Raw genomic sequence first — 72,089 nt, forward strand, 5'->3', positions numbered from 1 at the left:
TTTTCCACAATAGAGTACAGGTTGGGGATTGCCTTTTGTGAAAAAAAAAATTGTCCGGGTACCTTCCACTGCAGTGTCCCAATAGCTACAAATTTTATGAAGGCCTCAGACTCCACCAGCTTGTATCGTAAAAGCAGGCGGGCTAAGAGTTCCGACAAGCCAGCTGTCAGACGCCGGGCAAGGGGGTGACTCTGTGACATTGACTTCTTACGCTAAAACATTTCCTTGACAGACACCTGACTGTGGGCAGATGAGCAGGAACTGCTGAAGGTGAGAGGCGGAGTGGCGGGTGGTTGAGAGGGAGCAAGGAGGACAGCAGTGGTTGACGTGGCTGAAGATGCTGGATCAGGAGGAGGATGGCGGCTTTGAGTTTGTGTGCTGCTTGTACTCATCATGTGTTGCTCCCATAGGCGTTTGTGATGTGAGATTATGTGCTTTCACAAAGCAAATGTACCTAGGTGGGTGTTGGACTTCCCACGACTCAGTTTCTTTTGGCACAAGTTGCAAATGGCATCGCTGTTATCAGAGGCAGACACACGAAAAAAATGCCACACTGCTGAGCTTTGCAATGACGGCATTCTGCTGGTGGCAACAGCATGCGTTGATTGGTGTGCTGTCTGGCTGACCCCGGGTGCTGTCTGACTGTGCCACTAGCTCCTTGTGACGACCTTCTCCTGCTTCCAACTCGTCTCCTCCTCCTCTCTGTCTCCCCATCTGAACTTTCCCTCTGTTCTTCTTCTCTTCGAGCGGGCACCCACGTGACATCCACGGACACATCATCATCAACCGCTTCACTTGTATCTGACAACTCAGCAAAGGAAGCAGCAGCGGGTACAACATCATCATCATCAAACCGTACGTCCATGTGTGTAATGCTGCCTGACTGAGACATATCCCTGTTATCTACATCCTCTGGCAATAATGGTTGCGCATCACTCATTTCTTCCAACTGATGTGTAAATAACTCCTCTGACAGATCAAGTGAAGCGGCTGTGGTGCTAGTGTTGGTGGTGGCGGCGGGCGGGCGAGTGGTAACTTGAGAGGTACCCGAAGCTGAGCTGGAGGAGGATGGTGCGTCAAGGTTCCGAGTGGAAGCTGTAATAGATTGGGTGTCCTGTGTAAGCCAGTCAACTATGTCCTCAGAATTTTTCGAGTTCAGGGTTCGTGGCCTCTGAACACTGGGCATTATTCTAGGGCCAAAGGAATTCACAGCACCACGACCATTACGGCCCCTGCAGGGTGGCCTGCCTCTGCCTGTCATTTTTTTTAGATTAGTGGTACTATGCGTGCAAGGTACTGTGCCACCCGATATGAGTGGTGGGCAGTGGGCACAGTACAGCCTGTTGGCCTGACACTCACTGGCAGGCAACTGCAATTACATTACAGAGAAAAAATTAAATGACTTTTTTATCTGCAAGGTACTGTGCCACCCGATATGAGTGGTGGGCAGTGGGCACAGTACAGTCTGTGGGTCTGAGACTCACTGCCAGGCAACTGCAATTATATTACAGAGAAAAAAATGTATGACTTTTTTATCTGCAAGGTACTGTGCCACCCGATATGAGTGGTGGGCTCTGGCAGTGGGCACAGTACAGTCAGTGGGCCTGACACACGCTGGCAGGAAACTGCAATTATATTAAAGGGTAAAAATTAAATGACTTTATCTGCAAGGTACTGTGCCACCCGATATGAGTGGTGGGCACTGGCAGTGGGCACAGTACAGTCTGTGGGCCTGACACACACTGGCAGGCAACTGCAATTATATTAAAGGGTAAAAATTAAATGACTTTTTTATCTGCAAGGTACTGTGCCACCCGATATGAGTGGTGGTCAGTTGGCACAGTATAGTCAGTGGGCCTGACACACACTGGCAGGCAACTGCAATTTTATTACAGAGAAAAAATTAAATGACTTTTTTATCTGCAAGGTACTGTGCCACCCGATATGACTGGTGGGCTCTGGCAGTGGTCACAGTACAGTCAGTGGGCCTGACACACACTGGCAGGCAACTGCAATTATAATAAAGGGTAAAAAATAAATTACTTTTTTATCTGCAAGGTACTGTGCCACCCGATATGAGTGGTGGTCAGTGGGCACAGTACAGTCAGTGGGCCTGACACACACTGGCAGGCAACTACAATTATATTACAGAGAAAAAATTAAATGACTTTTTTATCTGCAAGGTACTGTGCCACCCGATATGAGTGGTGGGCGCTGGCAGTGGGCACAGTACAGTCGGTGGGCTTAACACACACTGGCAGGCAACTGCAATTATATTAAAGCGTAAAAATTAAATGACTTTTTTATCTGCAAGGTACTGTGCCACCCGATATGAGTGGTGGACACTGGCAGTGAGCACAGTACAGTCTGTGGGCCTGACACACACTGGCAGGCAACTGCAATAATATTAAAGGGTAAAAATGTTATGACTTTTTTTATCTGCAAAGTACTGTGCCACCCGATATGAGTGGTGGGCAGTGGGCACAGTACAGTCTGTGGGCCTGACACTCACTGGCAGGCAACTGCTATTATATTACAGAGAAAAAATGAAATGACTTTTTTATCTGCAAGGTACTGTGCCACCCGATATGAGTGGTGGTCACTGGCAGTGGGCACAGTACAGTCAGTGGGCCTGACACACACTGGCAGGCAACTGCAATTATATTACAGAGAAAAAAATGTATGACTTTTTTATCTGCAAGGTACTGTGCCACCCGATATGAGTGGTGTGCACACAGTACAGTCTGTGGGCCTGTGGCCTCTCACACAGGCAACTGCATTATACACTGCTCAAAAAAATAAAGGGAACACTTAAACAACACAATGTAACTCCAAGTCAATCACACTTCTGTGAAATCAAACTGTCCACTTAGGAAGCAACACTGAGTGACAATCAATTTCACATGTTGTTGTGCAAATGGTATAGACAACAGGTGGAAATTATAGGCAATTAGCAAGACACCCCCAATAAAGGAGTGGTTCTGCAGGTGGTGACAACATACCACTTCTCAGTTCCTATGCTTCCTGGCTGATGTTTTGGTCACTTTTGAATGCTGCCGGTGCTTTCACTCTGGTGGTAGCATGAGATGGAGTCTACAACCCACACAAGTGGCTCAGGTAGTGCAGCTTATCCAGGATGGCACATCAATGCGAGCTGTGGCAAGAAGGTTTGCTGTGTCTGTCAGCGTAGTGTCCAGAGCATGGAGGCGCTACCAGGAGACAGGCCAGTACATCAGAAGACGTGGAGGAGGCCGTAGGAGGGCAACAACCCAGCAGCAGGACCGCTACCTCCGCCTTTGTGCAAGGAGGAACAGAAGGAGCACTGCCAGAGCCCTGCAAAATGACCTCCAGCAGGCCACAAATGTGCATGTGTCTGCTCAAACGGTCAGAAACAGACTCCATGAGGGTGATATGAGGGCCCCACGTCCACAGGTGGGGGTTGTGCTTACAGCTCAACACTGTGCAGGACGTTGGGCATTTGCCAGAGAACACCAAGATTGGCAAATTCGCCACTGGCGCCCTGTGCTCTTCACAGATGAAAGCAGGCTCACACTGAGCACATGTGACAGACGTGACAGAGTCTGGAGACGCCGTGGAGAACGTTCTGCTGCCTGCAACATCCTCCAGCATGAACAGTTTGGCAATGGGTTAGTAATGGTGTGGGGTGGCATTTCTTTGGAGGGCTGCACAGCCCTCCATGTGCTCGCCAGAGGTAGCCTGACTGCCATTAGGTACCGAGATGAGATCCTCAGACCCCTTGTGAGACCATATGCTGGTGCGGTTGGCCCTGGGTTCCTCCTAATGCAAGACAATGCTAGACCTCATGTGGCTGGAGTGTGTCAGCAGTTCCTGCAAGACGAAGGCATTGATGCTATGGACTGGCCCGCCCGTTCCCCAGATCTGAATCCAATTGAGCACATCTGGGACATCATGTCTTGCTCTATCCACCAACGCCACGTTGCACCACAGACTGTCCAGGAGTTGGCAGATGCTTTAGTCCAGGTCTGGGAGGAGATCCCTCAGGAGACCGTCCGCCACCTCATCAGGAGCATGCACAGGAGTTGTAGGGAGGTCATACAGGCACGTGGAGGCCACACACACTACTGAGCCTCATTTTGACTTGTTTTAAGGACATTACATCAAAGTTGGATCAGTCTGTGGTGTGTTTTTCCACTTTAATTTTGAGTGTGACTCCAAATCCAGACCTCCATGGGTTGAAAAATTAGATTTCCATATTTTTTTTTTGTGTGATTTTGTTGTCAGCACATTCAACTATGTAAAGAACAAAGTATTTCAGAAAAATATTTAATTAACTCTGATCTAGGATGTGTTATTTTTGTGTTCCCTTTATTTTTTTGAGCAGTGTATATATAGAAAAATAAAATAAAAGCAGACTGATGTACCAGCCCTAAAAAGGGCTTTTTGGGGTGCTGTCAGGACGTTGTCCTTACAGCAGATGAGTCTTTGAGGACTGGAGTGGACACAGAACACTGGCCTAGCTAACGATTTCCCTATTAATTCAGCAGCAGCAGCACTCTCCCTGCTCTAACTAACACTGCAGCTTCAGAATGAATCTAAGATGGATGCTGTCCTTGCTTTTTGATAGGAGGTGGGAGGGTATGCTGATTGGCTGGAATGTGTCTGCTGACTGTGAGATACAGGGTCAAAGTTTGCTCAATGATGACGTATAGGGGACGGACCGAACATCGCATATGTTCGCCCGCCGCGGCGAACGCGAACAAGCTATGTTCGCCGGGAACTGTTCGCGGGCGAATAGTTCGGGACATCTCTACTGGTTAGTTCTTGGCCCCCTCCATTATGTTTTTTATCAGTACACCGGATATTTTTGTGACAAAATTGCTTTTTGATATATTGTTTTAATATTTAAATTTGATGAATTAAGCAGATAATATGATTTCACATACGTTAATGGCAGTTATTAATATCTCCACAGTATGGATACTAGTATATTATTGCATATTTGTTTAACATTATTTTAATTCTACACACAATCGAATCTAAAACATTAAATCAAATTCTATTATTAATAGTTTTCATTAAATAATCACCTGAATTTGTATTTGTACTTGGCACCATTTACTTTTGTCACTGCTCGAGAAAGGTCCCATTCTCTGGTCTGCAAAGTCGCTTTTGGTTGAATAAACGCACATTTTTTTGAGGCTGTGCCATGGCATATATTTATATACAGTTGCAAGAAAAAGTATGTGAACCCTTTGGAATGATATGGATTTCTGCACAAATTGGTGATAAAATGTGATCTGATCTTCATTTAAGGCACAACAATAGACAATCACAGTCTGCTTAAACTAATAACACACAAAGAATTAAATGTTACCATGTTTTTATTGAACACACCACGTAAACATTCACAGTGCAGGTGGAAATAGTATGTGAACCCCTAGACAAATGACATCTCCAAGAGCTAATTGGAGTGAGGCGTCAGCCAACCGGAGTCCAATCAATGAGATGAGATTGGAGGTGTTAGTTACAGCTGCCCTGCCCTATAAAAAACACACACCATTTCTGGGTTTGCTTTTCACAAGAAGCATTGCCTGATGTGAATGATGCCTCACACAAAAGAGCTCTCAGAAGACTTACGATTAAGAATTGTTGACTTGCATAAAGCTGGAAAGGGTTATAAAAGTATCTCCAAAAGCCTTGCTGTTCATCAGTTCACGTTAAGACAAATTGTCTATAAATGGAGAAAGTTCAGCACTGCTGCTACTCTCCCTAGGAGTGGCCGTCCTGTAAAGATGACTGCAAGAGCACAGCGCAGACTGCTCAATGAGGTGAAGAAGAATCATAGAGTTTCAGCTAAAGACTTACAAAAGTCTCTGGCATATGCTAACATCCCTGTTAGCGAATCTACAATATGTAAAACACTAAACAAGAATGGATTTCATGGAATGATACCACAGATGAAGCCACAAAAAAAACATTGCTACACGTTTACAGTTTGCACAAGAGCACCTGGATGTTCCACAGCAGTACTGGCAAAATATTCTGTGGACAGATGAAACTAAAGTTGAGTTGTTTGGACACTCTGTGTGGAGATAAAGAGCACAGCACACCAACATCAAAACCTCATCCCAACTGTGAAGTATGGTGGTGGGGGCATCATGGTTTGGGGCTGCTTTGCTGCGTCAGGGCCTGGACGGATTGCTATCATCAAAGGAAAAATGAATTCCCAAGTTTATCAAGACATTTTGCAAGAGAACTTAAGGTCATCTGTCCACCAGCTGAAGCTCAACAGAAGATGGGTGTTGCAACAGGACAACGACCCAAAGCATAGAAGAAAATCAACAACAAAATAGCCTAAACTGAAGAAAATAAGCCTTCTGGAGTGGCCCAGTCAGAGTCCTGACCTCAACCCGATTGAGATGCTGTGGCATGACCTCAAGAAAGCGATTCATACCAGACATCCCAAGAATATTGCTGAACTGAAACAGTTCTGTAAAGAGGAATGGTCAAGAATTACTCCTGACCGTTGTGCACGTCTGATCTGCAACTACAGGAAACGTTTGGTTGAAGTTATTGCTGCCAAAGGTGTATCGCAGGCCTCAATCAGTATTTTGTGGAAGCAGGCATATCAATCCCTTTAATCAGTATTTTGTGGAAGCAGGTGTATCGCAGGCCTGAATCAATATTTGGTGGAAGCAGATATATATATCCCCTTAATCAGTATTTTGTGGAAGAAGGTGTATTGCAGGCCTCAATCAAAATTTGGTGGAAGCAGGAATATCAATCCCATTAATCAGAATTTTGTGAAAGCAGGTGTATCACAGGCCTCAATCAATATTTGGTGGAAGCAGGTATATTACACCCCTCAATCAGCATTTTGTGGAAGCAGGTGTATCGTAGGCCTCAATCAGAATTTGCTGGAAGCAGGCATATCAAACCCCATAATCAGTATTTTGTGGAAGCATGTTTATAGCAGGCCTCAATCATTATTTGGTGGAAGCAGGTATATCGCACCCTTCAATCAGTATTTTGTGGAAGCAGGTGTATCGTAGGCCTCAATCAGTATTTGCTGGAAGCAGGCATATCAAACCCCGTAATCAGTATTTTGTGGAAGAAGGTATATAGAACCTATTTAGAAGCTCATCAAGAGAATGCCAAGAGTGTGCAAAGCAGTAATCAAAGCAAAAGGTGGCTACTTTGAAGAACCTAGAATATGACATATTTTCAGTTGTTTCACACTTGTTTGTTATGTATATAATTCCACATGTGTTAATTCATAGTTTTGATGCCTTCATAGTCATGAAAATAAAGAAAACTCTTTGAATGAGAAGGAGTGTCCAAACTTTTGGTCTGTACTGTATATCAAACCACTTAATCAGTATTTCGAGGAAGCAGGTGTATCTTAGGCCTCAATCAATATTTAGTGGAAGCATGTATATCACACCCCTCAATCAGCATTTTGTGAAAGCAGGTATATCAAACCCCTTAATCATTATTTTGTGGAAGCAGGTATATCGCACCCCTCAATCAGTATTTTATGGAAGCAGGTTTATAGAACCCCTTAATTAATATTTGGTGGAAGCAGGTATATTGCACCCCTCAATCTGTACTTTGTGTAAGCAGGCGTATCAAACCCCTTAATCAGTATATTGTGTAAGTAGGTGTATCGCAGGCCTCAATCAATATTTGGTGGAAGCAGGTATATCAATCCCCTTAATCAGTATTTTGTGGAAGCAGGTATATTGCATTCCTCAATCAGTTTTTTGGGTGCAATAGGTATATCACACCCATTGCAAATAGTTGTTCCAATAGTGCTTGTCCCTCTATATACCTGCGGTATCGCAGCAGAATTGCACACAACTGCTGCACAAAACAAATGCACTATATACTTTCTATGTTGGAAAATATATTATAGGTATATCACACCCCTCAGTATATCACACCTATCAATAGCACACCTATACCAGTCCTTAAAAGGACTTGTGTGGCAGTATTAGCTAGCGTTTGGTGTCCCTAACAGTCTGTCCCTGCTCCACAAAGCAACCTCTCCTTACACTGGCAAAGCAAGCACACCCATATGTACCACCTAATCAAGGCGCTCTATTGGATAGGAAGGGCAAAAGTGCAGAGGAATGCTACTCCCAAGATAAAATAGGTGCGCATTCACACTTGAAGGTGCCACTCCCTCAAGCAAATACTACATAGACAAAAAAATCACAGAAAAAACTAAGATAAAAACATCCTGCACTGTATGATATACAAATGTGCGGATGTTTCTGGCCATATTATTGAAGAAAATCACAGAAATAATATAATAATGCACATAGTAAAGTAGATGCAAGCATTATATATGGAAAAAATCCTCACTCTGATATGATAATATCTAAGACACTTAGCCAATATATTTTGATCAAAACACATCTGAGCCAGCCTACCAAGCGCCAAGGTGGTCTCAGGTCAGACGGGTCCTACGCTAAACCTACCTAAGCCATTGGGCTTCTATGTTCAGGAGCGCAGACGCCGCACATATGGTGTGCTGCTCCTAGTCACCTCCATGTGCATCAAGCAACCAATGGGAAGAAGAGCAAGCACACCCATATGTACCACCTTATTTTTTTTTCTGTGATTTTTTTGTCTATGTAGTATTTGCTTGAGGGAGTGGCACCTTCAAGTGTGAATGCGCACCTATTTTATCTTGTGAGTAGCATTCCTCTGCACTTTTGCCCTTCCTATCCAATAGAGCGCCTTGATTAGGTGGTACATATGGGTGTGCTTTCTCCTCCTCCCATTGGTTGCTTGATGCACATGGAGGTGACTAGGAGCAGCACACCAAATGTGCGGCGTCTGCGCTCCTGAACATAGAAGCCCAATGGCTTAGGTAGGTTTAGCCTAGGACCCGCCTGACCTGAGACCACCTTGGCGCTTGATAGGCGGGCTCAAATGTATTTTGATCAAAATATATTGGTTAAGTGTCTCAGATATTATCATATCAGAGTGAGGACTTTGTCCATATATAATGCTTGCATCTACTTTACTATGTGCATTATTACCTCATTATCCTTTATAGCAGATCTTGATTAAGAATTTACTTCTTTTTACATGTCTTACTCTACTTAACTTTATTGATTTAGTTTTTTTTCCTGTCTTTTCTTTGCTAATTTATGCATATTTTGAAAAATAAAAATCACCTTTCATTACTAGACTATTATCTGTTTGGGAGTATGAATAAGAACGTGTATGAATTAATAATTACCAGAACTTAATTGGCCTCGTCATGTTAACACTTATGTCTAAATGTTTTCATCATGAATATTTATAGATTGAAAGTCAATTAATTTAACAGGAAAGTCAAATCTAATTTCGCTGTTTGCTACCGTGTCATGTTCTAAGTGTCAGGATGTGAGTATACTATTAACGTAAGGTTTGGTATTATTTGGATTCTTGTAAAACAGGCCTGCTATAGAAGAGAATACCCCTTGCATGATTTTTTATCGTGCTTTGCCTTATAAGATTCTGATTAGCACAAACGTTTTCAGTATTTAAAGGGACATTTACGTCAGACAGGTATATTTTTAAAACAATATTAATATAAATATATATTTTTAAGAATGCTTATTTTTTTTATTTGAACAGTACTATGCCATTGAAAATTAGATACAAAATATTGTTCTTCTATAGCAGTCAGCAGAGAGAGATAAAACTTCTATAGAGATAGGTAATTCATTGTCAATCTAATGCTGCTGTGAGGAGAATATGGTATCTGCTAGTATAATAATAGATTAGTAAAATAGGGATAAAAGTTTGACAGATGCCCACGGAAGAGCATTGCATTGATTACACTAATGGGTGATGTCCTAATTCAGTCACTACAGGGCTCTCTCTGACCACAGAGAATGGTCTCAGTAAAATATCAAGTGACGCTGTTTGCCTTGCTAAAATTCCAAACCAGACGGGGGCGGAGCATGCCAATGGCGCTGTGAGACGTGCTTCCACAGAGCTCCTGAAAGACTCCGGCAGATATCCATCAAATAGGATGCCACCAGACACCCTAAACCCATGAAGGGGCGCAGAAGGAGAACCTCATCAACCCCTGCGCCGGTGAAGCGATCCTCGGGAGCCATCTCCTGATATTTCGGCCACCAGTCATTCTGGTGAGCAGCAAGAGGAAGACGAGTTTCCCAAGTTAGCGACGGCACACAGTGAAGCCGTATCTCCCACACAACGCAGCGCGCCTATCCTTTAGGAATCACTTACACCTCGGCGTGCCATGACTCCAGGTAGTGGTGATTCTCCTTCCTCTTATGCAGGGGCAGTCAGTCCACGCTCGCATGCCTCATCCTCCCCTGCCATGTCTGCTATCACTGCTGCGGCGCAAACCTCCTCTCCCTGTTACAGCAGCCCTGCAGATACAGTCAGGTCCATAAATATTGGGACATGGACACAATTCTAACATTTTTGGCTCTATACACTACCACAATGGATTTGAAATGAAACGAACAAGATGTGCTTTAACTGCAGACTGTCAGCTTTAATTTGAGGGTATTTACATCCAAATCAGGTGAACGGTGTAGGAATTACACCAGTTTGCATATGTGCCTCCCATTTGCTAAGCGACCAAAAGTAATGGGACAATTGGCTTCTCAGCTGTTCCATAACACGGCTTCTCAGCTGTGTTATTCCCTAATTATACCAATTACAATGAGCAGATAAAAGGTCCAGAGTTAATTTCAAGTGTGCTATTTGCATTTGGAATCTGTTGTTGTCAACTCTCAAGATGAGATCCAAAGAGCTGTCATTATCAGTGAAGCAAGCCATCATTAGGCTGAAAAAACTGAACAAACCCATCAGAGAAATAGCAAAAACATTAGGCATAGCCAAAACAACTGTTTTAAACATTCTTAAAAAGAAGAAACGCACCGGTGAGCTCATCAACACCAAAAGACCCGAAAGACCACGGAAAACAACTGTGGTGGATGACCAAAGAATTATTTCCCTGGTGAAGAAAACACCCTTCACAACAGTTGGCCAGATCAAGAACACTCTCCAGGAGGTAGGTGTATGTGTGTCAAAGTCAACAATTAAGAGAAGACTTCACCAGAGTGAATACAGAGGGTTCACCACAAGATGTAAACCATTGGTGAGCCTCAAAAACAGAAAGGTCAGATTTGAGTTTGCCAAACAACATCTAAAAAAGCCTTCACAGTTCTGGAACAACATCCTATGGACAGATGAGACCAAGATCAGCTTGTCCCAGAGTGATAGGAAGAGAAGAGTATGGAGAAGGAAATTAACTGCTCATGATCCTAAGCATACCACCCCATCAGTGAATCATGGTGGTGGTAGTGTCATGGCGTGGGCATGTATGGCTGCCAACGGAACTGGTTCTCTTGTATTTATTGATGATGTGACTGCTGACAAAAGCAGCAGAATGAATTCTGAAGTGTTTTTGGCAATATTATCTGCTCATATTCAGCCAAATGCTTCAGAACTTATTGTATGGCGCTTCACAGTGCAGATGGACTATGACCCAAAGCATACTGCAAAAGCAACATTGGTGTTTGGGTTGTTCCTCAAACGTGATACACCTTCCCACATAATCTGACACTAACTGTTTAATGCCTGTAATATAGAAATTCTGTGCTGTTTGAATGCTGTTGTGTCCTACTCCATGAAAATGTGCAATAAACAGAGGGGAGCTGTGCTGTGGTATGCATGGTTCCCCCTCTTTGCAGATTAATCCTGTCCTAGGATTATTCTGCAAGATTGGATAACACCAATCGGCCATTTCATCGTCAGTAGCTGAGGACTGGAGATCCACAAGCATCTGAGTTAACTCAAGTGAAGGAGGTACTAAATTCACCATTTGTGGCCATCAGTGCAGCCTTCTTGGCCTCCGCGTCTGCCAGGGCATTGCCTTGGGACACATGGTCTTTACCACCAGTATGCACCCTGCAGTGGACAATTGCAATCTGTGAGGGAAATCTTATGGCTTCTAAAAGTTGTATGACAAGTTGTGAATGTGAGATGTGCTTACCATCAGCTGCAATGAATCGTCTCCTTTGCCAAATGACCCCGTGGTCCCAGACCACTTCATGTGCGTACCTGCTGTCAGTGTAAATAGTGACTGGCTTGCCTTCATGCAGTATGCATGCTCTTATGAGTGCAATCAATTCTGCTGCTTGTGCAGATTGGTATGTGATGGGTCTGGCTTCCAGGACAATATGTGTGTCATGTTGTATGGCGTGTATACAATCATGTGCCTCTGTCAAGTGATCCTCAGGTCTTTTAAGTCCTAATAGGGCATTCAAGATAGGTTCTGGACCTGAGGTGTGTGTTGCATATTTGATTTGGAGGGAGGGATTGCTGAGGAGTAGACTCTCATATCCAGATAGTCTTTGTGCGGACATGTGCTGTGTGTGTATGCCTTTGAGAAGGCTTAGTACATCATGTGTGGTGTACAGGATAGTCTCATGTCCCATTGTGAGTGGCGTTGCAAGCTCAACCATCATAGCACAGGCTGCAAGAGATCTCAGACAGGCCGGCATTCCTTGGACGGATGCCAGAACCACCTTTGAGAAAAAGGCACAAGGATGTAACTTGCCTCCGTGATATTGTGTCAGCACACCCGCCATGGTTTTACAATTTTGTCGAGCATATACGTGGAATGTGAGTTTGTAGTCAGGGAGGCTTAAACCTGGAATTGTCATTAAAGAACATTTCAAATAATCAAATGCATTAAACATTTCCTCAGACCACCTGATGAGATCTGGCATGTCTGCCAGAGTGGCTTGTCTCATTACATTGTCATAGTAGGAGCAATCAGGAATCCATTGTCTGCAGTAGTTTATCATACCAAGGAAAGATAACATTTCTTTCTTGGTGTTCGGGGTGACCAGGCCCGCAACAGACTGGACTCTTTCTGTGCTGATTCTCCTTTCTCCCTTTGTGAGAACAAAGCCCAAGTATTCAACTTGCTTTTTACGCCATTGCATTTTCTTGCATGACACCTTGTGTCCACATTCCGACAACCATTTCAACAAAGATAAACCATCTGTTACATTGGCCTCCTCTGACACACTGCACAAATAACAAATAATCCACGTATTTCAAGAGCACAGAACACTGGGGGGGGGGGGTGCCATGGTTTTAAACTGGCTTGGAGGACAATGCTGTACACTACAGGTGAATCAGCATATCCCTCGGGCATCCTGCACCAGGTGAGTTGACGACCCTCAAAGGAAAAAGCAAAAAGAGTCTGGTCTGCTTGTCAACCGGGATAGAGAAGAAAGCATTTTTCAAGTCTATCACGCTGAAACAGACAACTTCTGCAGTAAATGGCTGAGAGCAACTGAGAAATGTCTCGGCTATCTCTGTTTACTCACGGTTTTGGTTCCTGAACTTTTGTAACTATGTGTGGGGGTCTGTATCTTCCTGATCTCAAAGCATCCCGCTGCCTCCTTCTCATATAAATGTTTCTCAAAGTCTTGTATTTTGTCTGAGGTCCATGAGAAAACGCGCTGCTTTACAATCAACATGAGATTGGGAAGGAGAACTAGGCTCACTATTTAGTGGTAGGTTGTGGTGGCTCACTAGCAAGTAGTTAAGGTATGGTGCTGCAAGCTCATATAGAGGGAATCACCCCACCCTCTCTTAAAGGCAAATGTAGTAATAGAGTAATGAGCGAGCACTCATACACTTGGCAACCAAATTGACATGTGCAGAAAATATTTATTATATCCCCATAAAATACAAGTAATAAAATTTATAAGAACAATGTAGCAATAATATACAACATTACAGTCACATATTGTGGTAGATATGATCAACACTATATTCATATGACTCAATAGTGTCGATAAATTCAATAATATATATCACACCAAGAAACTTCAAGTATATGCTGTTATTTGGGAAGAGGGGGTATTATCTTCTAGCGCTCTATCCCAATTTGGGAAACTGAATGTCACTGAAAATGTTGTAGGTGTATTCACTGGGAGCGCAATATGTTCATAAAGTGTCCACAGGAATCCTGATAATGTGAAAAGTCTCTTATAGCTGATCCTTTTAAGCTCGATATGAGCTTTGGATTGGAGAAAACTTTAAATCGATGTTTGGCTTACCGTCTAGCGTCTGCTGTCTCCCTATTGCTTCAATGGAGCTTTAAATATTTGCCGGCTTATTCAGTCGCTCCATACAGCAAGCTGGTTTAAATTTCGCAGGAGTTCCAAAGATCGCAGGAGTTGCCACTCTGTTCCGCAATTTCCTTTGGTGCAGCTTTCGACGATAAGAATAGTTAATCCTTTACTGTAGAGATTTTCTTCTGTATGGCCATACAGTATTATCGGAGGCTTTTCAATGCAGGTACATCACTTGTTTCACCATACGCGTTACGGGTAGATTCACTCTCCCTTCCTCAGTGGTCAACCACTGAGGAAGGGAGAGTGAATCTACCCGTAACGCGTATGGTGAAACAAGTGATGTACCTGCATTGAAAAGCCTCCGATAATACTGTATGGCCATACAGAAGAAAATCTCTACAGTAAAGGATTAACTATTCTTATCGTCGAAAGCTGCACCAAAGGAAATTGCGGAACAGAGTGGCAACTCCTGCGATCTTTGGAACTCCTGCGAAATTTAAACCAGCTTGCTGTATGGAGCGACTGAATAAGCCGGCAAATATTTAAAGCTCCATTGAAGCAATAGGGAGACAGCAGACGCTAGACGGTAAGCCAAACATCGATTTAAAGTTTTCTCCAATCCAAAGCTCATATCGAGCTTAAAAGGATCAGCTATAAGAGACTTTTCACATTATCAGGATTCCTGTGGACACTTTATGAACATATTGCGCTCCCAGTGAATACACCTACAACATTTTCAGTGACATTCAGTTTCCCAAATTGGGATAGAGCGCTAGAAGATAATACCCCCTCTTCCCAAATAACAGCATATACTTGAAGTTTCTTGGTGTGATATATATTATTGAATTTATCGACACTATTGAGTCATATGAATATAGTGTTGATCATATCTACCACAATATGTGACTGTAATGTTGTATATTATTGCTACATTGTTCTTATAAATTTTATTACTTGTATTTTATGGGGATATAATAAATATTTTCTGCACATGTCAATTTGGTTGCCAAGTGTATGAGTGCTCGCTCATTACTCTATTACTACATTAGGCTCACTATTTGCAGCCTGCAGTCCCTGGTTGGGAGGGGAAAACTCACACTTAGATTTTCCTCCACCCACAGTAAGAGAACTCACCAAATGACAGAGTGATAATAGTACAGTGAGATATGTTCTTACATTTACCACCAGAACAATAGCTCTCACACAAACAGATGAATCTTAACACTCTATGTATCTTATACTCTAAATATAGGTATGCGTCAAACCAAGGTAGGTCAGTCTCCCTGAGACTGTTCTCTTACATGTACCCCTGGTACTAAAAAAAATCTCTGTCGACAGTTAGATAAAGTAAATAGATCTCCCGGAGATCCTATGGTGTGTCCCTGACACAAACCAACTTACGGATAGATCTCCTTGAGACTCTATGTCGTGCATGGCACTCCAAGTGCCGGCCTTATTCATGAAAGTACTCCAAGTACTTATTATAAACTCCCGGAGTCTATTTTTAAGGCTTAACAATGTATCCCGGATACATATTAAAAACTCACGGGTAGAGATGTGGCCAGTGCCCTCGGACCCGGCAGTGGACAAAAGGGATGTCTCTCTTACCGGACACAAGGATGGCCTTCTCTATCCAGGACGGAGCCCCCAAACTGAAAGGATTTGGACCTTTCTGGACCTCTACGACAACCTTGGTTTGAGACACTGACGTCAGGAGAGATGTTTCTCAGTTGCTAATAACAGACACACACACAGGCAATCACTGTGAAACACTCTAATTTTATTATGCTATAGCTTGGCCTTATATAGGCAGTAGAAAAGTTTGCATAGCAACAGCGTTAAACCAATCATAAAGAAAAACATTGGTGCTCACACAGATACTACCGGAACATCCTTTTATGGTATGTAATACGTCACATATAAGAATGTACGCAGTTGTGCCGAATGACCCTGAATGAGACAGAACATTTGTTCTAGTTCTGGGAGATTGCCAGAATCTGTCCTGAGACAGATAAGAGAACCTAACTCACAGCAGGGGGGGGGGGGGGGGGGGGGGGAGGGGGGTGTGAAGTGCGTGGGTGAGATATTATAACAATTCTGTACATGTAAGAGAAGACAAGATGGAGTCACATTTCCCTTCAGCAACCAAAGAGTTTTTTAAAGGGAAAGAAGTGGAATGTTATGCAATGACCAAGTCAATCACCTGACCTGAATCCGATTGAGCATGCATTTCACTTGCTGAAGACAAAACTGAAGAGAAAATGCCCCAAGAACAAGCAGGAACTGAAGACAGTTGCAGTAGAGGCCTGGCAGAGCATCACCAGGGATGAAACCCAGCGCCTGGTGATGTCTATGCGTTCCAGACTTCAGGCTGCAGTTGACTGCAAAGGATTTGCAACCAAGTATTAAAAAGTGAAAGTTTGATTTATGATTATTATTCTGTCCCATTACTTTTGGTCGCTTAACAAGTGGGAGGCACATATGCAAACTGTTGTAATTCCTACACCATTCACCTGATTTGGATGTAAATACCCTTGAATTAAAGCTGACAGTCTGCAGTTAAAGCACATCTTGTTCGTTTCATTTCAAATCCATTGTGGTAGTGTATAGAGCCAAAAATCTTAGAATTGTGTCGATGTCCCAATATTTATGGACCTGACTGTAACTATCCCAGGGCAGTGCAACGCTCTGACACACAGGAGAACATGGGGGATTGGGACTGGAAGGCGCATCTTAAGTGTCTCCCTACTAAATTGGAGATAGACTCCTTATTCCTACGCCTTGAGGCGTCCCATAAGCAAGATATGGAGGCCTTACAACATGATATCAAACAAGTGGGCCAGAGGGTTGAGGACATTGAGACCTCTCAAGAGCATGTGTTTGCAGCGCTTGACTCCCATCAGCAAGTGCTTGTGGAACATTCTGATCAAATTCAAGATATTCTCTCTCACTTGGACGATATAGAAAATCGTAATAGGAGAAACAATCTCCGTATACGGAAACTACCGGAATCTGTCCTGCCACAAGATCTAGAGCCATGGGATATCTCCTTTTTTGGTTCTCTAATATCCAGACCAGCTGATCATCCTATAGAAATCGACCGAATACACAGGGCCTTGGGCCCTAAATCCGGGAACCCATCCCGTCGACGAGATGTCATCTGTAGGTGTAACGGTCACATACACACACACAGGGGGGAGGATAGTGACCACTGCGCTCCACCCTCACCCCTGGCCCTGCCTACGTGCCTCACGAGTCCTGATGACAGGGGACAACTGGACGGCAGTCCCTAACTTAGTATACGTGCGGGAAGGACAGACAAGACAAATAACGGATAGTGAACGGACCAGGTCAAAACCAAGAGGACAACACAGTACAGAGGGATAAGCAAAGAAAGGTAAGGGGAAGCCGGGGTCATAAATACCAGGAGAGTCGAGAAGTACCAAAGGAGTCCGCAAAGAATAGTCAGGTGGAAGCCGAGGTCAATATACCAGGAAGGATGCGCAGTACAGGAGGAGCAGGCAAAGGATCGTCAGGGAACAGGATCAGGTAAGTACACAGGTATCCAACAACTGCCAGGAACCTAAATTAACAGGCAACCTGTGGCCAGCAGGCTGCCTGTATTTATAGTGGGGAGTGAGGGTCATGTGACGTGGCCAGCATCACATGACCGACAGACCGACCAGTCGAGCACTGAGTGATCAGCTCGGCGCTCAAGGCAGACCTAGGAGCAGGGAGCCTCCCAGCTAGCAAAGCCGCCCTGGGAACGAGGTCAAACACAGATCCTCGCTCCTGAAGCTAAACAGCAGGTCTGCGGCTGATGGGAGACCGAGTGTGCCTTCGGCACCCCGTTACAGTAGGATACACTTCTACAAAGATAAAGAAGCAATCCTGAAAGCAAGCAGGAATACAGAACCAACTTTATTCGAGAATAATGAGATCCTAATTCTACCGGATTTGGCTAGACGTACTCTGATGTTACGTAAAGCCTTGAAACCATTTCTAGAGGCGCTCAAGACCAATAACATTGTATACAGATGGGCTATCCTTTCCAATTAATAGCTAAAAAAGACGGAAAGTCAGCGGTGTTCAAATCCTTAGTGGACCTGCCCCGTTTTCTGGCGACCTTTGATCTCCCGCGCATTGAATTGCCGGACTGGCCATGTCCAAGAGAGACTTTCTCCATTCCACACAGGGAACAATGGCAGAAGAATCCACATAAGCAGAAGAGACCCTCCAGACGCTCTCAAGGCCCAGACGTCTGAATGTTAATGCCATTTTATATGTGTATTCTCTCTTTTGCAGCAGAGGCCACTGTCCTATTATCTCATTGAGCTTAACCTCTTTTTTAAGTCCTTCTTTTATGGATATCACATGCCGTGATTTCTCTATCACTGCCTGTTAATTCTAATGTTAATTGTTACTTGCCGTTGAGTTTAGTAAGGTGGCTGCTGAGCCTTTGTCCTCTCCTCCTCCACTTAGGGACGGCGACATTAGATGTTGCTAGTGACTGAAGCCACTACTTAGGTTATAATTGAGTTGACTTAGTCGACTCTCCTTTATACCCCTGTATCTTCCTTTTTATTTTTCCCTCCTTACGTTACTGTGTGTTTGTCTTTCACTCCTAGTGTTTCCTACCCCTTGTACGAATTCTCTGTCCTTATAGGTGTGAGCTTCCTTAACAATAGTTGGGTCCTTACACGCATTTCATGATGGCACCCCTATCATTTTGTACCTATAATGTGCGTGGTTTTAACAAACCAGAGAAAAGGAGTCAGGTGCTATATCGCCTACATAAGAAAAGGGTTATGATAGCTATGCTCCAAGAAACCCACTTTAAGGCGGCTTCTATTCCGAAATGTGATAACAGGTATTATCAGTCATCGTTCCATAGTCCCAATCCTACTAGCAAGGCAAGGGGTGTGTCTGTGGTGTTTCACAAGAATTTACGGTACTCTGTTGTATCTTCCGATATTGACCCTAATGGCAGATTCCTCTTTGTGAAACTCTTGGTTGATCAATTGGTTCTTACGATGGCTTAAGTCTATTTTCCCAACCAGGGCCAAACATCATTTGGGTCTAGAATCCTAAGACGACTTTCCAAATTCGCAGAGGGATCCTCAATCATTCTCGGAGGGGACTTCAACATGGTGATGGACCCAGCTGTAGATTCTTCCTCTGGTAAGTCTTCAATCTCCTCTGTGTCTCTTCGCAAATTTAAAGCCGAACTCTCGGCTCTCAGGCTGGTTGACCTCTGGCGTACACTGCATCCGGGTGTCAGGGACTATAGTTTCCACTCTCAAGTTCACAATAGCTACGGGAGATTAGACCTTTTTGTGTCAAAGAAGCTCCTTGACACAGGCCCCAAATGTTCAATAGATACGCGCATTTGGTCTGACCATGCCCCGGTCTTTGGTCTCTTTACTGCACACACTACGCACCCACACTCCTTTTCGTGGCGATTAAATGACAACCTCCTAAATGATATTATTTGTTTAGATTACATCAAAAGGGCAATCAAAGACTTTGGCATACATCACTAAACTAATCCAACCTCCCCGCCGTTGAAATGGGAAGCCCTTAAATGTGTTCTCCGAGGCATTTTTATTTTGCATGGCGCCAGACTGAAAAGAGAGCGAACAAATAAATTGTCGGCCTCATCTCCGATCTTTTTATTTTTTATTTTTATTTTCATTTTCAGCATATAAAAATACAAGAAAACAATGCACAAGCATATGTTACATGATTATCGTTAATAACACCAGAATTCTATCCTTATCTTATTTCATTTCCCACAAGAAAGAGAATAAATATATAAAGAGAAAATATAAATATTCTTTATTCTCAGTTGAATCGAATGCGTGCTTTAATCGGAGGTATCTAAACCGTGTAGGTATCTAAACCGTCTAGGTCTATACTAAGCCCTATTTCCTCTAGTGTCTTAAAGGGAACCTGTCACCGGGATTTTAGGTATAGAGCTGAGGACATGGGTTGCTAGATCGCCGCTAGCACATCTGCAATACCCAGTCCCCATAGCTCTGTGTGCTTTTATTGTGTAAAAAACCGATTTGATACATATGCAAATTAACATAAAAGAGTCATATCTTACTTGTGTGACCAGAGAAGAGTCATATTTTCAAGCTCTGACTCATCTCAGGTTAATTTGCATATGTATTAAATCGTTTTTTTTTACACAATAAAAGCACACAGAGCTATGGGGACTGGGTATTGTGGATGTGCTAGCGGCCATCTAGCAACCCATGTCCTCAGCTCTATACACAAAATCCCAGTGACAGGTTCCCTTTAACCTTTAAGCTTTCCTTTCACCTCAATCTGTGAAATAAACTTAATACCATTTTTTCCCAAAAAACATAATCATCTAACCTCTGAAACTCTCCTAAATTTATATTTCCCCAAATAGGGGTAATCCTTAGTGAATAATTGATGCCCAATAATTTTTTAACATTAACCCATATCAAGTGTATCATATTACTAATTGGGCAATTCCTGCCCTTTATTTTTATTATCCCGGTTTCTAGGACACTAACAATATTATATTGGAAACCTTCGAACTTGCCCACCAGAAAACGACGACCAAAAAATCTGTCGTCTGTCTGTCATTAACCACTGAAGCTGGGATGCATAATAGTAACCTCGAAAGCAGGGGACGGACAACCCACCATCTTCTTCATCTAACCACAAATATTTTTGTTTCAACCTAACCCTTTTTCTCCCCCATATGAGATCATTTATCAATCCTTCCAATACATTAAAAAAATGGTCCCCTATCCACATGGGGCAGGAGGAGATAACATAAAGAATCTGCGGTAACAGGACTATCTTAGTAATGGCAATTCGGTCAGCCTGTCGAATCAGTAATTTTTGCCAGGTGCTTATTGAGCAGAGGGGAAATATTAAGTTCTATATACTCCTGGATCCTCGAGCTAATTTTTATTCCAAGATATTCAAATGATTCTGTGGGTTTAAGTATTTTTACATTTATATCCTTTCGCTTTGTTTCATATCCAACTGGGAGCAGCACCGATTTTGTCCAATTCACCCTGAAACTAGAGATTTGACCGAACTGGTTTACTATCCCCATCAGATAAGGCACCATTGACACCCCCCCTTCTAAAAAGAACAGGATGTCATTCGCGTATAGGTATATTTTATCTGATGCACCCCTTCCCCCAAACCCCCTGATTTTATCATTTGCTCACACATTGCACGCCAGTGGTTCGACAAATATGGCGAACAATAATGGGGAAAGTGGGCACCCCGCCTGGTTCCCCTTTGCAATGTTACCGACTCTCTCCATTGATTTTTATCCTAACTTTCGAGTGACGGTTAAGTAGTTGTACCCATCTGATAAATTTTTCCCCCAAGTTCAATTCATGCATTATTTTCCAGAGGTATGCCCACTTCACCCTGTCAAACGCTTTTTCCGTGTCCAAAGACAGGATGGAGTGGGCACCCTCCCCGCTCATCTGGATATTCAGCAGAGCCCGTCGAATATTTGTTTGAGCCTGACGTTTTGGCACAAACCCTGATTGATCTGGGTGTATTATTTTTTCTATAACTCTTTTTAGATGGTTTGCTAATAGTTTGGCGCATATTTTAAAATCGGTGTTGCGAAGAGAGATGGGTGGGTACGAATCCACCTTACTCTCATCCTTCCCCTTTTTCCCTATCAGAGTTATTACAGCCTCCGACAGAGAGGCAGGGAGTTCACCCCTGTCCATTGATTCGTTGAGGACCTGCAAGAAGGCTGGGAGGATAACCTCTCCATATCTTCTATATATCTCAAAGGGAAGTCCATCCAGCCCGGGACTTGAGTTGCCCTGTATAGATTTCAAAGTATCCCGTAATTCCTCCAGTTTAATAGGACCATTCAGCAATTCCCTATCCTCCTCGGAGAGTCTAGGGAGCGGAACACCCTCCAAAAAGAGTCTCATATCGCCATCCCCCCCCCCCCCCCCCCCCCCCCCCGGAGGTCCTTATAGTATTTAACAAATTCCTGCTCAATTTCTCCCTGGCTGGATGTCATCCCCCCATCTCTCCTCTCAACACACTTGATTCTGCTGCCCCCCTTTTGATTCTGTATAATTGTGGAGAGCAGTCTCCCTGACTTCCCCGATTCCCTGAAATATTGTGCCCCCTCGAAAAACAGTTTTTGTTGTGCCTTATCCACCAGATAATTTTTTAGTAGGGTTTTGGCCTCTTCTAACTGACTTACCGTTTCAGGGGAGTTATTCAACAGGAGATCCTCCTCTATTTTCTTTATTTTATCCCCCAGCCCTCTCTCCTTTTTGGCAAATTCATTTTTTAGGCCTTTGATTCTGCTCACAAGGATACCCCATAAATATGCTTTGAATGCATCCCAATCATACCCTATTTGTGTAGATCCTAAATTGATTTGCCAATACTCCTCTATATCTGCATTAATACCTTCATCCTTGTTTATCAAGTTCAACCAGTGTGGATTTAAACTAAACTCTCGGCTTTTTAACCTAGAGTTTGTTTTAAATGTCAGGCTAATAGGAGAATGGTCTGATATACTATTAGCCTCATACCTCATTCTTAATATCTGATCTATCAATTCCGGGCTAGCTAATGCCATGTCTATTCTTGACATTATTTTACTACCGCGGCTGAAACATGAATATACTCGCTTATCGTCATAAAGATACCTCCACACGTCTATTAATAACAATTCCTGGTATATTCTTTTGAGAAGTGTTAGTTGACTTGTATCATATTTATCATTTGCTATCACTGAGTATCTATCTAGCTTACTGTTCATAACATTGTTGAAATCTCGCATTATTAATATGGGGCATTTACCTCGGGAGTCTATACACATGGCGGGGGTATATACACAAAAGCTAAAATGCAGACTATGCCATTCCACTGACAATGAAGGAATACATATCTGCCCCTATCATCAATCTTCTGATCTAGTGGGAGGTAGTTTACTTTATGGTGTATATATACGCTGACTCCACTTGAGTAGGTAGAAAAATATGAGTGATTCTGGTACTTAGTCCATTTCCGCATAAGTAGGTTTGTCTTATCCTTTGTGTTATGTGTCTCCAATAATCCCACGATGGCCGGGAGATGTCTAGTGACAATATCAAAAACCATAACCCTCTTGACCTTGTCTCCCAGTCCACGTACATTCCATGTCATAATACTACTCATGTGTGCCTCCCACCTGCAATTTCATACTTTTCATCCCTGCTAGACCCCCCAAGACAACCATCCCCACCATTCCCCACCCCCATCCCCCTCCTACATCCCCCAGCTGGTCGGCGAAAGTCAAACATTTCCCCCACCTCTTACACTCCGCCCATTCCCTTCCCCTCACCTCCCCTTATTGTGCATACCAATGTAAATCATGATCCTATTCCCTTGGCATCCAGCCACTCCGCTGTTTCCTCTGGAGAGCCAAAAAAGCTAACTTGGTCGCGGTATATTACACGCAGTTTAGTAGGATATATCAGGGAATATTGTATCTGGGCAGCAGCTAACCTCTTTTTCACTTCTCTAAACTCACGTCTTTTTGCCTGTGTTTCTCTGGAGTAATCTGGATATATCTCTATATTATTTCCATTAAACTCTATTGTCTGCAATTTCCTTTTGCATCTCATTATTGCGTCTCTATCCTTAGAGCTTAGTATTTTAGCTAGGATTGCCCTAGGAGAGGCCCCTTTTGGGGGGGGGGGGGGGGTCTCCCCGGGATCCTATGGGCTCTATCAACTAAGAACCATTGGGATAGTACATCTTTACTAAAACTGTCCTGCAACCACTGCTGAATAAACCCCGTTGTATCCTCTCCTTCCACTCCCTCTGGAAATCCCACTAGTCTAATATTTGATCTGCGAGACCTATCCTCCATTATGGTAATTCTCTCTAAAAGGATTTTTTTCTCCCCATCTATATCTTCTACTCTTTTTTTAATTCCTTCCATATCCCTTTTCATTCCTCCAGAAGATATCTGCAGATCTTTAACCTTTTCCCTGACTTTATTCATCTCCTCCTTAATAAGCGAGAGATCAACCTGTGCAGATACTATCTTCATAGTCAGTTCCTCTAAACTGTGGTTAGACTGTTGTACTGCCCCCAGGATTTCAACCAGTTTCTTATCCACTGAATTTATTCTTTCCTCCATGCCTTCTCCACTACTTATCCGCTTTTCCACCCCACCACTTTCTTCTGAGACGTGCAGTTCTCCACCTTCCCTCTGGGTTTCCTTATTTCCCCGTAGCACACTCTTAATCTTTGGAGGAGATTTAACCTCTTAAGGACATAGGGCGTACAGGTACGCCCTTGTGTCCTAGTACTTAAAGACACAGGGCGTACATGTACGCCCTGTGTAATTTTGATCACCGCCGCGCGGCAGGCGGTGATCGGAACCCCATGCCTGCTCAAATCATTGAGCAGGCACTTGGGGCAAATGCTCCGGGGGGTCCTGTGACCCCCCCCAGGTATGCGATCGCAGAAAACCGCAGGTCAATTCAGACCTGCGGTTTTCTGCGTTTCCGGGTTATTCGGGTCTCTGAAGACCCGATAACCCGGAACAGGATGGTGATGGTGGTGTGATTTCACCCCACCAATCACCATCCAGCGATCCTGAGTGGTGATGGTGACTTCACCTCTCAGGATCGCCTCTGATTGGTCTGTGGGCGGGCCGGCGGCAGATTCAAATGATGCAAGAGCTCCTCTCCTCCTCCTTTTGTGTTTCAGAGCCGGAGGAGAGAGGAGCTGCCTGCACGTCGTCCATCACTGCCAGCATCACCCCATCTGTGCCCCCCAGGACCCGATCTGTGCCCCAGCACCCTCCATCTGAACTTCAGGTACATAGGGAAAGCATAGGGACAGTTTGGGTTAGGCAGGGAAAAAAAAGGGAAAGTTAGTTTGTAAACTTTTATTGCATCACCCTAGTTAGGGTGTCTGGGGTCAGCTGTGTGACCCTAGACCACCCAGGGGTGCTGTCGCTTGCCCCCCCACCACCTTTTTGGGGTGCAGTTTTTTTTTGTGTACGCTGACTGTGGCCGGCACTCTTAGAGTCCGGCCACTGTTAGCGCATCGCACACCCCACCGCTGATCAACTTCGGACGGTTGATCAGCGGTTTAGAATTTTTTTCCACATTTTTTGCCCTTTTTTTAGTTAGTGTATTTCATTTTTTTTCTGTTAGTTTTAGGGTGAGTTCGTGAACACCCGTGCCCCCACACACACGCACACCAAATAAAGTTTTACACACACGCACATACACACGCAGACACACACTCCCCTATGGCCCGCCGGACGTGAACTAGTCTGGTGTAGCCCAGAGCGATACGAGCCCGTGATTCCTGATTTTGTAGGCCAATCAGGAATCCAGATTTCCACAGTGGGCTACACTGAATATGCCTTTTTTTGTAATTTTTTCGGAATAATGCAGACATCCGGAAATGTCAAGGGGAGACTCATTTTCCGCCAGTATGTGCCCTCCAAGCGGATGAGGTATGGCGTGAAGCTATACAAAATTTGTAAGAGTACCTCAGGGTACACTTACAAATTTTGTGTATACGAGGGGCGAGATTCCCGAATTCAACCCCCAGAATGTCCCCCCACTCTGGGTGTTACCGGGAAACTTGTGTGGGACCTTATGTTCCCACTCCTGGATAAGGGTTACCACCTTTACGTGGATAACTTTTATACCAGTATCCCCTTGTTCCAGTCCCTTGCCGCCAGTTCCACGTCCGCTTGTGGGACCGTGCGGAAAAATCAACGCGGCCTCCCTGCCCACCCCCTTCAGGTACCTATCCCCAGGGGTGAGACCCATGCCCTTACCACTGGAAACCTGTTGCTGGTCAGATATAAGGACATAAGGAGGGATGTCCTTATGCTGTCCCCAATTCATGGTAACGGCATCACCCCTGTCCCTGTGCGAGGTACCGCGGCAATGGTCCTCAAGCCCGATTGTATCGTCGACTACAATCGGTATATGGGAGGAGTTGATCTCTCGGATCAAGTCCTCAAGCCATATAACGCTATGCGCAAAACCCGGGCATGGTACAAAAAAGTTGCGGTCTACTTGGTACAGGTTGCCATGTACAACTCTTTTGTACTATCCCCAAGCGCTGGCAGCACAGGGACATTCCTCCAGTTCTATGAGGCAGTCCTCAAGGCCCTGATCTTTTCAGACCGGGAAAGAGCAGGCCGGAGTATCTCGGGAACTGTAGGCGCCCGGATCGTCCATGGCCGACACTTTCCAGGTGTGGTCCCCCATACTGGAAAGAAGGGACGAACCTAAAAAAAAGTGCAGAGTGTGTCGCAGGAGGGGGATACGGAAGGACACGACTACTCAGTGCGACACGTGCCCCGATCATCCGGGCCTCTGCACTGACATCGGATAAAAAAAACTGGTTCTCAGACTTGAGACACCCAAAAAACTAAAATAATTTATTAAAAGTAGACATATTAGGTATCGCCGCGTCGGTAATAATCTCCTCTATAAAAATACCTCATGACTAGGGATGAGCGAACCCGAACTGTATAGTTCGGGTTCGTACAGAATTTTGGGGTGTCCGTGACACGGACCCGAACCCGAACATTTTCGTAAAAGTCTGGGTTCGGGTTCGGTGTTCGGCGCTTTCTTGGCGCTTTTTGAAAGGCTGCAAAGCAGCCAATCAACAAGCGTCATACTACTTGCCCCAAGAGGCCATCACAGCCATGCCTACTATTGGCATGGCTGTGATTGGCCAATGCAGCATGTGACCCAGCCTCTATTTAAGCTGGAGTCACGTAGCGCCGCACGTCACTCTGCTATGATCAGTATAGGGAGAGGTTGCAGCTGCGACGTTAGGGCGAGATTAGGCAGATTAACTCCTCCAAAAGACTTCATTCTGTGATCGATCTGCAGCTGTGGATCATTGAAGTGCTATTATTGACTTGCTCACTTTATTGAGGCTGCCCAGAGCGTTTTTAGATCACTTTTTTTCTGGGGTGATCGGCGGCCATTTTGTGACTTGTGGTGCGCCAGCACAAGCTATCACCAAGTGTATTTAACCATCGATAGTGTGGTTATTTTGTGCTATATCCTACATCAGCTGCAGGCTGAGCCTGTGTCACCGAAGTGCATTTAACCATCAACAGTCTGGTTATTTTTTGGCCATATAATACATCAGCTGCAGGCTGAGCCTGTGTCACCGAAGTGCATTTAACCATCGACAGTCTGATTATTTTTTGGCCATATACTACATCTGGTGCAGGCTGAGCCTGTGTCACCCAAGTGCATTTAACCATCAACAGTGTGGTTATTTTTTGGCCATATATTACATCAGGGGCAAGTTGAGCCTGTCACCCAGCGCCTAAAAAATAGACCTGACATTTCAATTCAACCAAATCTGTATTGTTTTAGCTGGTCAAGTTATTTGTAGTGACCGTAAAAGCCTACTTGAAATCTATCCCAAAAAGAATATCTTACATTGAAGCTAGTGATAGTGTCATTCAGAAAAACCTAAGACACACGCTAGCGTGCTGATAGAATCTGATTCTGTGATTAATCCTATACCTGTCACACAGCGAAAAAAAAAACAGGCCTCACATCTCTATTTAACCAAATCTGTACTGTTTTAGCTGGTCAAGTTATTTGTAGTGACCGTAAAAGCACACTTTTTTTTCTGGGTTGAAAAACCATTCCCAAATTTGCCATTCTCAAAATAACTAGTTTCTGGTATTTGAGGCCTACTTGAAATCTATCCCAAAAAGAATATCTTACATTGAAGCTAGTGATAGTGTCATTCAGAAAAACCTAAGACAAACGCTAGCGTGCTGATAGAAGTCTGATTCTGTGATTAAACCTATACCTGTCACACAGCGCAAAAAAAAAACAGGCCTCACATCTCTATTTAACCAAATCTGTACTGTTTTAGCTGGTCAAGTTATTTGTAGTGACCGTAAAAGCACACTTTATTTTCTGGTTTGAAAAACTATTCCGAAATTTGCCATTCTCAAAATAACTAGTTTCTGGTATTTGAGGCCTACTTGAAATCTATTCCAAAAAGGATATCTTACATTGAAGGTATTGATAGTGTCATTCAGAAAAACCTAAGACACAAGCTACCGTGCAGATAGAAGTCTGATTCTGAGATTAAACCTTAACCTGTCACACAGTGCAAAAAAATACAGGTCTCACATTTCTATTCAAGCAAATCTGTACTGTTTTAGCTGGTCAAGTTATTTGTAGTGACCGTAAAAGCACACTTTTTTTTCTGGGTTGAAAAACTATTCCCAAATTTGCCATTCTCCAAATAACTAGTTTCTGGTATTTGAGGCCTACTTGAAATCTATCCCAAAAAGGATATCTTACATTGAAGGTATTGATAGTGTCATTCAGAAAAACCTAAGACACACGCTACCGTGCAGATAGAAGTCTGATTCTGAGATTAAACCTTAACCTGTCACACAGTGCAAAAAAAAACAGGTCTCACATTTCTATTTAAGCAAATCTGTACTGTTTTAGCTGCTCAAGTTATTTGTAGTGACCGTAAAAGCACACTTTTTTTTCTGGGTTGAAAAACTATTCCCAAATTTGCCATTCTCAAAATTGTGGTGAACGGGAACAATGAGGAAAACATCTAATAAGGGACGCGGACGCGGACGTGGACATGGACATGGTCGTGGTGGTGTTAGTGGACCCTCTGGTGCTGGGAGAGGACGTGGCCATTCTGCCACAGCCACACGTCCTAGTGTACCAACTACCTCAGGTCCCAGTAGCCGCCAGAATTTACAGGGATATTTGGTGGGGCCCAATGCCGTTCTAAGGATGGTAAGGCCTGAGCAGGTACAGGCATTAGTCAATTGGGTGGCCGACAGTGAATCCAGCACGTTCACATTATCTCCCACCCAGTCTTCTGCAGAAAGCGCACAGATGGCGCATGAAAACCAAGCCCATCAGTCTGTCACATCACCCCCATGCATATCAGGGAACTGTCTGAGCCTCAAGTTATGCAGCAGTCTCTTATGCTGTTTGAAGACTCTGCTGCCAGGGTTTCCCAAGGGCATCCACCTAGCTCTTCACTAGGGGTGGAAGAGATAGAATGCACTAACGCACAACCACTTATGTTTCCTGATGATGAGGACATGGGAATACCACCTCAGCACGTCTCTGATGATGACGAAACACAGGTGCCAACTGCTGCGTCTTTCTGCAGTGTGCAGACTGAACAGGAGGTCAGGGGTCAAGACTGGGTGGAAGACGATGCAGGGGACGATGAGGTCCTAGACCCCACATGGAATGAAGGTCGTGCCACTGACTTTCACAGTACGGAGGAAGAGGCAGTGGTGAGACCGAGCCAACAGCGTAGCAAAAGAGGGAGCAGTGGGCAAAATCAGAACACCCGCCGCCAAGAGACTCTGCCTGCTACTGACCGCCGCCATCTGGGACCGAGCACCCCAAGGCAGCTTCAAGGAGTTCCCTGGCATGGCACTTCTTCAAACAATGTGCTGACGACAAGACCCGAGTGGTTTGCACGCTGTGCCATCAGAGCCTGAAGCGAGGCATTAACGTTCTGAACCTTAGCACAACCTGCATGACCAGGCACCTGCATGCAAAGCATGAACTGCAGTGGAGTAAACACCTTAAAAACAAGGAAGTCACTCAGGCTCCCCCTGCTGCCTCTTCTGCTGCTGCTGCCTCGGCCTCTTCTGCTGCTGCCGCCGCCTCGGCCTCTTCTGCTGCTGCTGCCGCCGCCTCGGCCTCTTCCTCCGCCTCTGGAGGAACGTTGGCACCTGCCGCCCAGCAAACATGGGATGTACCACCAACACCACCACCTGCGTCACCAAGCATCTCAACCATGTCACACTGCAGCGTTCAGCTCTCCATCTCACAAACATTTGAGAGAAAGCGTAAATTCCCACCTAGCCACCCTCGATCCCTGGCCCTCAATGCCAGCATTTCTAAACTACTGGCCTATGAAATGCTGTCATTTAGGCTGGTGGACACACACAGCTTCAAACATCTCATGTCACTTGCTGTCCCACAGTATGTTGTTCCCAGCCGCCACTACTTCTCCAAGAGAGCCGTGCCTTCCCTGCACAAACAAGTGTCCGATAAAATCAAGTGTGCACTGCGCAACGCCATCTGTGGCAAGGTCCACCTAACCACAGATACGTGGACCAGTAAGCACGGCCAGGGACGCTATATCTCCCTAACTGCACACTGGGTAAATGTAGTGGCGGCTGGGCCCCAGGCGGAGAGCTGTTTGACGCACGTCCTTCCGCCGCCAAGGATCGCAGGGCAACATTCTTTGCATCCTGTCTCCTCCTCCTGTCTCCTCCTCAGCTTCCTCCTCCTCTTCTTCCACCTGCTCTTCCAGTCAGCCACACACCTTCACCACCAACTTCAGCACAGCACGGGGTAAACGTCAGCAGGCAATTCTGAAACTCATATGTTTGGGGGACAGGCCCCACACCGCACAGGAGTTGTGGCGGGGTATAGAACAACAGACCGACGAGTGGTTGCTGCCGGTGAGCCTCAAGCCCGGCCTGGTGGTGTGCGATAATGGGCGAAATCTCGTTGCAGCTCTGGGACTAGCCGGTATGACGCCACATCCCTTGCCTGGCGCATGTGCTGAATTTGGTGGTGCAGAAGTTCATTCGCAACTACCCCGACATGTCAGAGCTGCTGCATAAAGTGCGGGCCGTCTGTTCGCGCTTCCGGCGTTCACACCCTGCCGCTGCTCGCCTGTCTGCGCTACAGCGTAACTTCGGCCTTCCCGCTCACCGCCTCATATGCGACGTACCCACCAGGTGGAACTCCACCTTGCATATGCTGGACAGACTGTGCGAGCAGCAGCAGGCCATAGTGGAGTTTCAGCTGCAGCACGCACGGGTTAGTCGCACTGCGGATCAGACACACTTCACCACCAATGACTGGGCCTCCATGCGAGACCTGTGTGCCCTGTTGCGCTGTTTCGAGTACTCCACCAACATGGCCAGTGGCGATGACGCCGTTATCAGCATTTTTAGCACTTTCAGGCCAGTCTCTTCAAAGTGACTCAGAGGGAGGTTTTTTGCAACACCAGAGGCCAGGTACAAATGTGGCCAGACAGGGCCCACTACTGGAGGACGAGGAGGACGAGGATGAGGAGGAGGTGGAGGAGGATGAGGATGAAGCATGTTCACAGCGGGGTGGCACCCAAAACAGCTCGGGCCCATCACTGGTGCGTGGCTGGGGGGAAACACAGGACGATGACGATACGCCTCCCACAGAGGACAGCTTGTCCTTACCTCTGGGCAGCCTGGCACACATGAGCGACTACATGCTGCAGTGCCTGCGCAACGACAGCAGAGTTGCCCACATTTTAACGTGTGCGGAATACTGGGTTGCCACCCTGCTGGATCCCCGGTACAAAGACAATGTGCCCACCTTACTTCCTACACTGGAGCGTGATAGGAAGATGCGCGAGTACAAGCGCACGTTGGTAGACGCGCTACTGAGAGCATTCCCAAATGTCACAGGGGAACCAGTGGAAGCCCAAGGCGAAGGCAGAGGAGGAGCAAGAGGTCGCCAACGCAGCTGTGTCACGGCCAGCTCCTCTGAGGGCAGGGTTAGCATGGCAGAGATGTGGAAAAGTTTTGTCACCACGCCACAGCTAACTGCACCACCACCTGATACGGAACGTGTTAGCAGGAGGCAACATTTCACTAACATGGTGGAACAGTACCTGTGCACACCCCTCCACGTACTGACTGATGGTTCGGCCCCATTCAACTTCTGGGTCTCCAAATTGTCCACGTGGCCAGAGCTAGCCTTTTATGCCTTGGAGGTGCTGGCCTGCCCGGCGGCCAGCGTTTTGTCTGAACGTGTATTCAGCACGGCAGGGGGCGTCATTACAGACAAAAGCAGCTGCCTGTCTACAGCCAATGTGGACAAGCTGATGTTCATAAAATGAACAGGCATGGATCCCACAGGACCTGTCCATCCCTTGTGCAGATTAGATATTAACTACCCTCCCCTTAACAATATATTATTCTACTCCAGGGCACTTCCTCATTCAATACTATTTTTAATTTTATTTTACCATTATATTGCGGGGCAACCCAAAGTTGAATGAACCTCTCCTCTGTCTGGGTGCCGGGGCCTAAATGTGTGACAGTGGCCTGTTCCAGTGGTGGGTGACGTGAAGCCTGATTCTCTGCTATGACATGAAGACTTATTCTGTGCTGACATGAAGCCAGATTCTCTGTTACGCGACCTCTCTCCTCTGCCTGGGTGCCTGGGCCTAAATATGTGACAGTGGCCTGTTCCAGTGGTGGGTGACGTGAAGCCTGATTCTCTGCTATGACATGAATACAGATTCTGCGCTGACATAAGGCCAGATTCTCTGTTACGGGACCTCTCTCCTCTGCCTGGGTGCCTCTGCCTAAATGTGTGACAGTGGCCTGTTCCAGTGGTGGGTGACGTGAAGCCTGATTCTCTGCTATGACATGAAGACAGATTCTGCGCTGACATAAGGCCAGATTCTCTGTTACGGGACCTCTCTCCTCTGCCTGGGTGCCTGGGCCTAAATGTGTGACAGTGGCCTGTTCCAGTGGTGGGTGACGTGAAGCCTGATTCTCTGCTATGACATGAAGACAGATTCTGCGCTGACATAAGGCCAGATTCTCTGTTACGGGACCTCTCTCCTGTGCCTGGGTGCCTGGGCCTAAATGTGTGACAGTGGCCTGTTCCAGTGGTGGGTGACGTGAAGCCTGATTCTCTGCTATGACATGAAGACATATTCTGCGCTGACATAAGGCCAGATTCTCTGTTACGGGACCGCTCTCCTCTGTCTGGGTGCCGGGGCCTAAATGTGTGACAGTGGCCTGTTCCAGTGGTGGGTGACGTGAAGCCTGATTCTCTGCTATGACATGAAGACAGATTCTGCGCTGACATAAGGCCAGATTCTCTGTTACGGGACCGCTCTGCTCTGTCTGGGTGCCGGGGCCTAAATGTGTGACAGTGGCCTGTTCTAGTGGTGGGTGACGTGAAGCCTGATTCTCTGCTATGACCATGAAGACAGATTCTGTGCTGACATCAGGCCAGATTCTCTGTTACGGGACCTCTCTCCTCTGCCTGGGTGCCGGGGCCTAAATGTGTGACAGTGGCCTGTTCCAGTGGTGGGTGACGTGAAGCCTGATTCTCTGCTATGACATGAAGACTGATTCTGCGCTGACATGAAGCCAGATTCTCTGCTATGGCATGAAGAGACTGATTCTCTGCTGACATGAAGCCAGATTCTTTGCTATGGCATGAAGAGACTGATTCTCTGCTGACGTGAAGCCAGATTCTCTGCTATGGGACCTCTGTCCAATTGATATTGGTTCATTTTTATTTTTTTAATTTTATTTTAATTCATTTCCCTGTCCACATTTGTTTGCAGGGGATTTACCTACATGTTGCTGCCTTTTGCAGCCCTCTAGCTCTTTCCTGGGCTGTTTTACAGCTTTTTTAGTGCCCAAAAGTTCGGGTCCCCATTGACCTTTAATGGGGTTCGGGTTCGGGACGAAGTTTGGGTCGTGTTCGGATCCCGAACCCGAACATTTCCGGGAAGTTCGGCCGAACTTCTCGAACCCGAACATCCAGGTGTTCGCTCAACTCTACTCATGACCTAACCCGCCAGATTAACACGGTCCAGAAAAAAAAAAAAAAAAGTGCACAAAATGTATTTTTTTGTCACCTTACATAATAAAAAGTTTAATAGCAAGCGATCAAAAAGTCATATAGCCCCCAAAATAGTGCCAATAAAACCGTCGTCACATCCCGCAAAAAATGAGCCCCCACATAAGATAATTGGATAAAATAAAAATAAAAATGACTCAGACTTTAGAGATACAAAAAAAATTTTTTTGTATCAAAAAGGATAATATAGTCTAAAACCTAAATAAATGTAAAAAAAAGTTGACTTATTAGGTATCTCCGCATCCGTAAGAATCTCCTCTATAAAAATACCCCATGACCCAACCCCCCAGATTAACACGGTCAAAAAAAAATAAAAAAATAGGTGCAAAAAAAGAATTTTTTGGTCACCTTACATAACAAAAAGTTTAATAGCAAGCGATAAAAAAGTCATATAGCCCCCAAAACAGTGCCAATAAAACCGTCCGCTTATCCCGCAAAAAATGAGCCCCCACATAAGATAATTGGATTAAAAAAAAATGACACTTAGACTTTAGAGATACCAAAAAAAAACTTTGGTATCAAAAAGGATAATATAGTCAAAAACCTAAATAATTATAAAAAAAAAGTAGACTTATTAGGTATTGCCGCGTCCGTAAAAATCTCCTCTATAAAAATATCCCATGACCTAACCCCCCAGATTAACACATTCAATCCGTTTTTTTCCGTTAACAAAACAAGGGTTAACAACCAAACAAAAGTTAAAATTTATTACCCTGATACTGCAGTTTACAGAAATGCCATACTGCTGTATCAGTAAGGGCTCTTTCACACTTGCGTTCTTGTCTTCCGGCATAGAGTTCCGTCGTCGAGGCTCTATGCCGGAAGAATCCTGATCGGATTATCCTAATGCATTCTGAATGGAGAGAAATCCGTTCAGGATGCATCAGGATGTCTTCAGTTCCGGGAACGGAACGTTTTTTTGGCCGGAGAAAATACCGCAGCCTGATGCGCTTTTTTGCTCCGTCCAAAATCCGGAAACACTTGCCGCAAGGCCGGATCCGGAATAAATGCCCATTGGAATGCATTGATCGGATCCGGCCTTAAGCTAAACGTCGTTTCGGCCGCATGGCCGGAGCCGACCATTTAGCTTTTTCTGAATGGTTACCATGGCTGCCCGGGACGCTAAAGTCCTGTCAGCCATGGTAAAGTGAGTGGGGAGCGGGGGAGCAGTATACTTACCGTCCGTGCGGCTCCCGGGGCGCTCAGCCAGAGTGACGTCAGGCGCCCCAAGCGCATGGATCACGTGATCGCATGGATCACGTGATCGCATGGATCACGTCATCCATGCGCATGGGGCGCTCTGACATCATTCTGGAGCGCCCCTGGAGCCGCACGGACTGTAAGTATACCGCTCCCCCGCTCCCCGCTCCTACTATGGCAACCAGGACTTTAATAGCGTCCTGGGTGCCATAGTAACACTGAAAGCATTTGGAAGACGTTTCCGTCTTCAAATGCTTTCAGTACACTTGCGTTTTTCCGGATCCGGCGGGCACCTCCGGCAACGGAAGTGCACGCCGGATCCCAACAACGCAAGTGTAAAAAGAGCCCTAAAAGGGAGGCCGCAAAAGGAAAGGACCGACATGGTTTCTGGAAGACCGATTTTGATGGCCTTTTTTATTGATACCATGTCCCTTTTGAAGCCCCCCTGATGCCCCCCCTAGAGTAAAAACTCCCTAAAAGTGAGCCCATCTAAGAAACTACACCCCTAAAGGTATTCAAAACTGATTATACAAACTTTATTAACCCTTTAGGTGTTCCTCAACAGTTAATGGCAAATGGAGATGAAATTTCAGAATTTCAATTTTTGGTAACCTTGCCTCAAAAAATGTAATATAGAGCAACCAAAAATCATATTTACCCTAAAAATAGTCCCCAAAAAAATGCCACCTTATCCCGTAGTTTCCAAAATGGTGTCACTTTTAGGGAGTTTCTACTCCAGGGGTGCATCAAGGGGGTTGAAACAGGACACTGTGTAAATAAACAGGTCCATAAAAATCAGCCCTCCAAAAACCAAACTGTGCACCTTTCACTCTACGCCCCGCTGTGTGGCCGTACAGTAGTGTACGACCACATATTGGGTGTTTCTGTAAACGGCAGAGTCAGGGCAATAAAGATACAGTCTTGTTTTGCTGTGAACCCTTGCTTTGTTAGTGGAAAAATTGGGTTAAAATGAAAAATTTGACAAAAAAATTAAATTCTCAAATTTCATCCCCATTTGCCAATAACTCTTGTGCAACACCTAAAGGGTTAACGACGTATGTAAAATCAGTTTTGAATACCTTGAGGGGTGTAGTTTCTTAGATGGGGTAATTTTTGGGTAGTTTCTATTATGTAAGCCTCGCAAAGTGACTTCAGACCTGAACTGGTCTGAGTTTTTGTAAATTTCTGAAAAATTTCAAGATTTGCTTCTAAATTTCTAAGCCTTATAACATCCCCAAAAAATAAAATATCATTCACAAAATAATTCAGACATCCATGGCCTGGATAAGTCAAAGCGTTTTAAAGTTATCAGCACTTAAAGTGACACTGGTCAGATTTGCAAAAAATGGCCTGGTCCTAAGGTGAAATAAGGCTGTGTCCTTAAGGGGTTAAGATATTTCTCTAAACCAGTTGTTGTGCTGTTGCCCTTTCCTCCACCTGGCAAGGAGGTGCCAACAGACTTTCTGTTATATGATATGGGAGGCATATCTAAACCACTTTAAAAAAAAGTTATAACATAGAAAAAATAAGAAAAAGGAAAAAAAAATATTTTTTTCAACCAGAAAAAGAGAAAATGGGGAAAGGGCTCACACCAATAGGGAGCAGCACACTGAGGTGAGAAAGATGGAGATCAGCGGGGGCCACTAAAGTAGGGGCACGGCAGTTCAATGAGTCCTTTGTGCCAATCTAATTCCACCTTCCCTATTTACCAGTCCAGCACAGCCCTTAACACACAGTAAAAATGAAAAGAGGAAATTAAAAAAAGGAAACGTCACGTTCTTTTCACCCCAGATCTTATCAATCAGCCGTTTCTTGCAATTTCCAAAGCTGCTGGGGCAGGTAAATTCTCGCTCCAGTATTCAAAGACTCAGTCCAGATGTACTGATGTAGTCATATAGTCCTCTACTTAGGACCAGAACTATCCTCTGACAAAACCCCAGACTTTCAAACTAGCCATCTATTTCTTCTGGCGAGACAGCTGACCCCTTTATGTATATTCACCTTCTGCTTCCCCTTACTCAATGACCACTTCAGTTTATATAGCGTAATGCAGCACCCCTATATTCATATTGTATCAGGGTGTTCCAGACGATCCAGGTGTTCCAACTGCTGCTTGTTATTTAGTCCCCTTTATTCCTCCCCTAGTCGTAAGCAACTGATTAACTAAACAAAGCTCGCCGCCAGGAATACCACCAGGAAAACCTCCTGGGAGACCCCCCCCCCCTGTTTTCACTGCCGGCTTCAGACCCCCAAATGTACTTTGCAATACTTCATCACTTCATCACTTTTGGGCTTAGTAGCGGTAGTAGTAACCAGTAGTAACCAGTCCACGGTTTCTCCGGTGCGTTCAAGCAGAGATAGCAAAACAAAAAACCAACACTTAGGACGGTACCTGCCGGTCCTCTTGTCCGCCACCTGGTCAGAACCCCGCTCATCCGCTGCTTCGCACTTTCTGGGTCTGCTAGCAGTAGGGGAAGCCGGGCGAAGTGGGGGGGAAGCAGAAAGTTCTCACCGCATCCAGCATCCGGTATGCACCACCACTCTCAGCCACCGCAGATCACTTAGGTTACTCAGGTCAGTCGGTGCCACATTACCGCTCCTTCCCGGGCAGGACCACGATCATCTCCTTCTGGGCAAGACTCCTAGGTGTCCCGGAAAGCCGGAGAGCCATCAGCGGTGATCAGTCTTATTCGGACGCCGCAGCCCATGATGCACGAGGGGAGGGGGTGGGTGGGAGCGCGGCACGTCAACGCCCTCAAGTCATGCCGCTACGCCATATAAAAGAGTCCCAGAATTACATATCCCCTTCAGATATCCTTAAACTGATATTTCCAGGGGCGGAGCTAGCGCCGAAGCAGAGCGGACATGTGAAGCGCTGCTCTCCTGCAGATTTACCCTTAAAGCTTGGATTTTCAGCTCTACTGGCTATCAAAATGGTCAAGATAGGCGGCCAAAAACCTACTGACCAAGCAAGTCAAGCCCGTTCATCTAGTCAGCCTGGCGATATGGATCGTTTCATCAGAAAAGCAGCGGCTGCTGCTGTGAACAGAGATTCTAAGATGGCGCCCGGCACTCCTAGAAGCGGCAGCAGCAGATCAGCTAGAGAGGCGGCCGAATAGGATGGGGTAAAAGATGACTCTCCGGACCCTGACAGCCTCCCCATCTCCCGATCCTACCTTAAAGAGGCTTTATTAGACGCCCTGGGTCCCATCAGCCTGAATCTTGCTTCCATCAAGGAAGATGTCCGTCATATAGGCAGAAGAGTGGAGGGCCTAGAAGAGAATCAGGCGGCCATCATTACACACCAATCAGAGGCAGCTAACAGCCTCATGGCATGTCAGAACGACCTTAACTCCCTGTACTCAGCCATCGAGGAACAGGAGAACAGAGGCAGGAGAAATAATCAGCGTTTCCGGGGGATACCTGAGTCTGTGCCCCCTGTGGATGTTCCGCATACGGTTATTCAAATCTGCCTACAAATCCTGGGCCCTGACTCAGCACATGAGGTGATCATAGAGAGGGCGCACAGAGCCCTTCGTCCCAAGCCACAGGTTTCAGAGCCTCCCCGGGACGTTATCTGCAAATTCCTGCACTTCCCTGTCAAGGAGGCCATATTTTCCGGGGCCAGACAAGCAGAGCCTCTGAGATGGGAGAATAATCCTATCGCTGTCTTCCAAGATTTATCACAGTCCACCTTGAAGAAGCGCCGATCCCTGAAACCACTAACGGAATGGCTCCGTCAGCACAATGTCACCTACAGATGGACCTTCCCGTTTGGCCTGTCGTTTCTCCATGAAGGCCGACGCGTCACCATCTCTTCTTATGGGGACTTAGAAAAAGCTTATGCTCACTTGAAAATTCCCCCTCTGGACATAGAAAACTGGGAGATAGTCCAGAACCTTCCTCCGCTGACACCTCTGCCTGTGATATCCTCCTGGGAGACCCTGCGCACCCCAAGATCACAGAAGACCAAGAAAAGCTACCTTGCTGCTACCCCTAAGAGACTTTCTCTGCCAGATAAATGATTACCTTCTTTACCCCTGGTATCTAGCATTCCAGTAGTAATGGCCCCTGAGGGTAACATCTACTTACTTACATGACGTTTTGTCTGTATCTCCCCCCAATGTTAATGTTACTGTCTTCAACTCTAACATGTTTAAATAGTAATTTCATATTTGAGCTTGATCACAAGTTCTTGTTTTGTTTTTTGTTATCTGTTCTTATTTTTTCTTTTTGTAACAGGTATATCTTATCCAACAGTAAGATGATCCAGCGCTACCTTCTAGACTTAGGTAGTAAGATTTTTACTATACACACTCTGCCTTTTCCCTTTACCAAACAGGTCCTGTTTATTTTACTTCCTTACCCTCTGTCTCTTGCCCTGCCAGGCAGCACCTTCGTTGGCGGAACCGGGTTGGCGTCCTCTAATCTCTTCCCTACCACACTTCACACAAGATGATGGCGGACGTCCACCTGATTTCCTACAATGTTAAGGGACTGAGATCACCCTCCAAGAGGTGTAGAATCTTTTCACTACTGAAAAAAGCGAATGGTTCTGTGATTTTCCTTCAGGAGACCCACTTTAAGCATGGTCATTACCCCAATCTCTCATATGCCAACTTTCCCACATGGTTCCATTGTGGGGCCAGTGGTGCTGCCTCAAGGTGTGTGAGCATAGGATTTCACAAAAGCTTCCCTTTCACCCTTCTTACACAAATCCTAGATCCGGAAGGCAGATATCTTATCCTGAAGGGAACAATTGGCCAACAAACTGTCACCCTGGTGAACGTCTACGCCCCCAATTCAGGTCAGGTAGATTGGCTCCTTTCTCTCCTGAGTCTAGTAGAAGATCATGTAGAAGGCTTCCTAATCCTAGGAGGTAACCTTAATCTAACCCTCAACCCACTACTGGACTCCTCCTCGAAAAAGTCTTCAATCTCTTACAGAGGTCTTAAAGCCCTACAAGTTAAATTATTTAACTTAGGCCTGGTAGACGTCTGAAGGTGTTTGCACCCAGATGAGTTAGATTATTCCTATTACTCAATGGCAAATTACACATACACTAGGATTGATTATATTTTCCTTCCTAAAGAAAAACTACAATTATGCAAACTAGCCAAGATAGGTGACATCACACTATCTGACCATGCCCCTATCTCATGTGAACTGCATCTATCACCGCATCCCCCTAGAGCCCCAAACTGGCGTTTTAATGAATCTCTGCTAAACAACAATACCCACAAAACCCAGATTGCCTCTCACCTTGAGGAATACTTCTCTATTAATGATACCCCAGGAATCTCCCCCCAAACGCTATGGGATGCCCACAAACCCTATATCAGGGGCAAACTCATAAGTCTCTGTTCATTCCTCAAAAAAGAAGCTGAGAAAAAGCTAAACCTCCTCCTGATGCAGATTCATACTATTGAGAAGAAACATAAACAATCACATCTTGCTTTGCACCTTTTGGAACTCCTCTCTCTTAGGTCTGAACTTAAATGGGTATTCCCACTTCATTAAATAGGGTTACATTAAATCATTGCCCCCCACTGAACATTTCTTATCATACATGTAATTAAAAAAAACATACCATTCGGCATAAAAATGCTCCTTTCACTTACCTGTGTTTATGCTGGTATCCCATGGATACGGCCTCATCTCGCCGGCCGCATCCATGTGCCGCGCCTGTGCACCACATCCTAACCTATCCAGCAGCCGGCCTATGCTGTAAAACATGAACGCGCACGTCTTCAGCAGTATCGGGCGCCCGCGCATGCGCAGTATGTTTCACTCGCAGTATCGGGCGGCACTCGCTCAGAGAAACAGATGTAGCAGGGCTCCAGATGGCGACCAAAATGGTCGCCAATGCGACTTAGAATTTACAAATGGCGACAAGACTTTTTAGTCTTGTCGCCATTTGCGACTAGACCCGCCGCCGAAGCTCTGCCGTTGAATACAGCGGCGGGCACAGGAGATGATAGTTCTCTGCCCCGCCGCCGATGTTCTTCTCAGCAGCGCAGTAGAGGAGTCTCTCCCTCCCCCCTGTGCTGCCACCGCCGCCAATAGGAAGAGAGACCAGAGGAGGAGGGGAGGGGCTGTGGCCACTGTGCCACCAATGAAATAACTGACCTGTTAATACAAATACAGGAGGCGGGTGCCGGAATCAAATAGCCGCCACCCGACCTCTATGACAGGGGGCTGCGATCAGCGGCAGTTAACCCCTCCTGTATTTGTATTAACACATCAGTTATCTTCATTGGTGGCGCAGTGCGCCTCCCCAACACCCCTGTATAATAAACATTGAGTGCGGCCCCCCCAGTAGAATAAACATTGAGTGCGGCCCCCCCAGTATAATAAACATTGAGTGTGGCCCCCCCAGTATAATAAACATTGAGTGCGCCCCCCAGTATAATAAACATTGAATGCGCCCCCCCAGTATAATAAACATTGAGTGCGCCCCCCAGTATAATAAACATTGAGTGCGCCCCCCCCCCAGTATAATAAACATTGGTGGCGCAGTGGGAAGTGCCAATGAGGGTTAAAAAATAAATAAATATTAACTCACCTCCTCCAATTGATAGCGTAGCTGCCGGTCTCCTGTTCTTTCTTCAGGACCTGTGGTGACGTCACTGAGCTAATCACATGGTCCATTACCATGGTGATGGTACCATGTGATGAGCACAGTGAGGTCACCACAGGTCCTGAAGAAAGAACAGGAGACCGGCATCTACGCGATCAATTGGAGCAGGTGAGTTAATTTATTATTATTTTGTAACCCTCATTGGCACTGCCCACTGCGCCACCAATGTTAATTATACTGGGGGGGGGGGGGGCGCACTCAATGTTTATTATACTGGGGGGGCCCACTGTGCCACCAAAGTTTATTGTACTGGGGGGGCGCACTCAATGTTTATTATACTGGTGGGGCGCACTGCGCTACCAATGTTTATTATACTGGGGGGGCACACTGCGCTACCAATGGTTATTATACTGGGGGGGCGCACTGCGCCACCAATGTTTATTATACTGGGGTGTTGAAAGGGGGTCACACTGCGCCACCAATGTTTATTATCCTGGGGTGTATATAATGTTTATTATATTGACCTTCTACTAAGCATTCTGTATTAAAGAATGCAATTATTTTCCCTTTGTAACCATGTTATAAGGGAAAATAACAGTGAATAGACTTGCATCTTAGCAAGCATGTGTGAAAATCGCACCGCATCCGCACTTGCTTGCGGATGCTTGTGATTTTCACGCAGCCCCATTAACTTCTATGGGGCCTGCATTGCATGAAAATGCAGAATATAGAGCATGTTGCGATTTTCACGCAACGCACAAGTGATGCGTGAAAATCACCGCTCATGTGCACAGCTCCATAGAAGTGAATGGGTCCGGATTCAGTGCGGGTGCAATGCCTTCACCTCCCACATTGCACCCGCGCAGAAATCTCACCCATGTGAAAGGGGCTAAGGGTGAATAGGACAAGGGTTCCAGCCCCTAAGGGGGCTAATAGTAAGTTAAAAAAAACACAAACACTAAGGCTACTTTCACACTTGCAGCAGTGTGATCCGGCAAGCAGTTCCGTCGTCGGAACTGCCTGCCAGATCCTCTGATCTGGATGTGACTGAAAGCATTTGTGAGACGCATCCGGATACGGATCCATCTCACAAATGCATTGCAAGGACAGACCCGTCTCTCCGCTTGTCATGCGGACAGACGGATCCGTCTTGTATCTTTTTACACATTTTTATCGGTCTGCGCATGGACGGATCCTGCATTCCGGTATTTTGAATGCCGGATCTGCCACTAATACATTCCTATGGGGAAAAATGCCGGATCAGGCATTCAGGCAAGTCTTCAGTTTTTTTCGCGGAGATAAAACCGTAGCACGCCAAAACGACTGAACTGAAGACATCCTGATGCAAACTGAATGTATTAGGCTACTTTCACACTTGCGTTGTTCTTTTCCGGCATAGAGTTCCGTCACAGGGGCTCTATACCGGAAAAGAACTGATCAGGTATGTCCCCATGCATTCTGAATGGAGAGTAAGGGCTCTTTCACACTTGCGTTCTTGTCTTCCGGCATAGAGTTCCGTCGTCGGGGCTCTATGCCGGAAGAATCCTGATCAGGATTATCCTAATGCATTCTGAATGGAGAGAAATCCGTTCAGGATGCATCAGGATGTCTTCAGTTCCGGAACGGAACGTTTTTTGGCCGGAGAAAATACCGCAGCATGCTGCGCTTTTTGCTCCGGCCAAAAATCCGGAACACTTGCCGCAAGGCCGGATCCGGAATTAATGCCCATTGAAAGGCATTGATCCGGATCCGGCCTTAAGCTAAACGTCGTTTCGGCGCATTGCCGGAGCCGACATTTAGCTTTTTCAGAGTGGTTACCATGGCTGCCGGGACGCTAAAGTCCTGGCAGCCATGGTAAAGTGTAGCGGGGAGCGGGGGAGCAGTGTACTTACCGTCCGTGCGGCTCCCCGGGCGCTCCAGAGTGACGTCAGGGCGCCCCAAGCGCATGGATCATGTGATCACATGGATCACGTCATCCATGCGCATGGGGCGCTCTGACGTCATTCTGGAGCGCCCCGGGAGCCGCACGGACGGTAAGTATACCGCTCCCCCGCTCCCCGCTCCTACTATGGCAACCAGGACTTTAATAGCGTCCTGGGTGCCATAGTAACACTGAACGCATTTGGAAGACGGTTCCGTCTTCAAATGCTTTCAGTACACTTGCGTTTTTCCGGATCCGGCGTGTAATTCCGGCAAGTGGAGTACACGCCGGATCCGGACAACGCAAGTGTGAAAGAGGCCTAATCCGTTCAGTTTGCATCAGTATGTCTTCAGTTCAGTCGTTTTGACTGATCAGGCAAAAGAGAAAACCGTAGCATGCTACGGTTTTATCTCCGGCTAAAAAAACTGAAGACTTGCCTGAATGCCGGATCAGGCATTATTTCCCATAGGAATGTATTAGTGCCGGATCCGGCATTCAGAATACCGGAATGCCGGATCCGTCCTTCCGGTATGCGCATGCGCAGACTGAAAAAAAGGTGAAAAAATAAATGCCGGATCCGTTTTTGCCGGATGACACCGGAAAGACGGATCCGGCATTTCAATGGATTTTTTCGACTGATCAGGCATTTTTAAGACTGATCAGGATCCTGATCAGTCTTACTAATGCCATCAGTTAGCATACATTTTGCCTGATCCGGCAGGCAGTTCCGGCGACGGAACTGCTTGCCGGATCTCTCTGCCGCAAGTGTGAAAGTAGCCTTACTCTCAATTCAGAATGCATGGGGATATACCTGATCAGTTCTTTTCCGGTATAGAGCCCCTGTGATGGAACTCTATGCTGAAAAAGAAAAACGCTAGTGTGAAAGTACCCTAAAATATTAAGTTTAAATCCCCTCTTTCCCAATTTTACATATAAAATATATAAACAATAAATAAATAAACATATTACATAGCGCTGCGTCCGAAAAGTCAAAACTATTAAATTATTAAAAAATATCTCCTATGCGGTGAGCATTCGCCATTTTTTTAGTCACCTTGTCACCCCAAAAAATAGGATAGGACTGTTCTATTATGGGCCGAACGTTTCATAAAATGCGAAATGCACGTGGCTTTTTTGGGTGTTTTTTTTTTGCACGGTATTGAGTATCGCAATACTTTTTTATGGTGACGAAAGCGAATCGAAATTTTGGTATCGAAAAAAATCGTTGTCACGATACCAAAATTTTGATTCGCTTTCGATTTGGCGACTAAAAATTTTATTTGGCTCCTACATTTTTCAGTTCAGAAGCCAATGGCTACAAGGTATTTTTTTTAGTCTGGAGCACTGTGTAGCAGTGCTGAATATGCGGGTGTTCTGACACAGTGCTGTTTGAAGATAAAGACAGATGTAGCAGAGCTGTATATGTGGCAGGTCAGCATTAATGCTGGTGAAAGTGAAACTGATGTAGCAGAGCTGAATATGCAGGGTGTTCTGACACAGTGCTGGTTGAAGATACATAGTGTGAGGATTATACACAACTGGAGTACAGCTGTAATGGAAACAAATCTTCATCAGTGCTGGTGGGTGGGGGTTGGTCAAGCTTTTGGGCTAATGTATAATATGGAATTGTATTTTTTGATGCACAGAATTTTTTGATGCACAGGCATGTGTTACTGTACACTGAGCCTACTTCACATGGCTCTCTGAGCGATTCCCCTCACAGACACTGCAGACTGATGAGTCATACTCTTCACATGAACGAGCACGCAGGACTCAGCTCTCAGTGTGATGTCATAAGGAGGTGTGGCCGGCCTTCACTCTAGCTACCTAAGCCCGCCCAGCCTTAGCTGCAGAAAAAACAGGAAGTGAACAGCTAGCTGGCAGCAATTGAGAATGAAGTAGCAAGATGGGAATACCCCTTTAAGACCCTCCTAAATGAACGTTATGCTAAATATTTTCTATCTTCCCAACAAAAGTTTTACGCCCATGGCGACAAAGCTTCTAAATACATGATAAGGATGATTAAACAGAGGAGGGAGTCCCGATTTGTCCAATGCGTTAAAACACCTCAAGGCCGGTCCCTGTTTAAATCGGAGGAAATCGCTGATCAATTTAAACTCTTCTACGAGTCTTTAGACAATCTCCCCCCCCAGGAGCTAAAATATTCCCCTGAGGAGAAAATATCTCGCATTAACCACTTCCTGGACTTCCTCACACTCCCCACACTAACCCCCTCCCAAAAAGAATCTCTTTCTAGGCCCTTTTCGCCACAAGAACTGGAATCAGCCATAAAATCCACCCCCAGAGGGAAATGCCCAGGCCCAGACGGCCTCCCAATTCCCTATTATTCTTCTTTTAAAAACATCCTTATCCCCTATCTTCTCCCAATCTATAACTCCTCTATGGAGGAAAATCCAGTATCTTCTGACATGACTATAGCCACCATCACTATAATACCTAAAGACGGAAAGGATCCCACCTCCTGTTCTAACTATCTCTCTACTCAATGTAGATTTAAAACTTCTAGCTAAAATGCTTGCCCTTCGCCTGAACAACTTCCTCCCTTTACTAATTCATCCGGATCAGGTGGGTTTTGTCAGGGGCCGTGAAGGCAAGGATAATACTGCCAAAGTCCTGAATTCCCTTTTTTATGCCACCCATAAATCCTTACCCCTGATCTTGATTGGCACGGACGCTGAGAAAGCTTTTGATAGGGTTGACTGGTCATACATCCGTCTCACATTACACAAATTCCAAATCCCAGACTCTTTCATTAACTCAGTCTTCTCAATGTATACCCATTCCTCAGCGTCCGTGTCAGTTAATGGAATCCTCTCATCCAACTTCCCAATCAAAAACGGGACCAGACAGGGATGCCCCCTTTCCCCTCTTATTTTTGTCCTTATTATGGAAACACTCCTGCAGGCTTTGAGGCAAGAGAGGGACATCCGAGGCCTTCAAACTGGGGGATTGGAATTTAAATTGGCTGCTTTTGCAGATGATCTTCTAATAATTACGACCAACCCCTCTAAGTCTATGCCCATTATCCTCTCACTATTGAGCCAATTTGGATCCATATCCAATTTTAAAGTTAATCCTACTAAATTCAAGGTTATACACATGGGATTATCTCGCACAACCCTCTCATCCCTCAAAGCTTTCCACCCCCATAACTGGGATACCCAGCAATTAACATATTTAGGCGTGTAAACTTACCCCTTTTTATCCGACCTCTACGCTTTAAACTTTAAACCCTTATTATCGTCCATTATTGCCCAACTAGACTCGCTCAATTTCCCTTTTTATCCTGGTTTGGGAGGAAAAACTACTTATGTCCCTGATAATGCCAAGACTTACATATTTAATGCAGACCCTCCCAATAGAATTGCCCAGTCATTCTTCAAGCTTTTTGAATAAGCACATACGGAAATTTATTTGGCAAGGTAATGCTCCTCGTATCTCCATCTCTACTCTTTCAAACCAAAAAAAAGCTGGAGGGATAGGATTACCGTGATCCTGAAATGTACATGAGATCTAATTCTTTTGTCTAGACTATTGACTGATTAGATTCTCCCCCTCCAAATCATGGATTACGCTAGAAAACTCATTCCTAAGCACTCCCTTAAGGGCCCTTTTACTATCTGTAAAACCTCTCCTAGCCTATGCCTTATCCCTAACTCTAATGATTAGGAATACCTTAAAAACTGGAGGTGGTTTTCAGCTAGAAAGGATCCATGTCCTTCCTTCCCCCTTTACTACATACTAGGGATATAGTCACTCTAGCCCCGAAGGAGCTTAGAGAAAGCTTCTCCCCCTCTCTACATTCATCCGACGCCCCCTTAGAGAAGTTAATAGACTCCGAAGGGACTTTATTACCTGACCAAAAGCTATGTGACCTCCATAAAAACTAAGCTCTGTAACCCCATCCCACTGAGTTTCTGAAAACAGAAATCCTTTCTTCCTCCAAAACACTTCGACCCACGTTGATCTCTCCTGGTTTGAAAAACTATTAAGGACCAAACTTTATCCTTCCAAGCCTATCTCTACAATATATAGGAATTTAAAATCTCCAGTTTCTGATCCCAAACCAGCTATAGTTGGTTTGTGGGAGAGAGACCTACAATGTTCCTTATCTGAAGTGGAAATTTCCTCCATGTTGATTGCTCCACACAGGATCTCTAGATGCACCAGAACACAAGAAAATAGCTAAAAGATCTTGTCTCGCTGTTACAAAACCCCAGACAAAACCTGCCTCTACAGCAGAGACTCTTCTGATCTTTGTTGGAGATGCAAAACAGAAAAAGGCTCCTATTTTCATATTTGGTGGTCCTGTGGGGTGATCACAGCGTGGTGGGAGGCGATAATGAAAACCATTAACAAAATATGCCAAACTAATATTCCTTGTACCCCGGAATTAGCCCTTCTCTCCCTGGGGATCCAGAAGATTCCCAAATATAATGCTTCCCTTTTCTCTCTTATGCTAGGGGCTGCTAGGTTACTCCTTCCGAAACTTTGGCTTACTCCAAATACCCCAGTCTTGAAAGTTGGTACGCTAAGATAGACCAGATTTAAAGAATGGAAGAGATCTCCCATTGGAACTGAGAACAAGATCTGTTTTTCTCAATATTTGGAACCCCTGGAAAGAATTCAGGCATTTCTCATAGTTCTTTCATGCAAGTGGCCTACATGTTGAGACTTTATAGATCCATCCTATGCCTCCTCCCCCTCCCCCCCCTTCTTCCCCCCCCCCTGATTGTTAGGATGCTCAACTTATTTGTCCTGTACCACCATCTCAACATCTTAGGCTACTTTCACACTTGCGGCAGAGAGATCCGGCAAGCAGTTCCGTCGCCGGAACTGCCTGCCGGATCAGGCAAAATGTATGCTAACTGATGGCATTAGTAAGACTGATCAGGATCCTGATCAGTCTTAAAAATGCCTGATCAGTCGAAAAAATGCATTGAAATGCCGGATCCGTCTTTCCGGTGTCATCCGGCAAAAACGGATCCGGCATTAATTTTTCACCTTTTTTTCAGTCTGCGCATGCGCATACCGGAAGGACGGATCCGGCATTCCGGTATTCTGAATGCCGGATCCGGCACTAATACATTCCTATGGGAAAAAATGCCTGATCCGGCATTCAGGCAAGTCTTCAGTTTTTTTAGCCGAGATAAAACCGTAGCATGCTACGGTTTTCTCTTTTGCCTGATCAGTCAAACGACTGAACTGAAGACGTCCTGATGCAAACTGAACGGATTACTCTCCATTCAGAATGCATGGGGACATACCTGATCAGTTCTTTTCCGGTATAGAGCCCTGTGACGGAACTCTCTGCGGAAAAGAACAACGCAAGTGTGAAAGTAGCCTTACTTACATGTATTCCCTGAGGAGTGTACTGATGTCAACACTTTTAAGTCTACATTATGCAAGTGATACATATACCTGTAATGTTACTTGTTGTTTTTTCACATGTATGTTATTTATGAAAATAAAAACTATTAATTAAAAAAATAAATAAATGATATTTCCTCCATACGACATCAAATCCTACAGATGTTAGACCAGAAATCGCTATGTGTTAGAAGACTCAAACCCATGTAGCGGCTCTCAATACATCCTCAGGAGTACTGGTTCATGCCCCATCAGAGATATCTTCGGAGTTTAGGTCTTACTACTCAAATTTGTACAACCTCAAACACAGGGGAGACACACACGTATCCCCTTGTGGGAATGATATCCAACACTACTTGTCACAATACGGCCCACCCCCTATCTCCAATGATACAGCTGCCTCCTTAGAGGATGATTTTACTCATTCCGAGATTCGATGCGCCATTAAAGACTTGAAAAATCCCCGGCCCAGATGGGATGTCACCCCGCTTTTACAAAGTCCTAGAAGAGGACTTAGTTCCAATATTGACTGACACATTTAACTCTACCTCCAAAGACTGTTCAGGCTTTACAAGCACATATAACGGTTATTCCCAAACCAGGAAGAGACCCTAAGGCATGTTCGAACTATAGGCCTATATCGATTCTAAATATAGATCTTAAAGTCTACGCCAAGCTTCTGGCCTTGAGACTAAATCCTCTTATCCCAAACTTTATACATAGAGAACAAGTTGGGTTTGTGCCAGGACGGGAAGCTCGGGACAATACCCTCAAATCCAGAGGTCTAATAGCCAGAGCGAAATTACATAAGTTGCCCTTGTGCCTTCTAACAGTGGATGCTGAGAAGGCATTTGACAGAGTTAATTGGCGGTTTTTGGAAGAAACACTAATTCATATTGGTCTAGGGGCTAAGATGCTACATAGAATTTTAGCGCTATATTCCTCACTTCGGCCTGCGTGCAAGTTAATGTATTGTTATCTACTCCCTTTATGATACAAAATGGGACACGCCAGGGGTGTCCTTTGTCACCATTTATATATATTTTAGTGATGGAATCCCTTGTAAACTCCTTAGAGCTAACTCTTTCATACAAGGATTTAAACTAGGTAAGACCGAACATAAACTATCCCTTTTTGCAGATGATTTGCTTATATACTTGACATCCCCGAGAATTGGCCTACCATCTGTTCTCAAAGAATTCGAGCTCTTTGGGCGCCTTAGCAACTTTAAAGTTATATTTAGAAGTCAGAAATGCTGAATATCACACTTCCACAAAGAGAGGCCGCTTCTCTCAAGGACTAATTTTCCTTCCAGTGGCCACTCAGTCTATCAAACACCTGGGTGTTCGTATTCCAGCAAATCTCTCTCTCCTTTTCAAATTTGAATTACCAACCCATGATTAGATCTATAGAAGCGGACCTTCAAAATGGTAACCACTTTAGGCTACATCACACGTCCGTGGTGTGTTGCGGACCCGCAAATTGCGGGTCCGCAACACACCAGCCCGTCACCCCCATTGAAATGCCTATTCTTGTCCGCAAGCTGCGGACAAGAATAGGACATCTCTATCTTTTTGCGGAGCTGCGGACCCAAAATCGGGGCCGAGCTCCGCAATTGCGGCTGCAGACAGCACACTGTGTGCTGTCCGCAACCATTCTGTCCCCATAGAGAATGAATGGGTCCGCACCCATTCGCAAAATTGCGGAAAGGATGCGGACCCATTTTTGCGGACGTCTGAATGGAGCCTTACATATCATGGTTTGGTAGAATCAATGCCATCAAGATGGACATTTTGCCTTGTCTTTTATTTCTATTTCAAACAATCCCACTGTGGTGTACCCCTCAATTGCTTCAGCTGACTCAAAAGTCTAATATCACGCTACATCTGGCAAAAACTCCAGAGTTAGACTTAACTACAATTTATTGACACGACCTAAAAACGCAGGGGGAACAGGCCTACCTAATCTCCTCACATACTACAGAGCCACGATTATGACCTGTATCTTAGACCTATACCACAACTGCTTCCTCAAAATTATGGGTGGAAATTGAACACAAATTAACCCCTCATCTGGCGAAAGGTATATTTTGGCTGCCGCGGAATGTCATGAACCAGTTGCCTCACTCACAATCAGACTTACTTCTATTCTCGCTAGCTAGAACGTGGAACAGATTCAGCACAAAACTCCACCTTGCAAATTTACCAGGCCCCCTCACTATCCTAACAGAGGATCCAAATTTACCATCAGGCCTCAAACAAATACCAGCCCTCAGACCTAAGAGTGAGCTCTCAATATGTTTGAAAGACATATGCAATCAAAAGGGTATATTGACCATGAGCGACCTCTCACACATTATCCCCTCTGCCCCGGGACAGTGGTTTCTTTATCTACAACTTTGCAGTTTTGTCAATTCCCTGATACCTGGATTACAGTCATGCCCTTCGCTAACAGATTTTGAGAAAATGTGTGTTGCGAACATCTCGCCTAGACACGTTATTTCTACGGTATAGGCCATGCTGAACACCGAGGAGCCTGGAGTTACCGCCGCTGACCCCTCCCACACAAAACCTAAATTCATGATTGATTGGGAAGCGGAAATGGGATGCACGTTTACCGTTGAGCAGTGGAAGATGTCCTAACTTTTTTCACATGCTCTGACAGTTACCTGCAACCTACAAGAACTTAATTATAAGGTTCTCACCAGATGGTATAGGACCCCGGCTAAACTACATCAGTTCTATCCTTCAGTATCAGACACATGCTGAAATGCTCTCAGATGTGGGGTACAATGTCTCACATTTGGTGGGACTGTCCGGGAGTTGCCCACCTCTGGCATAAAGTCTTTTCTCTCCATAATCACATTTACAGATCTAATGCACAAGCATCTTCTGCTATAGCTCTTTTGTCATTTTCCCTGGCCGCATCTCCCAAGTCAAAAAGGGCTCATTGAGATTGTTTGTCCTGGCCATGAAACAGATCATTCCCCGCAGATGGGAGATCGACCAAGAGTTTTACAGAGAGTCCATTGGGTCATGGCGCTTGATTTCCTAGTTCACATGGAAGAACTGGGCGCTACTGACCGTAATATGCTTCCGGCCTTTTTGCGGGTTTGGGAACCTTGGTATCAATTTCGCTCCTCAACAGCATTCTCGGGTTGGTTAACTACGGCAATGTATCTTTCGGTGCCCTGTAATAATACCTTGTTGAAGCTCTAGCTTTTTCCCACCTCTCCCCCCCCCCCCCCTCTTTTTCCTTTGTACATGTCTGTCCAACCTCTCCCTCCTCCATTTTTTTTTTCTCTCTCTAAGTTTTTTCTCTCAAATATATTCTTGGTCTCTTAGGTTCTCTATAGTGATAATATCAGCCTTGAGACACCTATGTAGATTTCAGCAAACTGGTCTAATTAACCACCTCAGCTCCCCTAGCTTAAACCCCCTTAATGACCAGACCACTTTTTACAATTCTGCACTACACTATTTTCACGGTTTATTGCTCGGTCATACGACTTACCACCCAAATGAATTTTACCTCCTTTTCTTCTCACTAATAGAGCTTTCATTTGGTGGTATTTCATTGCTGCTGACATTTTTACTTTTTTTGTTATTAATCGAAATTGACCGAAATTTTTGCAAAAAAATGAAATTTTTCACTTTCAGTTGTAAATCTTTTCAATTAAAACTACATTTCTATATAAATTTTTCTCTAAATTTATTGTTCTACATGTCCTTTGATAAAAAAATGCAATAAGTGTATATTTATTGGTTTGTGGCAAAAGTTATAGCGTTTACAAACTATGGTACAAAAATGTGAATTTCCGCATTTGAAACATCTCTGACTTCTGGGCACCTGTCATGTTTTCCTGAGGTTCTACAATGCCCAGACAGTAGAAACACCGAACAAATTACCCCATTTCGGAAAGTAGACACCCTAAGGTATTCGCTGGGCATAGTGAGTTCATGGAAATTTGTATTTTTTGTCACAAGTTAGCGGAAAATTATTTATTTATTTATATATATTTTTTCTTACAAAGTCTCATATTCCACTAACTTGTGACAAAAAAATTATATTTTTACATGAACTCACCATACCCTCAAAAGTGATCTTTGTAAGAAAAAAACAAACTAAAAAAAATAAATAAATTCCGCTAACTTGTGCCAAAAAAAAAAAATTCTTCTATGAACTCGCCATGCCCTCAAAAGTGATCTTTTTATAGCGCCGCAGCGATTTTACGGTGTTTTGTGCAGTGATCAGAAAAAGAAATTTCTGTCACTGCGGTGGGGCGGGACTGAACGCAAGTGTGTGCACAAGATCAGGCCTGAATCGGGCGAACACTGTTTTTTGTAAAGCCTATAGAACATGTCCTATTCTTGTCCGCAATTGCGAACAAGAAAAGGCATTTTCTATACAGTTCTGGCAATGTGCGGATCCGCAAAATGTGGAAAGCACATTGCCGGTGTCCGTGTTTTGCGGATCTGCGGTGTCCGTGTTTTGCGGATCCACGGATCCGCAAAACACATAAGGACGTCTGAATAGAGCCTTACAGGGAGGTGATCAGGGAGTCTATATGGGGTGATGACCCCCCTGTAAGGCTCCATTCAGAACGTCCGTATGTGTTTTGCGGATCCGTGGATCCGCAAAACACATACGGACGTCTGAATGGAGCCTTACAGGGGGGTGATCAATGACAGGGGGGTAATCAGGATTCTATATGGGGTGATCACCCCCCTGTCATTGATCACCCCCCTGTAAGGCTCCATTCAGACGTCCGTATGTGTTTTGCGATCCGCGGATCCGTAAAACACATACGGACGTCTGAATGGAGCCTTACAGGGGGGTGATCAATGACAGGGGGGTGATCAGGGAGGCTATATGGGGTGATCAGGGGTTAATAAGGGGTTAATAAGTGACACGGAGGTGGGGCTGTAGTGGTAGTGGGTGTTTGGTGCTACTTACAGAGCTGCCTGTGTCCCTCTGGTGGTCAATCCAAGCAAAAGGGACCACCAGAGGACCAGGTAGCAGGTATATCTAATGCTGTTAATAAAACAGCGTCTGATATACCTTTCAAGGGTTAAAAAAAATCGCTTCTACAGCCTGCCAGCGAATGATCGCCGCTGGCAGGCTGTAGTCCACTCGTTTACCTCCCGATCCTGTGAACGTGCGCTCCTGTGTGCGCGCGTTCACAGGAAATCTCGCGACTCCGCGAGATGACGCGCCGCGCGTCAAGGAGGAACAGATCGACCGCCGCCAGAACGCAATCCTGCGTTAGGCGGTCCTGAGGCGGTTTATTGTTACATGCTTTGTAATTTGTTTACCTTAGAGGATTTACTCTCATACATGTCGAAATTGTCATTTTCATGAAGCATTCTTTCGATTTATGCTATTACGTATTTTATATCTCAATAAAAAGATATTGAACCATAAAAATTCCAAACCAAGCAAGATGTTAACAGCTGGATAGGAAGTATAATACATAGAAACATAGTTTATAAGGTTGAAAAAATACATCTGTACATCTACAGCAGTTCAGCCTGTTATCCTGTTATCCTGCAAGTTGATCAAGACAAAGGCAAAAAAATACCATAAGGTAGAAGTCAATTTTCCTCACTTTAGGGGGGGGGGGGGAATCCTTCCTGACCCAATTAGGCAATCAGAATAACTTCTGAGATTCTTTCCCCATCAGATGGCTCTCTCTTTGTGGGTTGTTTTCATCTTTAAAAAAGGCTCAGATGTCTTTGAAACGTGTATTTCAAGGACGTGTTTTTGGCAGGGCTGGGAAACGAAGGGGCCGGTTTCCCAGCCACCAATACCAAGGAGGTCAATATTACCATTGCCCTCCCCCGTACAGATAAATTCCCTACCCCATCTGCCTCCTATACAACAGCTCCTTTCTTCCCCACCAGAGGACTCCCATGGAGGGCAAGAGGACAGAGGGGCTTCTCAAGGTCCAGACCCGTTACAGGTAAGCAGTTTCTTCTTTCAGTTTCTTCCCATCTTCCCTTGGGAGGATGAATTTGCTAATTGTATCCTCGTTTGGGCTACAATAACCACAGATTCATGGATTCTAAACACTGTGGTGGGTTATCAAATAGAATTCATATGTCCACCAGTAACAAACACAGAGTTCCGATCCTATATTTTTCTCAAAATAGACCGAGATCTAGTAAGATCGGAAATAAAGAAACTGAGTTCCAAAGACGCAATTACACAAAATCCTTTGGCAATCCCAGGGTTATCTGAGCAATATTTTTCTGGTCAAAAAGAGAGACGGCAGTCACAGACTAGTGATAAGCGGCAGGGGTCATATGCGATATATTTTGTGAATATTTTGTAGAATATTCGGCGAATATTCGTGAATTTGAATATTCGTTATATTCTACGATTTTTTTTAACTTTAAAAATCGACAAAGTAATGATCGCATAATATGCAAATTTCCGTATGAGAATTTTTTTGTAATGTGAATTTTCTATCGCAAATTTTTCAATTGCCGAGCAAAAATCTTGATTACTCCCCGCTCCCTTGCTTCTGGGCCAATCACGTCATAGCACTATATTGAATATATTAGTTTTTTCAAATATTCTTAATACTCTAAAACAAGAATATATAGCAATACAGCGAATATTCAAAAAAAACTAATATAGAGCAATTTAGCTAATATAGTGCTATAATGTTCTTTGTCTAATAGTTGTAAATTTTTTCTCATCTGAAGTCCAGATTGGAAAAAAATTTCAACTATTGAAAGAATAGATTATAGCACTATATTAGCAAAATTGTTCTATATTAGTTTTTTTTTCGAATATTTGCTATATTGCTATATATTCTTGTCTTCGAATATTACGATATTCGAAAAAAAAAAAAATATATTTGTTTTTCGAATATTCGTAATATTCTAAAACAATATAGCAATACAGCGAATATTCGAAAAAAAAAAACAATGTGGAGCAATTTAGCTAATATAGTGCTATAATCTTTTTTTTTAATAGTTGTAATTTTTTTCCAATCTGAAGTTCAGATGAGAAAAAAATTACAAATATTAGACAAAGAAGATTATAGCACTATATTAGCTAAATTGCTCTATATTCGTTTTTTTTTTTTCGAGCATCCTCTCTGACGCCTGGGCTCCAGGTACCCGATCTTCTTATGGATCACCCTGGAAAATTTGGTCTGATTGGTGCAATCAACGGGATCTGGATCCTGTACATGCACCTCTAAACCAAATATAAAATTTTCTTTCCGCCTCTTTTGAAGCAGGGAAAGCCTACCGAATGATAAACGTCTACGATCGGCTATCTCCTTCTATCATTCTCCCATTCAATGTACCTGTGGGCAAACACCCCTTGGTCTGTAAACTGATGAAAGGAATTCGATTACGTAGACCTCCTTTTCCTAGATATCAATCCACATGGGATGTCAGTCTTGTGCTCAATCTATTTAATTCCTGGGAAAATAATGATACTCTATCCCTAAAATTTTTGTCATTTAAACTCACTAAGCTTCTATGTCTAATTTCTCTTAAGCGTTTCAGATCTTCGTGCCCTAGATATTGCTCACAGACAATACTTACCTCAGGGTGTAAAGTTCTATATCGTCCGTCGCACTAAGACCAATATTTCTTCAGTGTTTCTACCCGTAGTTACCACACCAAGAGAAATTGTGTGTAGTCAGCTGCTTACAATCCTACGAGGAGAGATCTCTTCCTCTTAGAAATCCTTCATGCTCGCAAATCCTCATTCCTACTGCAAGCCCCATGCTCCTGTTTCTGCTTCTACTTTATTCCGATGGATATCTCAGACTATGTCCCTAGCTGGATTGATACTTCCATCTTTAAAGCCCACTCAAACAGGGGCGCTATGTCCACTAAAGTCAGGCAGGAGGCTCTCTGTCACGAGGGTGTCGAGGACCACGCCTGACTCCGTTATACCAGGGGTCAGGAAGTCGCAGCGGTTGGCTGCACGCTCTATTTAAGATAGGGCTGTTTTTCCTTATGGTAGCTTTCTGGGTTTGCTTAGCAAACCCTTTTGGCTCACTCAGGGATCCGTAGCTCCTTCTCCTCAGCTGTTCCTTGTCCAGCACTCCCAGACCTCCTTATATTTCTCTCTCTCACACTTCTCTGGTTGCCAGAGATAGAGCTTCCTGCCTGGACATCTATTCTGACCTTCTGGAGCTGTGTTGCTGCGTTCGCTGGTAGTTGTCCAGTACGCTACCCTCCAGATCCCTGTTGGACCTTTTTGGTTTATTGTGGTCGCCCACCTGGGTGTATGTGTTTGTATGTTTTGTCTGTCCTCTCCCTGGTGTTTCCCTTTTAGTGATAGTGGTGTGGACTAGCGATCCCACCGGCCTGTTCACTATCCAGGGCTCATATTAGGGAAAGCCAGGGTTTAGGCACGCGATCGCCGCACGGGTGAGGAACCCGTCTAGGGACGTCAGGGCAGTCAGGTGCCAGCCGCAAGGTGAGTTAGGGGTCACCACCTTTCCCTCTCCCTTGGGCAGGGCTTTCCCTGTTTTCCTCCCTGTGCGTGTCGTCGGTCATTACACTCTCTTTCTGATATTTTAAAGGCAGCCAACTGGGCTTCTGAATCTGTCTTCAAAGCCTTTTATTTCCACCCCGACCCTCATGTGTCCGTGGTGTTATTTGACTGATACTAGTCTTATGTTATCTTACTTAACTGTTACTGCTGATTGAATATTTTAGAAGTATAAACTTTAAACATGCATAATGGAGTCTCCTCAGGGCCGTCTTTTAATATTGATTGGACCCTGGGCAAGAATTTACTTGGGCCCCCTGGATCCCGCCTTCCCACACCTTAAAAAAAAGCGAAAATCCTATACTCACCTGTTTCCTTTCACTGGCGCTCACTAGCTGCTGGTCCGGCAAGGGATGGTGCAATGCAGACGCGCACACTCACCGCGTCCTGGCACAGGCGGGCGTAATGACATCATCACGCCTGCCTGACGCTGAGATTTCACTACCAAATAGACCTCAGGCCTGTAGCCTATGACAAGTCTTGTCGCCATCTGCAAATTTTAAGGCACATTGCGACCATTTTGCTCGCCATCTGGAGCGCTGTATTGCATCAGTGACATGAACACTCTCCACATATAATGATATATTACATCAGTGACATCACCGCTCTCCACATATAATGTTATATTACATCAGTGACATCACCGCTCTCCACATATAAGTGATATTTTACATCAGTGACATGAACACTCTCCACATATAAGTGATATATTACATCAGTGACATCACCGCTCTCCACATATATGTGATGTAATATATTACTTACCGGTATATGTGGACAGCAATGATGTCACTGATGTAATATATTACTTATGTGTGGAGAGTGGTGATGTCACTGATGTAATATATCACTTATAAGTAATATATTACATCAGTGACATCACCGCTGTCCCATATATAGGTGATATATTACATCTGTCACATCACCGCTCTCCACATATAAGAGGCATATTACATCAGTGACGTCATCCTTTGGCGCTGGGGTGCGCAGCCAGGGCCGGCCTTAGGTGTTCAGGCGCCCTGTGCGAGCTAACCTTGTGGTAGTGTTACCTGCAGTCCTATGTAAAACCACAGATAACACTAGTGCTAAATAATGTAGTAGTGTTACCTGCAGTCCTATGTAAAACCACAGATAACACTAGTGCTAAATAATGTAGTAGTGTTACCTGCAGTCCTATGTAAAACCACAGATAACACTAGTGTAGATCATGTGGAAGTGTTACCTTCGTCCTTAGTGTGCCTCCCTGTGTCTATCGCACAGACTCCATGCTGGCGCTGCCTCCTCTTCCATCTTCTTCCTCTTGTCCCGCACAGAACGTTCTGAAGCAGCTGCGTCAAGACATAGGAACACTGTGGGCATGGTGATACACACAGGGAGAGACACACACACACAGGGACGGACACACACACACACAGGGACGGACACAAACACACACAGGGACGGACACAAACACACACAGGGACGGACACAAACACACACAGGGATGGACACAAACACACACAGGGACGGACACAAACACACACAGGGACGGACACACACACACACAGGGACGGACACACACACACACAGGGACGGACACACACACTGGCACACTCAACATCAGCAGCAAGGAGTTAAAGTCCAACCCTTAATGCCCCCAAGATCCCTGGGGGGGGGGTTGATGTAGTAGCAGGAAAGCACACACTGTCCCCCTGTCCTATATGAGCCCCCCCCTGTCCTATATGAGCCCCCCCCTGTCCTATATGAGCCCCCCCCCTGTCTGTCCTATATGAGCCCCCCCCTCCCCTGTCCTATATGAGCCCCCCTGTCCTATATGAGCCCCCCTGTCCTATATGAGCCCCCCCTGTCCTATATGAGCCCCCCCGTCCTATATGAGCCCCCCCCGTCCTATATGAGCCCCCCCTGTCCTATATGAGCCCCCCCCCGTCCTATATGAGCCCCCCCCCTATATGAGCCCCCCCTGTCCTATATGAGCCCCCCCCCGTCCTATATGAGCCCCCCCTGTCCTATATGAGCCGCCCCCCGTCCTATATGAGCCCCCCCCCTATATGAGCCCCCCCGTCCTATATGAGCCCCCCCTGTCCTATATGAGCCCCCCCTCCCCTGTCCTATATGAGCCCCCCCTGTCCTATATGAGCCCCCCCTGTCCTATATGAGCCCCCCCCGTCCTATATGAGCCCCCCCTGTCCTATATGAGCCCCCCCCTGTCCTATATGAGCCCCCCCCCGTCCTATATGAGCCCCCCCCGTCCTATATGAGCCCCCCCCGTCCTATATGAGCCCCCCCGTCCTATATGAGCCCCCCCTCCCCTGTCCTATATGAGCCCCCCTCCCCTGTCCTATATGAGCCTCCACCTCCCCTGTCCTATATGAGCCCCCCCCCCCCCATGGCTACCAAATACCTTTAAGTTCAGTTGCTTGGCTGGCTCAGGCTGTCTGTTGTGGCTGACTGCTGGGGCTCCGCCTCCTTCCTCTCTCAGCCTGTGCGGCAGCTGCATCACGCTCCAGCAGCCACTGGTCTGCTCTGTTAAAGAGACAGGCAGGCCAGGCAGCAGAGCGGAGCGCAGAGCGGCCCCGGGCCCCGCCCCCTCCTCACTCTCTCTTTCTATAGTCCGGACCATGACTTTGTTATGTTACATGGCCGGCGGGCGGCGGCGGCAACAAAATATAGGGGGCCCAAGTAAAATCCAAGTAAAATGCTGCTTGGGCCCCCCAGGAGCAACTGGGCCCGGGGCAGCTGCCCCTTTTGCCCTGCGGTAAAGACGGCCCTGAGTCTCCTGTCTTGAAATAAAATTGAAAATTTCCCTAGCTTTCAGTGAAGGAAAATATAGATTTTATGAAAGACAGGAGACAAACATTATCCCTCCCTAATAACCCACCCATGTATGGCTTATTCTCTTTCAGTCTAATCTACTTTCATACTGTATGTTTGGAAGAGTTTCCAATTTCATCTTCAAGTTCTGAAAATTCGTCTTCATTGAGTTATTCCTTGGTTACCTTCAGTTCATTTTGGATCTACCTTATTTGTCTCCAGAAAGAAGGGAGTCACATGATTTAGAGGCCATTTATCACCTGAGATATCTTGCTATTGGCCACTAACTACACCTTGTTTGCATATTTATGTAAATTTCTTTTCTGTAACACATTTAGCTATTCTGCTTTTGGGAGTAAAAAAAAGATTTCTTTGGTACTTTGGAAGACCTTTTGAACCCTTGGTATACTGTAAAGTATTCTAAATTTCTTATTGTTACAAGCCTGCATGTTAATACTACAAGTCTATAGAAGCAGAAAAAGGATGTAATAATGCAATTCAAATCATACTTGCTCCAAGCAGGGAATAAAAGTACAAGTAAAGTACATACCAAGTACAACATCATCCACTCCAATAGCTTGTAATTATCTTGCACTTTTTGTTTGGGCCTTAAGCAGTTTCTAATGTAATTTCTTCTCATGTAAGCTATTCTGCTATCCACGTTATGTGCTGTTCAATGGCAAACATTTTCCTGAAAACCCAATTCTACTACAATAGTTTCCTACTTAACTACATAAACATCATAAGGGAGATTTATCAAGACTGGCTCTCGTATGCTGGAGTGAGATGCCTCTTAATAAATTAGGTTCACGTCTGGCTATCCATGCACCGGAAACTCAAATCTACTCCAGATAGTGTCTTGCGCAGACTTGAGCTATAACTTACGTTGGTTTCTGGTGTAAGGCTACTTTCACACTCATGTTTGGTGTGGATCCGTCATGGATCTGCACAAACGCATCCATTCAGATAATACAACCACATGTATCCGTTCAGAACAGATCCGTTTGTATTATCTTTAACATAGCCAAAATGGATCTGTCTTGATCACCATTGAAAGTCAATTGGGGACGGGGGGCGTGACTAACCGCTGACTGAGGAAGACGTCTCTCTCCTTTACTCTGTCATAGCAGACACAATCCTATCTCTTTCGCCCTATTTACAAGGTTAAATGACCTCAAATCAGATTTCTGACGACTTACTACCAACACCTGCTCCAGTTTGAGACCTTCTAAAGGCCACAGGACCGCTCTGAACCCGATCTACAACTGAGGCCTAGCGGAAGAGAAAATCCACGGCCTAGATTTGAAACGGAGCGTGGCCTGCATCGGAGCCTCAACTCAATACCAGGTTCCAAGATCTATACTACTTCCGGTCTGGCAAAAGGTACACCACCTGTAAAACTAAGTCAGCCCTGGTTCGGCAGCATAAGGCGATATAACGCCAAATAGAAAGGCCGCAAACACTGAGCCGACGCCATCTTGGGATCCAGCCTCCGGGACCGAGCGGTCAGTCTATCGGCATTAGTAGACCTTGGACTTACAGCATTTAAGTACCTCTTTGCCCGAATATAACATATCACTAAGGGGCTTCAACAGGTTTACTCAGAGACCTGTCGCATAAGCTCACTGTCGCATCACACTGCAGCCATATTCCGTTTTTTTTGGGCGCCACACAGTACCTCAGATCCTCCTTTGGGTGCTGGGCAGAAGCGACATACCCACTAATGGATCTACTGGCAGATCGGTCGCCATTCTAGACGAAAAAATTTGCCTCTAACATACCGCTTTTTAAACTAACATATTTAAAGGGACAGTAACCCAATTGTGTTAAGTGCAACCCTGCAGAAGCATAACTCCACAGTCACAAGATGACATAAAAAATCTGGAAAACAGGTCATATATAACTCTAAATCCAGTGATGTGGTGAATACTCAATCTTTGATGAAGTAGTAAGTAAATTAGCTACAGGGGCTAGGTCATACGCACATATGGTGAAAGTTAGAAGATATAGGGGGGCTTATCAAGACTCTCACAGGCAGTCTAAGGCTCCTTCTCTATCACAATCTGACCTGGATAGATTCATGATGAAGAAAAATATAAGTAATCAGGGGGCAGCCTTATCCACCCCCAAAAGTAACTCTCAACGGCAATCAATATCTCAACAAGACAGAGAAAGTGATGAAGATGATCATATAGATGCAGCCTCAGACCTACCAATATCAAGATCCTTCATCTCGCAAGCTTTATCCAAAGCATTAAACCCAGTTTTGCAGGAACTATCCGAAATTAAACGAGAAGTGAGGCAAGTGGGTCAGAGAGTTAAAGATTTGGAGTCCACTCAGTCAGCTGTGGCTGAATACACAAATAAGAACTCAACTGCTCTCTCTGTCTACCAATAGCATATTAATTATCTGTATGACTACATTGAAGATCAGGATAATAGAGGCAGAAGAAATAACATACGCATCAGAGGAGTCCCAGAGACTGTCGCTATGGAAGCTATACCTTCTGCAGTAAAAGAGATATGCATAGCTCTGCTAGGTGAAGACTATTCAGACCCAATCACCATTGAAAGAGCCCACCGCGCTCTACGCCCTAAACCTAAACTGGGAGACCCCCCAAGGGACATCATATGCAAACTATTACATTTTGCACAGAAAGATCTAGTGATGAAAAGAGCTAGAGAAAGCGGAAACATTGAATATGAGGGTTCCCAAATTCCCCAGTTTCAGGATCTTGCCCCTGCCACTCTTAATAAGAGACATGCCCTAAAACCTCTCACAGATCATCTAAGACACAGACATATCATTTTTAGATGGCTGTCCCATTTGGGATGCTGATTACCTGGAAAGAGAAGAAATACATCTTGAGATCTCCAAAAGACCTCCCAGATATTCTTGCAGCTCTGGAGATACAAGACGTGGATATCCCTGATTGGTCGGCCACCAACGACGTTCTGATTCCACAAGATATCATGCCTCCTACTTCGTGGGAAACAGTGGGGGAGGCAAATCACAAAAATCCAAGAAAAAGCATGGAAAACTCACCCCTAGGCGCATTATCTCAGAGGAGGACTGACCACATCCCGGATCTCCTGGGTTGATGCTCAACTTGTTAGCTGATAGAAGGATGGATGTGGCGGCATGGTTGCTGATGGAGCAGACCCCTCATTCGACCCCCTCCTGTTTCCTTTAATTTAATGAGGTCATTTTCTGACCGGTCATAGGCTCTGGTTATGAGGTGTGGGCGATCAGCAATCTATGATGTCTTTATGATAAGTTAGGTTGCTTCCCTTAAGTAATATAGCTCTGGTCAGTGAGACTGGTTACTACTATTTTGTTTGCAACATGTACTACTCACTTCTTTATCTTTAGTTAAGATTTAAAGTTACTTCCTCACATGTCAGCCCTGAACAGTTTTTGGGGCATGTTACCTCTGACCTCAGCCAGAGCTACAGACCTAATAAGGTCTCACAAAAAAAATCCCTAGTTACTATTTCTAGCAGAGGATTGTTAATGAACTATTCTCATTTTATGTTGATGTTCTTTCTCTTACCTTATAGCCCTTTCCTACCCCCCCCCCATCTGCAAACCCTTTGATCCAGTGACATCATCAACTTATTCTTTAGTCAATAGATTCACAGCAGACCCAGGCAACCAGTGGTATGTAAGTACAACTTCCTCACCCCTCAGTCACCAACATGGCTGACATACAGTACAGACCAAAAGTTTGGACACACCTTCTCATTCAAAGAGTTTTCTTTATTTTCATGACGATGAAGGCATCAAAACTATGAATTAACACATGTGGAATTATATACATAACAAACAAGTGTGAAACAACTGAAAATATGTCATATTCTAGGTTCTTCAAAGTAGCCACCTTTTGCTTTGATTACTGCTTTGCACACTCTTGGCATTCTCTTGATGAGCTTCAAGAGGTAGTCCCCTGAAATGGTCTTCCAACAGTCTTGAAGGAGTTCCCAGAGATGCTTAGCACTTGTTGGCCCTTTTACCTTCACTCTGCGGTCCAGCTCACCCCAAACCATCTCGATTGGGTTCAGGTCCGGTGACTGTGGAGGCCAGGTATCTGGTGCAGCACCCCATCACTCTCCTTCATGGTCAAATAGCCCTTACTTTCAAAGTTTTCCCAATTTTTCGGCTGACTGACTGACCTTCATTTCTTAACCACCTCCGGACCGCCTAACGCAGGATTGCGTTCCGGAGGTGGCAGCGCTGCGCAGAGTCACGCATATACGCGTCATCTCGCGAGACGCGAGATTTCGCTCCAAGCCGGCCCGCGCATGCGCATCGCGGGCCGGCAAAATTCAAAGAACAAGTTCGTCACCAGCCTGCCAGCAACGATCATTGGCTGGCAGGCTGGCGATTTTCAAAAAATCCAATCCAAAGTCATATAACAGATCATATTAGTAAATATGATCTGTTATATGGCTTGTCTGCTCCTGTGCTGGTCCTTTTCGTCGGTTGGATCCAGCACAGGAGCAGACTGAACTGTGAGTACACCAACACTACACCTTAGCCCCAGATCACCCACCTGCACCCCAATTAACCCTTTGATCACCCCTTTGATCGCCCCTGTCAATCACTAGTGAAAGGAAAAAAAGTGATCAGTGTAAACTGTCACTTTTTTTTTTTCACTGGTATTGGCTGTTAGGTTTTAGGGATAGTTTAGGCCCCTTGGTTAGGTAGTTAGCGTCAGTTAGCGCCCACCCCACCGCACCGCAGTCACTTTTATTCGCTGTTTAGCGTATCGCTAATCAGCATTTGTACTTTTATAGTATCTGTAAGTGATCAAAACTGATCACGGTCAGATCTATAATAGTATTAGTGTCACCTTAGCTCGCCCTCCACCCAAAACGCAGTGTTTGCCCGATCAGGCCTGATCGGTCGCCCACACGTGCGTTCACCCACGCCCGCCCCACCGCAGTGACAAAAAATTATTATTTTTTGATCACTGCACATTCATTTTACACGCACTGCGGCGATAAAAAAATCAGTTTTGATATTTTTTATCAACCGCAGCAGCCTCCGGTACTTCGCTAGCCTCCCCTTTGTAAGACAGGTTTGCTTTTTTTCTTGGGTAGTCTCAGGGAATACCCCTAAATTTAGTAGTCCAAAATGTCAAACAGGGGGTATTCTTCTGAAGAGGCCTACAGGATTCTGACCCAGTCGGATGAGGAGTGGGAACCCTCATCTGACGAATCTAGCGGGTCAGAATATGAACCTGTGGAAAGCAGTGGCTCTCTGACCCAAAGTTCGGACGAGGAGGTGGAGGTCCCTGGCAGCACCAGGCGTACCCGGCCCCATGTCGCTAGACCACAGGTTACGCAGGATCCGCTTCAAGAGCAGCAGAGTGGGGCTGTCGCTGCCGGATCACGTGGTGAGGCATACACCAGCAGCGCAGCCCTTCCTGGACCTAGTACCAGCACTGCCGTACAACCTGGTGAAGTAGCGAGCACCAGAAGGGCAGTTGAAGCTGGTACGGTGGCACGTGCAATAGTTACCCCGTCGCAGCCACCGCAAAGACGGGCCCGTAGAGCCCCTAGAGTCCCTGAGGTGCTGGCAAATCCTGATTGGCAGTCACCAACTTCAGCCGCACCAGTAGTTCCCCCTTTCACCGCCCAGTCTGGAGTTCGGGTTGAGACGGCTCAAATCGGTTCGGCCCTGGGATTTTTTGAGCTGTTCTTGACTGCGGAGCTCTTGGACTTAGTCGTGGCAGAGACCAACCAGTATGCCACACAATTTATAACCGCTAACCCGGGAAGCTATTATGCCCAGCCTTTCCGGTGGAAACCAGTCCAAGTTTCCGAGCTTAAAATTTTTTTGGGCCTTCTCCTCAACATGGGCCTGACAAAAAAAGCATGAATTGCGGTCATATTGGTCAACGCACCCAATTCATCACATGCCCATGTTCTCTGCTGCTATGTCCAGGACACGATTTGAGACCATCCTACGTTTTCTGCATTTTAGCGACAATACCACCTCCCGTCCCAGAGGCCACCCTGCTTTTGACCGGCTCCACAAAATTCGGCCCCTCATAGACCATTTCAACCTGAAATTTGCAGATTTGTATACCCCTGAGCAAAACATCTGCGTAGACGAGTCCCTAATACATTTTACCGGGCGCCTTGGCTTCAAACAATACATCCCAAGCAAGCGTGCCCGGTATGGGGTCAAATTGTATAAGCTCTGTGAAAGGGCCACAGGCTATACCCACAAATTTCGGATCTATGAGGGAAAAGATCAGACCCTGGAGCCGGTCGGTTGCCCTGACTACCTGGGGAGCAGTGGGAAGACAGTCTGGGACTTGGTGTCACCCTTATTCGGCAAGGGGTACCATCTTTATGTGGACAATTTCTACACAAGTGTGGCCCTCTTTAGGCATTTGTTTCTAGAACGGATTTGCGCCTGTGGCACCATGCGAACTAGTCGCGTGGGCTTCCCCAACGGCTTGTAACCACCCGTCTTGCAAGGGGGCAGAGGGCTGCCTTGTGTAACGAAGAACTGCTCGCGGTGAAATGGAGAGACAAGCGTGACGTTTACATGCTCTCCTCCATTCACGCAGACACGACAATCCAAATTGAGCGAGCAACCCGTGTCATTGAAAAGCCCCTCTGTGTCCACGACTATAATGCGCTCATGGGAGGGGTGGACTTCAATGACCAGATGTTGTCTCCGTATTTAGTTTCCCGCAGAACCAGACGCTGGTATAAGAAGGTGTCTGTATATTTAATTCATTGGCGCTCTACAATAGTTTTGTTCTCTACAGTAAGGCTGGGAGAACAGGATCCTTCCTCAAATTCCAGGAAGAGATCATCGAGAACCTCCTTTACCCAGGAGGTTCCGTGGCCCCATCCACCAGTGTAGTTAGCCGTCTACACGAGCGACATTTCCCCAGTGTCGTTCCTGGTACCTCAACCCAACCGTCACCCCCGAAAAAGATGTCGTGTCTGTAGCAGGAGTGGAATAAGGCGTGACACCCGCTATTTCTGTCCTGACTGTGCTGACCACCCTGCCCTATGCTATGGAGAGTGTTTCCGGAAGTACCACACACAGGTACACTTAGCATAGGGATCACATCTCACCAGGACAGGCACACAGGGCTATTAGGGCCCATTCACTCACAGCTGCTGCAAACCTCTCCTTTCACCTGGGATAAAGTGCATAATGTACTTCGCCACATCTTTGGGCGATTTGCGCTTTGCACATTGTCCCATGGGGAAGGAGAGGTTTGTTCTATAAAAGGTAAAAAAAACTAAACAAAAAAAAAAATACCGGTAAGTAAAAAAGTTAAATGTTCAGTTAAAAAAGTTTAAAAAAGTTTCTATGTTCTGTTCAACAGTTAATAAAGTTATTGCTTTGCGGCCTGGTTTTTTCTTTTTTGTTTTGTTTTTTTTACCTTTCAGGTGGACCAACCGATCGACTAGCTGCAGCACTGATGTGCATTCGGACAGAAGCATTGCGCTGCTGTCAGATTACACGCAAGTCGGTGTATGCGGCGCTGCAAGACGAGATTTCTCCTCTGCAGTAAAAGATACGTTTGCCGAGGCATATGAGCTGAGGAGGTGGCGGTGTTCATATACTTTGGCAAACACTTTGTATATATAAAAAAAAAAATCCCGGCAATGATTTATTCATCCACATCGATTGATGTGAATGGAGAAATCTGGTTTGCCAGGGTATACGAGCTGAAGTGGGTATGGATGTTGGGCGGAGCTCCTATGTCCTGGCAGACGCCTTTCCCCTCCTTTTTCTTTTTTTGGCAGAGATTTTTTCATCCACATTGATCGATGCGAATGAAGAAATCTGTGCCGTTCATTTTTTTCTTTCAGCCCAGAGGCTGAACGGAAAAAAAAAATCTCATTACCCGTATGCTCAATATAAGGAGAATAGCAGAAACTCCTAATGCTGGGCATACATGTAATGATTGCGGAGACCCTCAAATGCCAGGGCAGTACAAACACCCCACAAATAACACCATTTTGGAAAGAAGACACCCCAATGTATTCGCTGAGGGGCATATTGAGTCCATGAAAGATTGAAATTTTTGTCCCAAGTTAGCGGAAAGGGAGACTTTGTGAGAACAAAATCAAAAAAATCAATTTCCGCTAACTTGTGCCAAATTTTTTTTTTTCAATGAACTCGCCATGCCCCTCATTGAATACCTTGGGGTGTCTTCTTTCCAAAATGGGGTCACATGTGGGGTATTTATACTGCCCTGGCATTTTAGGGGCCCCAAAGCGTGAGAAGAAGTCTGGTATCCAAATGTCTAAAAATGCCCTCCTAAAAGGAATTTGGGCACCTTTGCCCACCTAGGCTGCAAAAAAGTGTCACACATGTGGTATCTCCGTATTCAGCAGAAGTTGGGGAATATGTTTTGGGGTGTCATTTTACATATACCCATGCTGGGTGAGATAAATATCTTGGTCAAATGCCAACTTTGTATAAAAAAAATGGGAAAAGTTGTCTTTTGCCAAGATATTTCTCTCACCCAGCATGGGTATATGTAAAAAGACACCCCAAAACACATTCCCCACCTTCTCCTGAGTACGGAGATACCAGATGTGTGACACTTTTTTGCAGCCTAGGTGGGCAAAGGGGCCCACATTCCAAAGAGCACCTTTCGGATTTCACAGGTCATTTACCTACTTACCAGACATTAGGGCCCCTGGAAAATGCCAGGGCAGTATAACTACCCCACAAGTGACCCCATTTTGGAAAGAAGACACCCCAAGGTATTCCGTGAGGGGCATGGCAAGTTCCTAGAATTTTTTATTTTTTGTCACAAGTTAGTGGAAAATGATGATTTTTTTTTTTTTATTTTTTTTCATACAAAGTCTCATATTCCACTAACTTGTGACAAAAAATAAAAATTTCCATAAACTCACTATGCCTATCAGCGAATACCTTGGGGTGTCTTCTTTCCAAAATGGGGTCACTTGTGGGGTAGTTATACTGCCCTGTCATTCTAGGGGCCCAAATGTGTGGTAAGGAGTTTGAAATCAAATTCAGTAAAAAATGACCTATGAAATCCAAAAGGTGCTCTTTGGAATGTGGGCCCCTTTGCCCACCTAGGCTGCAAAAAAGTGTCACACATCTGGTATCCCCGTACTCAGGAGAAGTTGAGGAATGTGTTTTGGGGTGTCTTTTTACATATACCCATGCTGGGTGAGATAAATATCTTGGTCAAATGCCAACTTTGTATAAAAAAATGGGAAAAGTTGTCTTTTGCCAAGATATTTCTCTCACCCAGCATGGGTATATGTAAAATGACACCCCAAAACACATTCCCCACCTTCTCCTGAGTACGGAGATACCAGATGTGTGACACTTTTTTGCAGCCTAGGTGGGCAAAGGGGCCCATATTCCAAAGAGCACCTTTCGGATTTGACAGGTCATTTTTTTCAGAATTTGATTTCAAACTCCTTACCACACATTTGGGCCCCTAGAATGCCAGGGCAGTATAACTACCCCACAAGTGACCCCATTTTGGAAAGAAGAGACCCCAAGGTATTTCGTTATGGGCATAGTGAGTTCATAGAAGTTTTTATTTTTTGTCACAAGTTAGTGGAATATGAGACTTTGTAAGAAAAAAAAAAAAAAAAATCATCATTTTCCGCTAACTTGTGACAAAAAATAAAAAGTTCTATGAACTCACTATGCCCATCAGCGAATACCTTAGGGTGTGTACTTTCCGAAATGGGGTCATTTGTGGGGTGTTTGTACTGTCTGGCCATTGTAGAACCTCAGGAAACATGACAGGTGCTCAGAAAGTCAGAGCTGCTTCAAAAAGCGGAAATTCACATTTTTGTACCATAGTTTGTAAACGCTATAACTTTTACCCAAACCATTTTTTTTTTACCCAAACATTTTTTTTTTATCAAAGACATGTAGAACTATAAATTTAGAGCAAAATTTCTATATGGATCTCGTTTTTTTTGCAAAATTTTACAACTGAAAGTGAAAAATGTCATTTTTTTTGCAAAAAAATCGTTAAATTTCGATTAATAACAAAAAAAGTAAAAATGTCAGCAGCAATGAAATACCACCAAATGAAAGCTCTATTAGTGAGAAGAAAAGGAGGTAAAATTCATTTGGGTGGTAAGTTGCATGACCGAGCAATAAACGGTGAAAGTAGTGTAGGTCAGAAGTGTAAAAAGTGGCCTGGTCTTTCAGGGTGTTTAAGCACTGGGGGCTGAGGTGGTTAAAGTAATGATGGCCACTCGTTTTTCTTTACTTAGCTTCTTTTTTCTTGCCATAATACAAATTCTAACAGTCTATTCAGTAGGACTATCAGCTGTGTATCCACCTGACTTCTCCTCAACGCAACTGATGGTCCCAACCCCATTTCTAAGGCAAGAAATCCCACTTATTAAACCTGACAGGGCACACCTGTGAAGTGAAAACCATTTCAGGGGACTACCTCTTGAAGCTCATCAAGAGAATGCCAAGAGTGTGCAAAGCAGTAATCAAAGCAAAAGGTGGCTACTTTGAAGAACCTAGAATATGACATATTTTCTGTTGTTTCACACTTGTTTGTTATGTATATAATTCCGCATGTGTTAATTCATAGTTTTGATGCCTTCAGTGTGAATCTACAATTTTCATAGTCCTGAAAATAAAGAAAACTCTTTGAATGAGAAGGTGTGTCCAAACTTTTGGTCTGTACTGTACATATAGCAACATACATACAATGTTAGAGGTTTCAAAATTCCTGTAAAAAGGAGCCAGATCCTACATTACTTACATAAAAAAAAGCCAAGGTGATCTTTTTACAAGAAACGCACTTTAAGAATAATAGGATCCCAAACTTGTCGAGATCTTACTGTAATCTGTGGTATCACAGCTCCTCCGATCATTCAAATAGGCTTGGTGCGAGTATAGGTTTCCATAAACACATAGACTTTAACATGACTGGAATAAAATCAGACCCTAAAAGTCGATTCATACTAGTGAAAGGGACAATAAACTCTCAAATGTACACATTTGCTAACTTTTATGCTCCTAACGTAGCACAAAAAATATGTTTGAAAACACCTGGCATTTGTTTGAAGAATTCAGAGAGGGGTTAGCATTTGTAGCTGGTGATTTTAATGTCGCCTTTAACCCGCAGTTTGACACCTCATCGGGAAAATTATCGGTCCTATCAAAAACACTTAGCGTCATAAAAAGACTAATACACAACAGTAATCTTATAGACGCATGGAGAGCAAATAACCCGGGCGAAAGAGACTTCTCCTTCTTCTCCTCCCCTCATAATACATACCACAGATTAGATTAGATTCTGATTCCTACGCCCCAAATTCACCTCTGCACTGAGACACATATTGGCAATATGGTTCACTCCGATCACCCCCCAATGTTTCTCAGATGGAAATCACCTAATACTCTCCCTAGAACGTACATCTGGAGACTAAATGAGACGTTGTTAGACAATATGCACGTGAAAGATAAAATAGAGACTAAACTAAGGGAATTCTTCTCTCTGAATAGGTCAGAGACGTTATCTCCACACATAATATGGGAAGCTCATAAATCTGTTATCAGAGGTGACTTTATCTTAATTGCTTCTCATATAAACAAAGACGTGTCAGAATAGCCAAGCTCTATGACAAAATTTCCAAGTTGGAGTCCGCACACAAACGTTCCCAAAACAAACATCACCTACTGGCACTTTCCTCAACTAGGGATGAGCTTAAGGAACTTTCGAATAAACAATCGGCAAAGTTATATCTAGCTCTCAAACAGAAGTTTTTTGCCCATGGCAACAAACCCACTAAGTTCATGTTGGCTCTAATAAGACAACATA

Source organism: Bufo bufo, chromosome 6, assembly GCF_905171765.1.
Source record: "Bufo bufo chromosome 6, aBufBuf1.1, whole genome shotgun sequence".
Classification (NCBI taxonomy): Eukaryota; Metazoa; Chordata; class Amphibia; order Anura; family Bufonidae; genus Bufo; species Bufo bufo.